This window comes from Lytechinus variegatus, chromosome 16, assembly GCF_018143015.1.
Source record: "Lytechinus variegatus isolate NC3 chromosome 16, Lvar_3.0, whole genome shotgun sequence".
NCBI classification, from domain to species: Eukaryota; Metazoa; Echinodermata; class Echinoidea; order Temnopleuroida; family Toxopneustidae; genus Lytechinus; species Lytechinus variegatus.
Genome location: NC_054755.1, coordinates 176,349 through 237,296, shown reverse-complemented (window position 1 = coordinate 237,296; position 60,948 = coordinate 176,349). Strand labels below are relative to the sequence as shown.

Here is a 60,948-nt window from a genome sequence, read left to right as displayed (position 1 = left end):
ATGTATTGGTGAGTGGAGCCAACGTAGTTCAGCGGAACAATAAAAATACAGAGACTGAACTAAGCTTTTGCTTTGGTCTAGGCTAGGCCTACCATTATTAACCTAGGGCTAGGGGGCCTAGTCCTAATCACTCCTAACGGTCGTTAGGCCTTGTCTGGCTCTGCCATTGTTAGTGCCACTTTCACTATTATTATTATTCCCATTGCCATTATTACCTCTGACATTTTCATCTCTGTCATTAACTCATTATTTCCTCTTCAATTTTTACCTCTGTCACTTTTACACCGAAGCCAGATCATTGACTTTAAGTTAACTCACTCAGTCTCACTCTCAGGCTCAGCGCCGGCGACCATACGGCTGGCTGAATTACGACTACGCCGGTCTGACTCTAACTCTGGATATTTAAATATCGTATTTCCACACCTACCTCGAAGGTTAAGCTGCTTCGATCCTCAATAAATTGTCAGTCGTCGTAAATCATTTTATTTTCATTTCTCTAGGCCACTCTTAAATGCAAAAACTAAGAAATTTACACATAACATTATGCATAAAACTGCAGTCAATCAAACGTGTATATTGTGCGCATAAACATCAGTGAAATAGGACAAAAATGTAAACAAAAAAAATACGCGCAAACGCACTGACGTCATGGCTTCGCTGACGTAACAATCAAAAGCTAAATTTATTCATATCGGGTTTTTTTTCGCGACATGCCGCGGGGGGTATAGGGGGTGGGATCATACTTTACTCTAATTAATTTCCATGTGGAAAGGTCTGAGTATGAGTGTCAACCATCGATATGGATATCCATGGTGTCAGCAGGCAGCGGTCGGAGTATACCCCCCAACACACAAAATAAAATATTCCCGTGGATAGAGTATCGTTTCAGTTAACTCTTTCAAGAAAATAACGTTTCCAGTAAACAAGAATATGTACCAAATTGCCCTTTTTTTCTCAAGATGTGGAAAAAGCAAAGCTCCATAAGGGGGGGGGGGGGGGTGCATCCCATCTCTCCCGATCGCTTAGTGAGCATTGTATAGCGCACGTATCCACCTTGCTAGGTGATCAAGGCGCTGGAATATTGGGCTAGGTCACGTACGTCCCATACTTTTCAGAACTGGTTTATATTATACGCCTTCACTGTTGGTCTGAGCCGATGATCTGTCGGTTTATGATATTATGCTTTAACGAGACGAGACGATGTGAGGAGACCATGCATCATTATAGGATGAATCCATTATGTTTTTAGAGCGTAATATTTCCCGAACCAGTGGTAAAGCCAAAAAGTTTAAAATTAAATACAAGTATAAGTTTATTACTGTTTGTTTCTCTACGAGGATGGTAACAATTATGGAAGTCCCCCCAAAAAAAATCCAGAGGGGGGAAAAATGTCCAATAGTCGGATACCACAGAGCTGTCCAGTGTCAATCAGAGCAATAAATCACAGAAGCAAGAAAGGTAAAGTAAAAGGCCCATGAAAGTATAAGAATTCTTTGAGATAAAATATATTTGATAAGAATTAAAAGAAAAAAAATTGTCTCCAGAGAGTTTAGTTAAATACTATTTTCTTTCCCAGCATATAACAGGACTTGCTCTGGTTGTTCTGGAAGTTAGAGGGGGGGGGGGGGTACCTGACTATGCACAAAAAAAAACATCATAACTAGATGCCAATTTTATTTGAAAAATGTTTGGGGATGAGGTCCCGAGTGAGGGGGGGGGGGCGGGGGGAAGGAAGTGTCGGTCCCTGCGGGTTCCGCGGACACTGTATATGATACATTGCCTATGATGGCTTCATCATGCTCGCTATATGGCCTTTGTTAACTTAGAGGAACCATCCTAGCTCTTCTCTCAAAATGACCTGTCAAACTTTGTCATAACACCGTTGCAGTCACGAGGACGCGTGTTTAGAACTGCTTTACCGAAAAAACGCAAACGCTTTTCGGTGTCATCATACCTTGTTGCATATTCCTTGTACGATTTTGATAATTTTCAGTGTTTTGTTTGTCTTAATTTATTTATCTGGTCTGAGTTTTGAAACCTGGATTACCCCCCTTGATGGTCGTGCCACACTAAGAGAGACAGGGGCTATATTTCTAAACGAGCGAAAATTTTGTCACTGTTAAAGGGGAATCCAGCCTTGGCCATAACATAACATGTTATGTTGGGAAGGAGGAAAATGAATGAAACAGAATGGTAAAAGTTTGAAAGAAATCGGACAAGCAATAAGAAAGTTATAGCTGCTTTAAAATTGAGATCACTAATACTATGTAAATTTCAAATTGGCAACTGGGTAAGTAAATTATGACAAGTGGCAAGGACAACTTTCCCATAGGCCATGTACTTTATTATCAGGGATTTGTGGTTTTCTCCTAAGTACCCATTCCCCTTGGGCAGTAATTTAAATATAACCCAGGTAGTATATTGTAGTATGTCCTCGTGAAAGAAAAATATAATTTGAAATAAAACTTTTGGGAAAAATGACATTTTAGCCATAATATGTATTGGAGTACATGGAAGAGTAGTCCTTGCCTTACATCATTATGACATCCCATATGCGGCCAATTTGAAGTCTCCATGGGTATAGTGATTACCAATATTTACAACTTTTAAAAATTCATAACTTTCTTGTTGTTTGTCCAATATTGTTCAAACTTTCACCTATCAACTTGTCCGATTTTTCTTTTCCTTATAAAAACAAGTTTTTAGTTGGGTTGGATTCCCCTTTAAGTTTGAAATCTAATTTTGTGATAGATTGAGACATAAGGAAAATTCTGATATTTCATCCTTTCCCGTTTTAAGTTTCCATTTTTGTCTCCTTTATTTCTCTTTTCCCTAGCTCTTGGTCTTGTTATTATTATTATTACTCTACAAAGTTCCCAAAACCCCACCTTATTTTTTAGAGTGGTCTTAATTCCTTGTCTGTGTGTTGCGGCCCTCTACGTTCGTTGGTACATATATATCCTATCATCACACGAAGTTTGGACATCCAACCCGGGAATCCAACTTAGTCTTAGATTTTTAAGCTTGTCTTAATCGATTTAAGGATGTCACAGCCATACAGTTCATCAGGATTTTGTGAGTGTAAATCTTATTCTTGAGATATATATATTTTGAATGTTCACGACTATTTCCCGCAAAATAAGCGCAATTTTGTCACGGTTGCTTTTTAATTTCATGAAAATGAAAAATCACAGAGTCCCATACATTGAATATTATGTAGGCCTTATGATCCTCACAGTCACACCTGACGTGAACTAACCCCACTTGTTCACTGCTACCACCCTGCCTGTGGGGAATCTACAGGTAGGACTATGGTATGCCAATATTGTACAGAGCACACACTTTAAAAAATCATTAAAATATCACTTTTGTGACCAAAATGACTAATTTCCATACAGTTGCAATTTATTTTTCATTAGTAACTTGGGAATAATTTTTGTATTCACCAGAGTGCTCAAAAACTTGAATTTCGGGCATATTTTTTTGTACGCCCTCTATTGATGGAAAGTAACATGGCAAGAAAATTTTCATTTTTGATATCTATTTTTAATTAAGAAAAAAATAATTTAAAGAATCAAATTTAAATAAGAATCAAGTTGTATGAATAATAGGTCATGTAGGTGTAATGGAAACTGTCCGTGTAAAAAAATCAAGCACTTGCCCTAAAGAAAAAGAGAAAATAAGCCTAATATTGCCACCCTTATTTTGTCACACATGGATATATAAGTGAGAACAAGGTTATATCATAACCTTGTTCATTGAATGAGTGGCTACCAGTACACCCTGTCTGTGCTGTGGGGAATTTAGAGGTAGGACTATGGTATGCCAATGTTGTACAGAGCACACACTTTAAAAAATCATTAAAATATCACTTTTGTGACCAAAATTAGTAATTTCCATACAGTTGTAATTTATTTTTCATTAAATTGGGAATAATTTTTTTTCATTCACCAGAGCGCTCAAAAACTTGAATTTTGGGCATATATTTGTGTACGCCCTCTATTGGTGGAAAGTAATATGGCAAGAAAATTTTCATTTTTTTATCTCTATTTTTAATTAAGAAAAAATGATCTAAAGAATCAAATTTAAATAAGAGCCAAGTTGTATGAATAATAAATGTAATGGAAACTGTCAGTGTAAAAAAATCAAGCATTTGCCCCAAAGAAAAAGAGAAAATAAGCCAAACATTGCCACCCTTATTTTGCCAAACATGGAGATATAACTGAGAACAAGGTTATATCATAACCTTGTTCATTGAATGAGTGCCTAACCCAGGGAGCCCAGGACCTTACGTGTAATTTGGCATACTCACCCGACAAGCGTGAAGTATGGTCAAAATAATTCTCCGAATAAATAGTTAAAACAGAAATCAAGCACTTACCACGATTATATGGATGAAGGTCTAACGAGTGGCAGTTTCCTGAAAATTTTGGGCACGAACTGGAACCTCAAAAGAACAAAAAGTTCTCTCCTTCTAGGGCCCCGTCTCGATCGGCCTTTTTTGTTATGAATCGTAACAAAATGGCCGATCGAGACTGGGGTAGAAGGAGAGAATTTTTCGTTTTTTTGAGGTTCCAGTTTGTGCCCAGATGTCAGGAAACTGCCACTCGTTAGACCTTCATCCATATAATCGTGGTAAGTGCTTGATTTCTGTTTTAACTATTTATTCGGAGAATTATTTTGACCATACTTCATGCTTGTCAGGTGAGTATGCCTTACACATAAGGTCCTGGGCTCCCGCCCGCTATGTGGGCGGGAGTTCCCTGCGTTAAGTCACACCTAGATCAACAACAACAGCCCGCGGCTGGCAGCCGTCTTTTTCGATTTTTTTTTTAAAAACAATTTTAATTTGTTAAAAAAATTCTCCTCGTACACAGACGCCTCGCAATCATGCAGCCGCTATTAAAAGTATTAGTAATGGTGGTTAACTAGATCTACATGTAGTTAACGTAGCGGGCGGGAGCCCAGGACCTTACGTGTAATTTGGCATACTCACCCGACAAGCGTGAAGTATGGTCAAAATAATTCTCCGAATAAATAGTTAAAACAGAAATCAAGCACTTACCACGATTATATGGATGAAGGTCTAACGAGTGGCAGTTTCCTGAAAATTTTGGGCACGAACTGGAACCTCAAAAAACGAAAAGTTCTCTCCTTCTAGGGCCCCGTCTCGATCGGCCTTTTTTGTTATGAATCGTAAATGGCCGATCGAGACTGGGGTAGAAGGAGAGAACTTTTCGTTTTTTTGAGGTTCCAGTTTGTGCACAGATGTCTGCTACCAGCGTTCTTGCTAAGATTTTTCTTCCATGAATCGGAAACCCGCTGATTCGATGGTGGTTAAGTTTACACACGATGTTTTGATTTTCACATGTGCTTTGATCCAAAGGCAAGTTACGTTGCATATCCGTGAAGTTCAATGTAATGTGCACACCAATACCTAAAATTGATATCGACAAAAATATTAGAATGTTGTTGTTTATCTCAAAATTTAGGGGTCTTTTTTTGTCTGGACATGTTTTAAAGTGTTATGAGGTGTTAATGAGTTAAATATAGTTCATATACCTTTCGTTATGGACTCTCGTGAGTCCCGTTCTCTGGGAAGAAATATTAATCACGGTTTATATTGACAATGGCGGAAAAGAAAAAACAGAATAGAAGTCACAAACATCTTAGATTAATGAACGATCGTTTGGGAATGTTTTTAAATTGTTTTGAGGTCCTTACGAGTTAAAGTATATTTATTATTCACGTGCGGTATCATTCATTCAGTTCGTGTTAAGCAAGAGTGCATGCTAGTGTTGTTATCTAGAAAAAAAATCCCGGTCCGAAACCGTCCCGGCAACTTCAAAATTTCCTTATCGGGATCCCGGCTCGTCCTGAATCCCGAAACATATTTCCACGCACAAATGCAATCCAAAAGTGTATACATTTCCAGCCTGCGCACTGGCGGTGCACCAGACAGTCAAAGCATAGAACTATTACCGGTAACTGTTAGCTCCATGGTCAAAGTGTGCATGCCACCACCGCAAATTGTAAACATTCACTCAAAACGTGGGGAAAATAATGATGAGACAGTCAAAGCGTGCCACCACCGCAAACTGTAAACATTAATGACCACTGACATGACCCGAATTATGTTTGAGTCGACCCAGCTGCTGATCTGACAGTCCAATAACACACGTGTCGGTACGGTACCACTGATCTGTGGTCGGTGCGCACGTGGTTGACAGTTATAAGCAAATTGCGTAATGTCTTGTCAGTGCGCCTGTGGCCCTAGCTATCCCGGAATTTTAACTTTCAGTTTCACTCTCTCTCCCTCTCTCGTAACTCTGAACAGTATGATATCACCAAGGAGATGTCTCCTTGATATCACTACTACTGAGAAAAGTGAATACTATCTTATCAGAGAAGCTTATTTGGAAATTTACACAAGATTAGTCCCGGCGGCCGGCACTTCGCATCAAAACAACAAAATTAATTTTTTCTTTAATCATGAATTACTTTCGATCGAGAAAACATTATTTGAATAGATACTCAGACTATTCACAGTAAAAAAAAATATTTTGAACAACTATTTAAATATTAAGAAACATTGTTTAAGCCAGTCAATATACAACTGTTTTTAAACTATTAAACCAATAGAATTTTTTTAAAACTTTAAACAGTTTGTTTTTAAATATTTTTTGCAATTTCCAACGATATCATTTAAAACTGTTAATATCATTGATAATTTGTTTGATGCATTTAACAACATATTTTTACAACATATAGGGTATGATATGACTTTCAAAACAATGTTGTTTCAAAGTTTAAACAACGCCACTTTAAACATCGCCAATTCTAACAGCGTTTTGGTACAATTTTATAATTTAAGTCGAAATATATCTAGGAGAAATGATTTGACCATAGAGCTATTAACAGCTCCATGATTTGACCGACTGGTTTGCAATTGTAAACATCAAGTCAACAGATGACAGATGGTCCCCAGTCGTGAACGACCAAGCACTTCCCGTAACCCCCCCCCTTCTCTCTCTCTCCCAGCTCTAACCAGCTGAAACATGATGCGCATTCGTCTAGTTGTTATTTGCAAACCCTTTCGCAAAAAAATACCCCAACAAATACAATCATCACAAAATTAATGGCGACTTTTTTTAAATGACTAAATTTGCAAATACTCATAGATCATCATCGTCAATTGTTAGTAAATTATTTCATGATAAATTCACGAGTCCATACATATCGTAGCAGATTCAACTCGAAAGTATGGGGTAAATGAATGACTCGGTAAAACGAACTGAGGTGAAAGAGGTCTGCACATGAGACTATACAGTAGACGATTGTTGTCTGCTAAGATCTCTCGGAGCCGTGTGCAAAGCTAGATTGCGTGCATGCTCATGCGATCGACGAGTACAGATTGCGTAATATTTCGAGGTGCATGTGCACACAGCCAGTTGAAACTAAATTGTTCTCTCGTATTTCGTAAGTACAATTACTAATTAGGGAAATATTACAACATGAATTTGGCCATTATTGATTTTATTTTCCTGCCGGGATACGGTCTAAGTTGATTGATCCCGGAACCGTCTCGGAACCGTCTCGGAGCCTCAGACCGCCGGGAATTCATCCCGATCCCGGACCGACTGACAACACTAGTGCATGCAGGCAATCACGACAGGCAATACATCTGAGCATATTTAACTTTTACAACTTCGGATTTTAATCGGCCCCGGAAACAAAGTTTCTGCTTGTTATGTCGCAAATTCATAATCTTTTATGATCAGGATTTTCTTTTAATATCATATCATTGATGTTTAACTCTTAACCAAAACGTGCAAAATTTTTCGCTGTTGAAATAGAAATCCTACCAACTGGGTTTTCATATCACTTATGTGGCACATAAACTATGTACAGCATAGATAAATAAAACAGGAGAACACCATCGATCCTCCATAATAAGGGGTTAACGAGTGCTCAATTGGACAAAATTTGAAGAAATCAATTAGCAATTAAGTGTCAAGTAAAGAGTTTTTGTTTTCTCTTTGTATTGAAATGATCATCAAATCCTTATTTTCAGCTTCATAGTTTCCTGGTAGATTTATTTTTTCTCCCCAATTTTTCCTTATATTTACTTTTTTTATATCAGATCCCAAGCGCCACTCCGCAAGGCTCGGTGCGCCACAAGTGGCGCGCGCGCAGCGCGCCACCATTTGAGAATCCCTGCTCTAATATCAAAGTTTAATGGGTTTACATTTTTTTTTTGTACAGATATGACACCAGTCAGCAAAGCTCTCCTGATTCTTGGAAGTGTAGTATCCTGCTGTTTAGTTTTACTTGGTCCAAAATACCAGAACTACTTTGTCTATTCCAATGACTATCTGTTAGCTGGTAGAGAGGTATGTTGATTTGTGATATTATGATAATCTTATTAATATTAATGTGTTATCCATGTTACAGTATGACCTTGCTCACATTAAATACATCCAAACTTAATTCTATAATGAGTTGACTCCACAAAAAATGAAGTAAAAATTATTATTTTTAATTTTAAGAGTTGAAGTAAGTGAAGATTTTTAAAGTATGATTGAATGAATCCAAGGCAATAGCCCTATAATAATAAATATGGATATATATATATATATATAAATATAAAATAGACAAATAGCAGGGGAAAGTGAAAAAGGAATATTTAACAACCTTAATCTGTATATTTACTGTTAAGAACAAATAGATTTAGTGTTATTTAGGGATTTTAGTTCATTCATAGAAAATACATTAAGGAAAAAACCCACACACGTGCAATTAGAGAGAAGAAATGTTGATGTGTTTTGATCCTATCACAGGCCTTTGGTTGAAAGAGTTAACTTGAAGAATATAAGAAGCCTCTCTGATGCCAAATAAGCATAATTTTCACCAAATTTTGTTTGTATCAAGCTTGCTACGCAGTGCAGCTGCATCTGAGCTTTGTTCTGCAAGCCATGCAAATTCAAGAGATATGGACAATGCAATATAGTCGAAAATTATACTTTGTAAGAGTGCATTTGATTGGCCAAATTGGTTCTTTAGGACATTATCCTAAATTGAATTATTAAAATATGCCCATAAAGTATAATCAATAATGACTTGTAATTCAATGAAAGAGCTAATGAATGTGTGCATGTAGATACTTTTGTTAATTGTCAACTTTATATATTTGGTGGACTAGAGATGAGTAAGACCAAATCCCCTGATACAAGGGGTTTACACTTTATGCTGGATACTTGGCATATCAAGATGATTATATATGTACACTAACTTGAGTCTTGATTCTTGTCTCTTATGCTGTAGCCATGGCGGCTGCTGACCTGCAAGTTGGCTTTTCTTGAGATTCATTCGCTGCTCCTTGGAGCCTCGCTAATTTATCATTTCAGAGTATTGGAGAGGAGATATGGATCAGCGAAATTCATAGTAAGTAATTGAGCTTCTCTGTGTGATTCTTTTCTTTCACTCTCAGTGTAATAAATCTTGCATTGCATGCATTGCAAGGGCAATGGTATGAGGTGGGGTGCATCCCAAGGGCAATGGTACATGTATGAGGTAGGGTGCTTCCCAAAGGCAATGGTATGAGGTAGGGTGCTTCCCAAGGGCAATGGTATGAGGTAGGGTGCATTTAAGGGCAATGGTATGAGGTGGGGTGTATCCCAAGGGCAATGGTACAGGTGTATGAGGTAGGGTGCTTCCCAAGGGCAATGGTACAGGTGTATGAGGTAGGGTGCTTCCCAAGGGCAATGGTACAGGTGTATGAGGCGGGGTGCATCCCAAGGGCAATGGTACAGGTGTATTAGGTGGGGTGCATCCCAAGGGCAATGGTATGAGGTATGAGCAGGGGAATGCTTGCCCCTATGATTCCTAGAGAACTGATAAAAGGGGAAAAATTGAGGGGAAAAAAAATGAAAAAGAAAGAATGTAACTACCTATCACCCATTATTCAGTCTCATTTCCTCTACAGGGTATGTACAGCATTTTATATTCATTTCTCATCCATGTGACAGTTCAGAACCCGCTGCATAAAAGTTAACATTATGGTAACTTTGCCATGCAATTGTAACTTGCATAACTTGCATACATGTAGAAGCCTTGATTTTGATTGGCTGTTGATCAGCATTACCATTGGATTATGGCAAAGTTACCATATTAGTAACTTTTATGTGATGGGGCCCATAAGCTATTGTATGTATGTAATATGCATAATGGCTTTTCAATACCCATTATCTGATATGATTGCATTACATCAGTTGCAATCATTCTGGATGTGTGGGTTGAAAGTAAAGGTCATAGGTCAACCATGATCCCTGGGACTTGGTTTGAAAGGTCAATGACCTATTTGATAACCATGCTTCCAAAATGGATTGCCCACATGCAGTATTATTTCATTGAAAGCAAAAACAATGCAAAATATTGGAAATACACTGTAGTCTATGTCATGTCGTGTGTTGATCAAAAATAATGGTATCGATAAAGAGGTTTCAATGACATTTGCTCATGTGACAAGTACTCTTGGAAAAATACACATATTAAGCAAAACATGAAGCATATAGACCTCAATCTAATCCTAGTACTTGCATCTTTCGGAACCAAAATCCCTATTACAACTCTAACCACATGTAAAACATGAACACATGTGTGCGTTTAATACAGCCTTGGGCCTGTGTCAGAGACAATTATTTACATGTTACCAATATGGTAACTTTTATTGTACATGTACATAACTGGTTAGCAGGTAATCAAAATCAAGTTTTCAATAGCTAGTAGTCCCATTATGGAAAATTACCATAATTTTGATATGGGCTCCAAGCCTTTTAAAAATGGTTAAATGATTGATATGTGTTTAACATTTTGAATCGTTTTATTCCTTTCCAGTCGTTTCTTTTAGCCAATAGTCTATTCTCTGTCGGGGTGGAAGCGGCTACTATTTTCGCCCTCGAGGCACTAGAGTATCGGGTGTTGCCTCAGACTTTGTGTGGACCGTAAGTTATGTGATCATGATATGAAGTCTGGAAATATGGGCTAGGTATAATGTATATATACCATATACATGTACATGTACATGTATAGTAAGCGATTTGAGTTGAGAACACAGTTGGTAAGTGTAAGGGTGAAGTAATTTAGGAACCTCTCTCTTTTTTAAGTCAAATTATTGGGGACCACAAAAACATGTATGACTTTTGATGAATTTGACCTTAAAGAGGTTTATAAACACATATTTTGCATATTTTTTTTGTAACATCGAATGATTATACAAATAATTGTTTAATTGATAAGTAATTCTATAGCAAACCAGGGATTAAAAGTTCAAACAGTTTTAATATTAAAGCTAAGTGCTTGTTATGATTACAATCTCAAAATATGTTTTAACAGAATCCAATAAAATGTCTTTTTTGGTGTTAGATATCAGATTATCAGCTTTTAAAGTTTCAGCTACGATTTCATGATTTCACAAAGATAAGTTGATTTCAATGTACCAGATCTAGATCTATATGGTGCTAATTAACCTTGATTTTAAAGGTAAATGGGTTTGTACAGAATCCAATGAAATGACCACCAAAGTGTCTGTTTGTATAAATAAAACATATGTGCCAAAGGATTCTGGAACAAATTGTGTAATTGCTGAGAAATCAGCAAATAAGCACAGGATTCGGGTCAAGGCATCGGGCACGACATTCAAAGCAATGATTATACACTGTCCCATGTGCGCTTATCGGTGTTGGTGATCTTCTGTGTGAACATTTTTCAGCGTAGATTTCAAGATTTCACAAAGTTTAGTTTATGTAACTGTACCAGATCTAGATCCTCGATATACTGACAATAAAGCTTTGTTTTACAGACTTTCTCATGAAATCAGTGTTTACTGCTACCACTGGCATTTCTCTTTAAAGGATTCTCATGAAATAATTGTGTGCTGCATTTACTTTATTTTAGTACATTTAAAGGTCAAGTCCACCACAACAAAAAGTTTGTTTGAATAAAAAGAGAAAAATCCAGCAAACAACACTGAAAATTTCATCAAAATTGGATGTAAAATAAGAAAGTTATGACATTTTAAAGTTTCGCTTCATTTCACAAAAAAGTTATATGCACATCTCTGTCGGTATGCAAATGAGGGAACTGATGACATCACTCACTCACTATTTCTTTTGTATTTTATTATATGAAATATGACATATTTTGATTTTCTTGTCATTGTCATGTGAAATGAAGTTTCATTCTTCCCTAAACATGTGGAATTCCATTATTTTAACATTTTGTGCTTCGGGCAAGGAGGTCCTAATCATCAAAGTTGTAAAAATTGAAAAATTTTATAATTCAAACAATAAAAAACAAAAGAAATAGTGAGTGAGTGACATCATTGACTCTCATTTGGATGTAACTGGCTCGTTCATATAACTATTTTGTTAAAAATAAGTGAAACTTTGAAATGTCATAACTTTCTTATTCTACATCCGATTTTGATGAAATTTTCAGCATTGTGCTTGTCTGATTTTTCTCTATTGATTCAAAATCAACATTTTTCTGAGGTGGACTTGACTTGACCTTTAAACACATCTTTTAAGTTACGCCCCCACCTCCCTTCAATAATTCAATTTACAGTAGTCTAGCTCATGTAAACTGCTGTAACAGGTTTTACAAGAATAATGTCACCTATAAGAAGTCCTGAATAATTTTTGAACTCCAGGAATTGTTATTTGGTAAACATTCTTCCAGCATCCTTTCATTTTGTATGATATGGCTTATTCCCACTTTATCCAACTACAGACTAGAAAGATTGACAATTCATGTGAATCTTATGAAGAATCCTTTTTATAGGCATATTAATGATGTGTTGTTTTTAATTCTTTCTTTGTTATTTTTAATTTCAGACAAAGCATTGTATTGTCAATGTTTGTACCATTCTTCATGGACATTCCTAATGTTTCTACACAAACTCACTTCTTGGCTGATGTCGTGGCAGGGAAGTGGATATCCTACATACTGGGTGTATATGTAAGTCATCTTTGACTTTTACACAGTTATGGGTTTTCTGTGCATAGGAAGGATTATTAAATTAACTATTCAATTTGCAAGTAAATATTCTATTGTAAAGTAATGGTATTGTTTATTGTACATGTAGATAATAGTCATCATGTACTGTAGTACACACACAGACACTGTCACTATGTCAACACATTGCATAGATATTCCAGTTTAACTTTTTAAAGGAAAAACTGCCATCACATTATTTCTACAAAGTGGATGGTACAAAGTGGCATCTTGTACCTGCCATCAAATCAATGACTTAATAAAAAGAAGAATATTTTGCAAATTGTTGCTCCAAAATTCAAAATGCCACTATTGATAAAATTGTAAAATGGAGAACCCATTTATTAGTATTTGTTTCTGGATCTGGAATGGACAGTTTGATTAATGATCAGTGAACATTTGAGATTAGAATAGTGGATAGACAATGTAATTTAAAGACACTATATACTTCTCAATCTTAGATTATGTTTCCTTTCTTCTTGGTACATAAAGAATTTTGAGAAATTTAATATCTTTTTATACATTCAGCTGACGACTCTAACACACACTACACCTGTTGCTATTGCCTATGGAATCATGGCAGGAATTCTTTATCGTCTTAACTTCCTGTACATCAAGAATTGGGTAATGATTCCCAAGGTGATGGCTTCATTCTCTCAAGGTTTATTTGGTTGGCTGCTTTCCTCACGACCACCAAGCGAGGGGGCTTTACCCATGGGTGCAACGCTGGAGATTCAGAGACAGCAGAGGATGGAGTTATTGGAGCAGAGGATGCTACTTGCTCAGGCTCAGAGGTTTAGGAGTATCCATAGACAGAATGCTATTAGGAGACCTATAAGACAGGTAAATCCCTCAGATAGGATGTTAAATAGATACAATGCTATTAGGAGACCTATAAGACAGGTTAACCCCTCCGATAGGATGTTAAATGACAATTGTGCTATTAATGTAGGAGATCAATAAGACAGGTAATTCCCTCGGATAGGATGTTAAATAGACATTTATGCGATAAGGAGACCAATAAGACAGGTAAACCCCTCGGATAGGATGTTAAATAGACAATTATGCTATTAGGAGACATCTAAGGCAGGTAAACCATCTGATAGGATGTTAAATAGACAATTATGCTATAAGGAGACAAATAAAACGGGTAAACCCCTCTTATAGGATGTTAAATGCGCTGTCATTTATTGGCCGTATCCAGCCCAATGAATTACCAATCATTACCGTCAAGTTCCTCAACGAATGAAACTTTTGTGGTGCGCGAGTCAGCCTCATGGCAACAACATTGCTAACAGCTAGAGCAATTAGACCATTATTACTGACTTGAGCTGGGGTTTCCCCATGTATATGTGCAAATGCGGATGAACTTTACATAAAAGCAGTAATTATCGACAATGACGGAAAGGTTATCAATAATCTCTAAGTGGCAAAAACATGTCATTATCAACAGAACTAGCGATAAAGAGGTTATTGATAATAGCACTGCTTGATAGAATACTTAGTGATGATATCAAAGAATCCTTTTCCAATATAGTGATGATTCAAAACAAAGAAGTCCTTACACAAAACAAGCATCTGTTGGTTAGAACTTAGGACTTCTTAGTAATTGATTCACCCTCAAACACTTTGACTATTTTAATGCAATAAGGTTGAATTGCTTTGCTGATTAATGGCTGCGACATCACATTTCTGCATACAGCAACTGTTGCAGCAGATATGGGGAGGGGTGTTGATATACTTTACATGGTGATAAAATTGGAGTTTGCATTATTATCATCATGAAATGGTTTAATCGATCCAAATCAGCTTTACTTTCAGAGTGAAAGGTTCATTCAATTATCTGAAGATTTAATCATCTCTCTAACATTTAATCTACAGACATTTCCATTGAGGAGGAATGAAAGTAGCAGCAGCCCTCATCAACAGAATAGTATGAGAAATGGTGAACATAATGGTGGTAAGATTCATCTTCAATTTTACTGGAGGGAAAGGTAGACGGAGGAAGAAAAAAAAAAGGGAGGGCAGAGGGATATGAAGAAAAAAAGCAAAAAGATTGAAGTCCCCAGTTTTCTGCAATGTGGAAAATTGAATCGTTTCATTGGATTCAAAACCTGTTAACCTTTTTTCGAAATATCTTCTTTTAAACAGATTTTGCTATTTCAAATTGTTTTGTTACTAGTTAGTCCATATAATTTCATATCTCCAAACAAAACAGCTTTTTCAAAAACATGAATTTGGGGGGCTTAAGAAAAGATGTAGGTGATAAGATATATGTATGGAGTGGATATTCGAGGAAACAGGTGATGAAAATTAAGAGAACAGTGAATCTGATAATAATAGTAAATAAAAATAACAAATAGTAATAATTAGACTTATATCACGCCAAATCCACTCTGTAGAGTGCTCAAGGTACTTTTTAGTAAATTCTTAAAGAAATTACGAAGAATTGAACAAAAATGTTTTGAAGGTAATGTTTGAAAGTTTTAGAGGTCAAGCACTGTTTGATAAGAGTATGAATGTTTAATTTATTTATATTTGTTTGACAGGTGTGAACTTCCCACCACCGAATGGGTCAACACCCCCCTCTACCAATCCCCCTTCTCCATCACCAGTACCTATCTCTGATCAACCCTCTACCAGTAGATCTGATGATAGCTCTTTACACGGATCACATGCAGAAGAAGATAAGGTAATGTGACCAATCACAACTGTGATTTATAGAGATATGATTGATATTTAAAATTGACTGATTGTAATTATTTATTGTAATATGGTTTGCCATAAACTTTCATGAGGGATCAAATGCGCATGATGATGATGATAAATAATTGTGTGTTTTTTATACATTACTCATGTCTGTCATTTATGACATTCCTTGCACTTGTGTGATGATGATCATCATCAATAGAACACCAGTATTACCAATATCATCTTTATCATCATGATCATCATCAATAGAACACCAGTATTACCAATATCATCTTTATCATCATGATCATCATCAATAGAACACCAGTATTACCAATATCATCTTTATCATCATGATCATCATCAATAGAACACCAGTATTACCAATATCATCTTTATCATCATGATCATCATCAATAGAACACCAGTATTACCAATATCATCTTTATCATCATGATCATCATCAATAGAACACCAGTATTACCAATATCATCTTTATCATCATGATCATCATCAATAGAACACCAGTATTACCAATATCATCTTTATCATCATGATCATCATCAATAGAACACCAGTATTACCAATATCATCTTTATCATCATGATCATCATCAATAGAACACCAGTATTACCAATATCATCTTTATCATCATGATCATCATCAATAGAACACCAGTATTACCAATATCATCTTTATCATCATGATCATCATCAATAGAACACCAGTATTACCAATATCATCTTTATCATCATGATCATTATCAATAGAACACCAGTATTACCAATATCATCTTTATCATCATGATCATCATCAATAGAACACCAGTATTACCAATATCATCTTTATCATCATGATCATCATGATAAATGCATTGTTATTGCCATTCTCAATAATAATCTCCATCAGCATTTTCATCTACATCATCATAATAATGATGATGTATTTATAGCACCTAATATTTAATGTTATAAGCACTTTACATTAGAGTTATTACCCCTCTCATTGGATCGTGTCATACCCGCACACAATGTATACATGTTTTCCACTCCCTGGGGACTGTTCCAACAAGAGTTCCAATACTCAATTGCTAGATATACTTCATAGGCTTTCCTACCTGCTACCCATTTAACACCTGGGTGGAAAGTGGCAAAATGACCTTGTCTGAGGTCTTTTATTATCAGAAGAGGGTCATGGGCTCCCGGGCGGATTACTGAAGCATGCGTTCTCAACGTGTCCCTCCCCTCTACCAGAGATGCGGACTCTGTTAGTGGAAAATACATTGCCCCTTGGATAGGATGATAAGTTGAGGACCCATGTTTTGGAGAATCCCAACCTTTGCATGTACGAACCTACTACACTCTTATATGAGTAAGGGGAACCCCGGTGTAGTGATCTACCTGCACCCCCAATCAGTGTTTTTGGGAAGAGAGACCTGAAGGTCACTGATTATGTTCGCATTTCACCTCCCAGTCATAAGTGATTCCGATAAACCACCAACATTTTATCATCATCAGCATTAACTTCTTATCATCATTAACATCTCCAATCCTTCAATCTTTTTTCATCTGAATCATCATTGTGGATATCAACAATTGAAATATTATTGTTACCCTTATTATTGCCATTATTCCATCGTCAGATACAGCAACTTGTTGATATGGGATTCAACCGTGGCGCTGTGATGCAAGCTCTGAGTATGTCTAACAATGATGTCACCATGGCAACAACAGTACTTCTTCAGGAATGAGCCAATCAGAAGCTTGGTTGCATTGATGTGCAATATTACAGATAGACTTGGTACTGAATATCAAACTTTATATTGCCTATTGGTTCATTTCTGCTATGTTGGTTCAACTGAATTGTACAGTCGTCAATCCTGAGTCATTGGAAACAAGTGATGTAGGGCCTATAATTTAATAAAGGCCTGGTCACACCGCCCGAGCGTTGTTGAATCGGTCGTGGAGCGGTAGGGAGAGAGGGTCGAATTTCGCTCACAAAATTGGGGGAAAAAAAAAATCGAAGTTGGAAATGGTGAACAGTAGCGAGCAGTGATGATTTTTTTTCTCTCCGCTCCACGACTGCTCCAACGCTCGGGCGGTGTGACCAGGCCTTTAGTTGCCAATCTCATTTGAAAATATCGCAATCATTGATGAAATTTTATTACTGCTGCTAATGTTGCAATTACTGATCTAATAGATCAAAAGTAGAATAAATCTAATAGCATTGTTCAGTTTTGTGAAATATGAAGTGGTCTTTTTAGAATGAACCTTGAAAATTCTTTGAAGATCTCTGAAGCCCTGGTAACAACCAATTGTGCATCCCTGCAGGTGTGAGTCACAGTGACGTGACCTATGGTGAATCAATCCTTGCAGTGCTTACTTGAATCTGTACTTGATCATTAAGTACACAGGAGCATGTAGAATACATAAGATGGCAGTGGGATAATACTGTATGTGGATATGTGTTCTTTAAATGCAAGACACCCGAACTTATTTGACATGTACCCAGTTAATTTCAGCCCTCTACTTTCTCTTGAAGATTTCTAAAATGGTCAATTCAAATAGTCCATGGTAACGAGCATCCCAAGACCAGATAAAGATATGTGTAACTGTACCCAGTTAATTTCAGCTCTCTTCTTTCTCTTGAAGATTTCTAAAATGGTCAATTCAAATAGTCCATGGTAACAAGCATCCCAGGATCAGACAAAGATATGTGTAACTGGATGAAACACATATTAAAATTTGTACAGAGTTGATTGCAGCTGCCATACACATGTATACAAAGCCATGTAGAACAGGCTGCAACCAGTGCTATAGACATTAAACCAATCTAAACAGATGTATTTTATTCAACATTATCAACCATTCAAAAGACCTGACTTGCTCTCCATAATGTGTTTTTTTGGTATGAATAATTTTCTATGCATTGCTTATTTTTTCAAATAGTTCACGTCTGTAGAGCAATTGGTTTTATAAAATATATTTTGTATAATGTATTTTATATGTTTTCTAATACTACATGTAATGCACTTTCACAATGTTTAAGGATATCTATTGAATTTAGAATGCCAAGTAATCTGTTTCATGTTTCCATTTAGCTACCTGTTGTCTTGCAAGTGCTGAAGCAACTAAAATCACACAAAAAGGACTTTTTAGCTTTTCAGCGTTTTATATACATCTCGGCAGAGCATGGTAACTAATATTTGGTGGCAATATCTCCCAAGGTTCCCATGATGTAGCCATATGAATGCATAATTAACTCTTTAGGAATGGGAAACAAAGTTGTGACATTTTAAAGATTTGCATTATTTCGGTTTTCATCAGTTTTATGTATGTCTTCATGAATATTTAATTAGCAAACTGATGACATCATACCCCTACTTGTTCTTTGGTATTTTATTACATGAAATTATTTTTATTCAAACTTTGTCGTCTTAGAATGAAAATAAATGGATTGACAACAAAAAACTAAAAAACAACACAGTATAACATTTTCATTATTTTTAATATGTAATTGTTATTTCTCATTTGCCCTATAATCATAAAGTCTGCAATAATTTTAAGTAAATATTAATACTTACATGTATATATATTACTGATTAATCATTCCACTTTGTACCAAACGTAACACCCTACACAAAATAATATAATATACATCATCACATCTTAGTTTTGATAAAGTGTAACTATACCTTTTTACAGTGAAATTCAATATAAATGTAATTAGAATAACACTAAGAAATATCATAATCAAATTGATAACCGATCATCTTGCTCATATGTATCTAAACACAAAACATATTGAGCGTAAGTGAAAAAATACAAAAATCTTTAGTGTCATATTTCCCATGGTAATTCAATTCATTCTTTATTTCACAGATAAGATAACAATATACAAAGTTGTAATCAGTTAATACACAGTCGCATGGCTTTCCATGAAGGTTATAATAAACAGTAAGACTGGATGGCCTCACTCAATAGTCCATAGTGAAACAACATTAATACTAAAACACAAAATCTTTTGCATGGGCGGAAATCTGTCCCCAAAGGTGGGGGGGGGGGGGGTACCAGGGGCTGGGAAATTTGACAAGCCAAAAAAAAAAAGTTTTCACCCTAAATGTAAGGTCATTTATTCCAAAATACATGTGTTATTTTGATTGCGATGAAGTATTTTTCTCCATCATAACAGACCAAAAATAGTAGGGGGGACATTTGATATTGTGTACCCCATGATCTTTTCAATGAGTATGAAAAAATTATTTTTTTGAATACACGATTGGGTGTGATAGGGAATATGTCTGTGAGCGGCAGATAAACTTTCATTAAAATACAATGGTAAGGGAGTAAAATAAATTTGACACCTCACAAATCCCCAAGTTGGGAAAAATATGCTGTTAACACATAATCATTATATATGGCTGGAAAAATGATATTCTTCCAAATAATTTGATAGCATATTTATGTGGTTTGTGTTAACGCTTGGAAAATAAGTAGGTATTCCTTGTAGTTATGAAAATTTTGATTGCACCAAAGTAAGGCATGACTGCAATGAATGAAACCCTAGCCAATGATGTCATAATCCTACATGAGTTAGTAAACATATTTGCAAATCCCTTTTTAATGACGTTAACTTGACAATTGATACTAAAAAGTGTTCATTAAACAAGTATAATGTTAACGACATATATTTTCCGTAAATCAGGGATTTGTGAGGTGTCATTTTTTTTACTCGTTATATCAGTAGCAAAATTAAGATTTTGAGAAAAAAAAATGATGTATGGAAAATTTTTAAGCAACTAGTCTGACGCATTGATGGGGATCGGATTGACAACGATCATGGATTTATTTTTCTACCATCCCACGAACATCACCAGACCTAAGCATCTGTATGGTAAAAAGAAAAAGGAACCGTTTATATTAATTGGATTTTCCAACATACACTTATCAATTCATAGTCATACCAAGTAGATTGATAAAGGGGCAGAACGGTTTGTAAAGTATGGGGGGGGGGGGGTTAATTATAGAAAATCAAAGTGAGATTTATCTTTTTATTGTCTTTGTTTATGAAAAATGAGTGAGTGTGTGTGTGTGTGGGGGGGGGGGGGAGTGGGAGGGTCTGTGATGAGCTCTGGTATTGAAATAGTTCACTAACCCTACAATTAGACCCAACTGCATTTCAGTCAAATATTGAATGGTATATGTATCACACTCATCTGCTATGCCTTGTAGAATAAAATCAATTTTAATATCTTATTTTCAGCCATGCAGGTCGGTGATGAATGATCAAAAGTAGAAGACACAGATGATAAAAGGAATACCCAATACCTTTGACACCACAATTAAAGACAAACAAACCTTTTGCAGCTCTTCTTTTGTTTTGTCTTCAAGTTCTCTGATCTGCTCGATAGTCATGTCATACCACTCATCCAGATTGCAAAACATTTTACGATAGAAGTTACGATGAATGCGATGATTAGCCTGCATGATAATTAATACAATATGCTAGGAACATGTAAGTGCATACAGTCATGATGAGAGAGAACATGAGTATGTAAAATTGATCGAGCTCTCTATAAATTTTGTGACTCACATCTTTAAAAAGCAAGTTCACCCTAACAAAAACTTCAGGTGAATAAAAATAGATAAATATCACTAGCATCACACTGAAAATTTCATCAAAATCGGATGTGAAATGAGAATGTTATAACATTTAACACATCACTAAATTTCACAAAACAGTTATGCACATCCTGGTCGATATGTAAATGAGGGAACTGATGACATCATCCACTCACTATTTTTTGTATTTCATTATATGAAATATTTTCATTTTCATGTGAAACATATTTTTATTCTTCCCTGAACATGTGGAATTACCATCGTTCTAACATTTTGTGGTTCAGTCAAGTTGGTCATGGTCAAATCTATAAAATAGTAAATATCGTAAAATAAAAAAAACACACAAAAGAAATCATAATAAAGGGGCATCATTAACTCTCCTATTTGCATAATGAAATGATCCACATCATTTGTATTGCGCCATATTTCTGTTCAAACACATTAATAGGCGCAGGCTCATCCAAATAAGCTAATTACTACATTTCTGCCGAAATAAGTGAGTTTTGAAAGACGATTTTAAGAGTTCAATGCTGTCAATTTTATGGAGTGAAGAAGGGAGGGAGTTCCTGAGGCGTGGAGCAATTGATGAAAAGGCACGGTCTCCATATCCCTTTATCATTAAGTTGTGAAACAAGAAAAAGGCCCTTCTAAAAATAAAAACCTCAATTGTATTGTTCAATAAGTTCGATGACATATCGCAGAACGAACACAAGAACAAGGTGATTGAGTAACCTCTTTTGATCGCGGTATTAAAGGTCAAGTCCCCCTCATAAAAATGTTGATTTGAATCAATAGAGAAAAATCAGAAAAGCATAATGCTGAAAATTTCATCAAAGTCGGATGTAAAATAATAAAGTTATGACATTTTAAAATTTCGCTTGTTTTAACAAAATAGTTATATGCACAATTTAGTTACATGGGAACGAGAGAAGCGATGACGTCCATCACCCACAATTTTTTTTTGTTCGAATTAAAGACCATTTCACTTTTTTGCAGATTTGAAAATAAGGACCCACTTGACTGAACCACAAAATGTTAAGCAATGGTAATTCAAAATGTTTAGGGAGAAATAAGTCTTTGTTTTCACAGGACAATGAGAAAATTAGAATAATTCATATTTCATATAATAAAATACAAAAGAAATAGTGAGTGAGTGATGTCATCAGTTTCCTCATTGGCATACCGACCAGGATGTGCATATGACTATTCTGTGAAATTAAGCGAAACTTAATAATGTCATTACTTTCTTATTTTACTTCCATTTAGATGAAATTTTTAGTGTTATGCTTGTTGAATTTTTCTCTTTTTATTCAAAATCAAATTTTTGTTGAGGTGGACTTGTCCTCTATCTATTTTCCAATCATGTTTGTTGGAAGAGTTAGCCACGGTATGTTGTAACTGACCTGAGTTGACCAAAGTTTGTATTCCATAATGGAGGCCTCTATGAAGATCTATAGCGCAAATTAGGCACTTGCATAGTAAAATTTAAACAAAATGTATGAAATTTGTCACGTTTATACAGTCACGTTTTTTCTTCAACAATTTAAAGAATTGTTAAAATGATATGAGAAACTGAACATCGCATTTTGAAATTCAACTTTTGTATAAAATCTGAATTGTACCGGGTCATTTCATGGTTGTACAAGGTGTTTACCTCTGAAGAACCTTCCGATGAAAGTACGAATCATTAACTTTAAGAGGTAGACTCTTCTGAAACATTTACTTCAAATTTACCTTTTAAAATCTAACTTCATGCAGATATATCGGACATTTACTTTAAAAAATTAACTAAATATGATTCCATCATGCACCTGTTCCTAAATATGTGCGAAATATGATTTGAATACTTACTCTCTTGATAACACTCTGAACCTTAGTTTGCAATCCCCACCATTTGAACTCAACTTACCTTAATCATAACACTCTGAACCTTAGTTTGCAATCCCCACCATTTGAACTCAACTTACCTTAATCATAACACTCTGAACCTTAGTTTGCAATCCCCACCATTTGAACCCAACTTACCCTAATCATAACACTCTGAACCTTAGTTTGCAATCCCCACCATTTGAACTCAACTTACCTTAATCATAACACTCTGAACCTTAGTTTGCAATCCCCACCATTTGAACTCAACTTACCTTAATCATAACACTCTGAACCTTAGTTTGTAACCCCACCATTTGAACTCAACTTACCTTAATCACAACACTCTGAACCTTAGTTTGCAATCCCCACCATTTGAACTCAACTTACCCTAATCACAACACTCTGAACCTTAGTTTGCAACCCAAACCATTTGAACTCAACTTACCCTAATCATAACACTCTGAACCTTAGTTTGCAATCCCCACCATTTGAACTCAACTTACCCTAATCATAACACTCTGAACCTTAGTTTGCAACCCAAACCATTTGAACTCAACTTACCTTAATCATAATACTCTGAACCTTAGTTTGTAACCCCACCATTTGAACTCAACTTACCTTAATCACAACACTCTGAACCTTAGTTTGCAATTCCCACCATTTGAATTCAACTTACCCTAATCATAACACTCTGAACCTTAGTTTGCAACCCAAACCATTTGAACTCAACTTACCTTAATCATAACACTCTGAACCATAGTTTGTAACCGCACCATTTGAACTCAACTTACCTTAATCACAACACTCTGAACCTTAGTTTGCAATCCCCACCATTTGAACTCAACTTACCCTAATCATAACACTCTGAACCTTAGTTTGCAACCCAAACCATTTGAACTCAACTTACCTTAATCATAACACTCTGAACCATAGTTTGTAACCCCACCATTTGAACTCAACTTACCTTAATCATAATAATCTGAACCTTAGTTTGCAATCCCCACCATATGAACTCAAGTTACCCTAATCACAACACACTGAACCTTAGTTTGCAACCCAAACCATTTGAACTCAACTTACCTTAATCATAATACTCTGAACCATAGTTTGTAACCCCACCATTTGAACTCAACTTACCTTAATCACAACACTCTGAACCTTAGTTTGCAATCCCCACCATTTGAACTCAACTTACCTTAATCATAACACTCTGAACCTTAGTTTGCAATCCCCACCATTTGAACTCAACTTACCCTAATCATGACACTCTGAACCTTAGTTTGCAATCCCCACCATTTGAACTCAACTTACCTTAATCATAACACTCTGAACCTTAGTTTGCAATCCCCACCATTTGAACTCAACTTACCTTAATCATAACACTCTGAACCTTAGTTTGCAATCCCCACCATATGAACTCAACTTACCTTAATCATAACACTCTGAACCTTAGTTTGCAACCCCCACCATTTGAACTCAACTTACCCTAATCATAACACTCTGAACCTTAGTTTGCAATCCCCACCATTTGAACTCAACTTACCTTAATCATAACACTCTGAATTTTAGTTTGCAATCCCCACCATTTGAACTCAACTTACCTTAATCATAACACTCTGAACCTTAGTTTGCAATCCCCACCATTTGAACTCAACTTACCTTAATCATAACACTCTGAACCTTAGTTTGCAATCCCCACCATTTGAACTCAACTTACCCTAATCATAACACTCTGAACCTTAGTTTGCAATCCCCAGCATTTGAACCCAACTTACCCTAATCATAACACTCTGAACCTTAGTTTGCAATCCCACCATATGAACTCAACTTACCCTAATCATAACACTCTGAACCTTAGTTTGCAATCCCCACCATTTGAACTCAACTTACCTTAATCATAACACTCTGAACCTTAGTTTGCAATCCCCACCATTTGAACTCAACTTACCCTAATCATAACACTCTGAACCTTAGTTTGCAATCCCCACCATTTGAACCCAACTTACCCTAATCATAACACTCTGAACCTTAGTTTGCAATCCCACCATTTGAACTCAACTTACCTTAACCATAACACTCTGAACCTTAGTTTGCAATCCCCACCATTTGAACTCAACTTACCTTAATCATAACACTCTGAACCTTAGTTTGCAACCCAAACCATTTGAACTCAACTTACCTTAATCATAACACTCTGAACCTTAGTTTGCAATCCCCACCATTTGAACTCAACTTACCCTAATCATAACACTCTGAACCTTAGTTTGCAATCCCCACCATTTGAACTCAACTTACCTTAATCACAACACTCTGAACCTTAGTTTGCAATCCCCACCATTTGAACTCAACTTACCTTAATCATAACACTCTGAACCTTAGTTTGCAATCCCCACCATTTGAACCCAACTTACCCTAATCATAACACTCTGAACCTTAGTTTGCAATCCCCACCATTTGAACTCAACTTACCTTAATCATAACACTCTGAACCTTAGTTTGCAATCCCCACCATTTGAACTCAACTTACCTTAATCATAACACTCTGAACCTTAGTTTGCAACCCCACCATTTGAACTCAACTTACCTTAATCATAATACTCTGAACCATAGTTTGTAACCCCACCATTTGAACTCAACTTACCTTAATCACAACACTCTGAACCTTAGTTTGCAATCCCCACCATTTGAACTCAACTTACCCTAATCACAACACTCTGAACCTTAGTTTGCAACCCAAACCATTTGAACTCAACTTACCTTAATCATAACACTCTGAACCATAGTTTGTAACCCCACCATTTGAACTCAACTTACCTTAATCACAACACTCTGAACCTTAGTTTGCAATCCCCACCATTTGAACTCAACTTACCCTAATCACAACACTCTGAACCTTAGTTTGCAACCCAAACCATTTGAACTCAACTTACCTTAATCATAACACTCTGAACCATAGTTTGTAACCCCACCATTTGAACTCAACTTACCTTAATCATAATAATCTGAACCTTAGTTTGCAATCCCCACCATATGAAATCAAGTTACCCTAATCACAACACACTGAACCTTAGTTTGCAACCCAAACCATTTGAACTCAACTTACCTTAATCATAACACTCTGAACCTTAGTTTGCAATCCCACCATTTGAACTCAACTTACCTTAATCATAACACTCTGAACCTTAGTTTGCAATCCCCACCATTTGAACCCAACTTACCCTAATCATAACACTCTGAACCTTAGTTTGCAATCCCCACCATTTGAACCCAACTTACCCTAATCATAACACTCTGAACCTTAGTTTGCAATCCCCACCATATGAACTCAACTTACCCTAATCATAACACTCTGAACCTTAGTTTGCAATCCCCACCATTTGAACTCAACTTACCTTAATCATAACACTCTGAACCTTAGTTTGCAATCCCCACCATTTGAACTCAACTTACCCTAATCATAACACTCTGAACCTTAGTTTGCAATCCCCACCATTTGAACCCAACTTACCCTAATCATAACACTCTGAACCTTAGTTTGCAATCCCACCATTTGAACTCAACTTACCTTAACCATAGCACTCTGAACCTTAGTTTGCAATCCCCACCATTTGAACTCAACTTACCTTAACCATAACACTCTGAACCTTAGTTTGCAACCCCACCATTTGAACTCAACTTACCTTAATCATAACACTCTGAACCATAGTTTGTAACCCCACCATTTGAACTCAACTTACCTTAATCACAACACTCTGAACCTTAGTTTGCAATTCCCACCATTTGAATTCAACTTACCTAATCATAACACTCTGAACCTTAGTTTGCAACCCAAACCATTTGAACTCAACTTACCTTAATCATAACACTCTGAACCATAGTTTGTAACCCCACCATTTGAACTCAACTTACCTTAATCACAACACTCTGAACCTTAGTTTGCAATCCCCACCATTTGAATTCAACTTACCCTAATCATAACACTCTGAACCTTAGTTTGCAACCCAAACCATTTGAACTCAACTTACCTTAATCATAACACTCTGAACCATAGTTTGTAACCCCACCATTTGAACTCAACTTACCTTAATCATAATAATCTGAACCTTAGTTTGCAATCCCCACTATATGAACTCAAGTTACCCTAATCACAACACACTGAACCTTAGTTTGCAACCCAAACCATTTGAACTCAACTTACCTTAATCATAATACTCTGAACCTTAGTTTGTAACCCCACCATTTGAACTCAACTTACCTTAATCACAACACTCTGAACCTTAGTTTGCAATTCCCACCATTTGAATTCAACTTACCCTAATCATAACACTCTGAACCTTAGTTTGCAACCCAAACCATTTGAACTCAACTTACCTTAATCATAACACTCTGAACCTTAGTTTGCAATCCCCACCATTTGAACTCAACTTACCTTAATCATAACACTCTGAACCTTAGTTTGCAATCCCCACCATTTGAATTCAACTTACCTTAATCATAACACTCTGAACCTTAGTTTGTACCCCACCATTTGAACTCAACTTACCTTAATCATAACACTCTGAACCTTAGTTTGCAATCCCCACCATATGAACTCAAGTTACCCTAATCACAACACACTGAACCTTAGTTTGCAACCCAAACCATTTGAACTCAACTTACCTTAATCACAACACTCTGAACCTTAGTTTGCAACCCAAACCATTTGAACTCAACTTACCTTAATCATAACACTCTGAACCATAGTTTGTAACCCCACCATTTGAACTCAACTTACCTTAATCATAATAATCTGAACCTTAGTTTGCAATCCCCACCATATGAACTCAAGTTACCCTAATCACAACACTCTGAACCTTAGTTTGCAACCCAAACCATTTGAACTCAACTTACCTTAATCATAACACTCTGAACCATAGTTTGTAACCCCACCATTTGAACTCAACTTACCTTAATCACAACACTCTGAACCTTAGTTTGCAATCCCCACCATTTGAACTCAACTTACCCTAATCATAACACTCTGAACCTTAGTTTGCAACCCAAACCATTTGAACTCAACTTACCTTAATCATAATACTCTGAACCTTAGTTTGTAACCCCACCATTTGAACTCAACTTACCTTAATCATAACACTCTGAACCTTAGTTTGCAACCCCCACCATATGAACTCAACTTACCTTAATCATAACACTCTGAACCTTAGTTTGCAATCCCCACCATTTGAACTCAACTTACCCTAATCACAACACTCTGAACCTTAGTTTGCAACCCAAACCATTTGAACTCAACTTACCTTAATCATAACACTCTGAACCATAGTTTGTACCCCACCATTTGAACTCAACTTACCTTAATCACAACACTCTGAACCTTAGTTTGCAATCCCCACCATTTGAATTCAACTTACCCTAATCATAACACTCTGAACCTTAGTTTGCAACCCAAACCATTTGAACTCAACTTACCTTAATCATAACACTCTGAACCATAGTTTGTAACCCCAATATTTGAACTCAACTTACCTTAATCATAATAATCTGAACCTTAGTTTGCAATCCCACCATATGAACTCAAGTTACCCTAATCACAACACTCTGAACCTTAGTTTGCAACCCAAACCATTTGAACTCAACTTACCTTAATCATAATACTCTGAACCATAGTTTGTAACCCCACCATTTGAACTCAACTTACCTTAATCACAACACTCTGAACCTTAGTTTGTAACCCCACCATATGAACTCAACTTACCTTAATCATAACACTCTGAACCTTAGTTTGCAATCCCCACCATCTGAACTCAACTTACCTTAATCATAACACTCTGAACCTTAGTTTGTAACCCCACCATTTGAACTCAACTTACCTTAATCACAACACTCTGAACCATAGTTTGCAATCCCCACCATATGAACTCAACTTACCCTAATCACAACACTCTGAACCTTAGTTTGCAACCCAAACCATTTGAACTCAACTTAACTTAATCATAATACTCTGAACCATAGTTTGTAACCCACCATTTGAACCCAACTTACCCTAATCATAACACTCTGAACCTTCGTTTGCAATCCTTACCATTTGAACTCAACTTACCCTAACCATGACACTCTGAACCTTAGTTTGCAATCCCCACCATTTGAACTCAACTTACCTTAATCATAACACTCTGAACCATAGTTTGTAACCCCACCATTTGAACTCAACTTACCTTAATCATAATAATCTGAACCTTAGTTTGCAATCCCCACCATATGAACTCAAGTTACCCTAATCACAACACACTGAACCTTAGTTTGCAACCCAAACCATTTGAACTCAACTTACCTTAATCATAACACTCTGAACCTTAGTTTGCAATCCCCACCATTTGAACTCAACTTACCTTAATCATAACACTCTGAACCTTAGTTTGCAATCCCCACCATTTGAACTCAACTTACCCTAATCATAACACTCTGAACCTTAGTTTGCAATCCCCAGCATTTGAACCCAACTTACCTTAATCATAACACTCTGAACCTTAGTTTGCAATCCCCACCATATGAACTCAACTTACCCTAATCATAACACTCTGAACCTTAGTTTGCAATCCCCACCATTTGAACTCAACTTACCTTAATCATAACACTCTGAACCTTAGTTTGCAATCCCCACCATTTGAACTCAACTTACCCTAATCATAACACTCTGAACCTTAGTTTGCAATCCCCACCATTTGAACCCAACTTACCCTAATCATAACACTCTGAACCTTAGTTTGCAATCCCACCATTTGAACTCAACTTACCTTAACCATAGCACTCTGAACCTTAGTTTGCAATCCCCACCATTTGAACTCAACTTACCTTAATCATAATACTCTGAACCTTAGTTTGCAATCCCACCATTTGAACTCAACTTACCTTAACCATAACACTCTGAACCTTAGTTTGCAATCCCCACCATTTGAACTCAACTTACCTTAACCATAACACTCTGAACCTTAGTTTGCAATCCCACCATTTGAACTCAACTTACCCTAATCATGACACTCTGAACCTTAGTTTGCAATCCCCACCATTTGAACTCAACTTACCTTAACCATAACACTCTGAACCTTAGTTTGCAACCCCACCATTTGAATTCAACTTACCCTAATCATAACACTCTGAACCTTAGTTTGCAACCCAAACCATTTGAACTCAACTTACCTTAATCATAATACTCTGAACCTTAGTTTGTAACCCCACCATTTGAACTCAACTTACCTTAATCATAACACTCTGAACCTTAGTTTGCAACCCCACCATATGAACTCAACTTACCTTAATCATAACACTCTGAACCTTAGTTTGCAATCCCCACCATTTGAACTCAACTTACCCTAATCACAACACTCTGAACCTTAGTTTGCAACCCAAACCATTTGAACTCAACTTACCTTAATCATAACACTCTGAACCATAGTTTGTAACCCCACCATTTGAACTCAACTTACCTTAATCACAACACTCTGAACCTTAGTTTGCAATCCCCACCATTTGAACTCAACTTACCCTAATCATAACACTCTGAACCTTAGTTTGCAACCCAAACCATTTGAACTCAACTTACCTTAATCATAACACTCTGAACCATAGTTTGTAACCCCACCATTTGAACTCAACTTACCTTAATCATAATAATCTGAACCTTAGTTTGCAATCCCCACCATATGAACTCAAGTTACCCTAATCACAACACTCTGAACCTTAGTTTGCAACCCAAACCATTTGAACTCAACTTACCTTAATCATAATACTCTGAACCATAGTTTGTAACCCCACCATTTGAACTCAACTTACCTTAATCATAACACTCTGAACCTTAGTTTGCAACCCCCACCATATGAACTCAACTTACCTTAATCATAACACTCTGAACCTTAGTTTGCAATCCCACCATCTGAACTCAACTTACCTTAATCATAACACTCTGAACCTTAGTTTGTAACCCCACCATTTGAACTCAACTTACCTTAATCACAACACTCTGAACCATAGTTTGCAATCCCCACCATATGAACTCAACTTACCCTAATCACAACACTCTGAACCTTAGTTTGCAACCCAAACCATTTGAACTCAACTTAACTTAATCATAATACTCTGAACCATAGTTTGTAACCCCACCATTTGAACCCAACTTACCCTAATTATAACACTCTGAACCTTCGTTTGCAATCCTTACCATTTGAACTCAACTTACCCTAACCATGACACTCTGAACCTTAGTTTGCAATCCCCACCATTTGAACTCAACTTACCTTAATCATAACACTCTGAACCATAGTTTGTAACCCACCATTTGAACTCAACTTACCTTAATCATAATAATCTGAACCTTAGTTTGCAATCCCCACCATATGAACTCAAGTTACCCTAATCACAACACACTGAACCTTAGTTTGCAACCCAAACCATTTGAACTCAACTTACCTTAATCATAACACTCTGAACCTTAGTTTGCAATCCCCACCATTTGAACTCAACTTACCTTAATCATAACACTCTGAACCTTAGTTTGCAATCCCCACCATTTGAACTCAACTTACCCTAATCATAACACTCTGAACCTTAGTTTGCAATCCCCACCATTTGAACCCAACTTACCCTAATCATAACACTCTGAACCTTAGTTTGCAATCCCCACCATATGAACTCAACTTACCCTAATCATAACACTCTGAACCTTAGTTTGCAATCCCCACCATTTGAACTCAACTTACCTTAATCATAACACTCTGAACCTTAGTTTGCAATCCCCACCATTTGAACCCAACTTACCCTAATCATAACACTCTGAACCTTAGTTTGCAATCCCCACCATTTGAACCCAACTTACCCTAATCATAACACTCTGAACCTTAGTTTGCAATCCCACCATTTGAACTCAACTTACCTTAACCATAGCACTCTGAACCTTAGTTTGCAATCCCCACCATTTGAACTCAACTTACCTTAATCATAATACTCTGAACCTTAGTTTGCAATCCCACCATTTGAACTCAACTTACCTTAACCATAACACTCTGAACCTTAGTTTGCAATCCCCACCATTTGAACTCAACTTACCTTAACCATAACACTCTGAACCTTAGTTTGCAATCCCACCATTTGAACTCAACTTACCCTAATCATGACACTCTGAACCTTAGTTTGCAATCCCCACCATTTGAACTCAACTTACCTTAACCATAACACTCTGAACCTTAGTTTGCAACCCCACCATTTGAACTCAACTTACCTTAATCATAACACTCTGAACCATAGTTTGTAACCCCACCATTTGAACTCAACTTACCTTAATCACAACACTCTGAACCTTAGTTTGCAATTCCCACCATTTGAATTCAACTTACCCTAATCATAACACTCTGAACCTTAGTTTGCAACCCAAACCATTTGAACTCAACTTACCTTAATCATAACACTCTGAACCATAGTTTGTAACCCCACCATTTGAACTCAACTTACCTTAATCACAACACTCTGAACCTTAGTTTGCAATCCCCACCATTTGAATTCAACTTACCCTAATCATAACACTCTGAACCTTAGTTTGCAACCCAAACCATTTGAACTCAACTTACCTTAATCATAACACTCTGAACCATAGTTTGTAACCCCACCATTTGAACTCAACTTACCTTAATCATAATAATCTGAACCTTAGTTTGCAATCCCCACCATATGAACTCAAGTTACCCTAATCACAACACACTGAACCTTAGTTTGCAACCCAAACCATTTGAACTCAACTTACCTTAATCATAATACTCTGAACCATAGTTTGTAACCCCACCATTTGAACTCAACTTACCTTAATCACAACACTCTGAACCTTAGTTTGCAATTCCCACCATTTGAATTCAACTTACCCTAATCATAACACTCTGAACCTTAGTTTGCAACCCAAACCATTTGAACTCAACTTACCTTAATCATAACACTCTGAACCTTAGTTTGCAATCCCCACCATTTGAACTCAACTTACCTTAATCATAACACTCTGAACCTTAGTTTGCAATCCCCACCATTTGAACTCAACTTACCTTAATCATAACACTCTGAACCTTAGTTTGCAATCCCCACCATTTGAACTCAACTTACCTTAATCATAACACTCTGAACCTTAGTTTGCAATCCCCACCATATGAACTCAAGTTACCCTAATCACAACACTCTGAACCTTAGTTTGCAACCCAAACCATTTGAACTCAACTTACCTTAATCATAATACTCTGAACCTTAGTTTGTAACCCCACCATTTGAACTCAACTTACCTTAATCATAACACTCTGAACCTTAGTTTGCAACCCCCACCATATGAACTCAACTTACCTTAATCATAACACTCTGAACCTTAGTTTGCAATCCCCACCATCTGAACTCAACTTACCTTAATCATAACACTCTGAACCTTAGTTTGTAACCCCACCATTTGAACTCAACTTACCTTAATCACAACACTCTGAACCATAGTTTGCAATCCCCACCATATGAACTCAACTTACCCTAATCACAACACTCTGAACCTTAGTTTGCAACCCAAACCATTTGAACTCAACTTAACTTAATCATAATACTCTGAACCATAGTTTGTAACCCCACCATTTGAACCCAACTTACCCTAATCATAACACTCTGAACCTTAGTTTGCAATCCTTACCATTTGAACTCAACTTACCCTAACCATGACACTCTGAACCTTAGTTTGCAATCCCCACCATTTGAACTCAACTTACCTTAATCATAACACTCTGAACCATAGTTTGTAACCCCACCATTTGAACTCAACTTACCTTAATCATAATAATCTGAACCTTAGTTTGCAATCCCCACCATATGAACTCAAGTTACCCTAATCACAACACACTGAACCTTAGTTTGCAACCCAAACCATTTGAACTCAACTTACCTTAATCATAACACTCTGAACCTTAGTTTGCAATCCCCACCATTTGAACTCAACTTACCTTAATCATAACACTCTGAACCTTAGTTTGCAATCCCCACCATTTGAACCCAACTTACCCTAATCATAACACTCTGAACCTTAGTTTGCAATCCCCAGCATTTGAACCCAACTTACCCTAATCATAACACTCTGAACCTTAGTTTGCAATCCCCACCATATGAACTCAACTTACCCTAATCATAACACTCTGAACCTTAGTTTGCAATCCCCACCATTTGAACTCAACTTACCTTAATCATAACACTCTGAACCTTAGTTTGCAATCCCCACCATTTGAACTCAACTTACCCTAATCATAACACTCTGAACCTTAGTTTGCAATCCCCACCATTTGAACCCAACTTACCCTAATCATAACACTCTGAACCTTAGTTTGCAATCCCACCATTTGAACTCAACTTACCTTAACCATAGCACTCTGAACCTTAGTTTGCAATCCCCACCATTTGAACTCAACTTACCTTAATCATAATACTCTGAACCTTAGTTTGCAATCCCACCATTTGAACTCAACTTACCTTAACCATAACACTCTGAACCTTAGTTTGCAATCCCCACCATTTGAACTCAACTTACCTTAACCATAACACTCTGAACCTTAGTTTGCAATCCCACCATTTGAACTCAACTTACCCTAATCATGACACTCTGAACCTTAGTTTGCAATCCCCACCATTTGAACTCAACTTACCCTAATCATAACACTCTGAACCTTAGTTTGCAACTCAACTTACCTTAATCATAACACTCTGAACCTTAGTTTGCAACCCAAACCATTTGAACTCAACTTACCTTAATCATAATACTCTGAACCTTAGTTTGTAACCCCACCATTTGAACTCAACTTACCTTAATCATAACACTCTGAACCTTAGTTTGCAATCCCCACCATATGAACTCAACTTACCTTAATCATAACACTCTGAACCTTAGTTTGCAATCCCCACCATTTGAACTCAACTTACCCTAATCACAACACTCTGAACCTTAGTTTGCAACCCAAACCATTTGAACTCAACTTACCTTAATCATAACACTCTGAACCATAGTTTGTAACCCCACCATTTGAACTCAACTTACCTTAATCACAACACTCTGAACCTTAGTTTGCAATCCCCACCATTTGAACTCAACTTACCCTAATCATAACACTCTGAACCATAGTTTGCAACCCAAACCATTTGAACTCAACTTACCTTAATCATAACACTCTGAACCATAGTTTGTAACCCCACCATTTGAACTCAACTTACCTTAATCATAATAATCTGAACCTTAGTTTGCAATCCCCACCATATGAACTCAAGTTACCCTAATCACAACACTCTGAACCTTAGTTTGCAACCCAAACCATTTGAACTCAACTTACCTTAATCATAATACTCTGAACCTTAGTTTGTAACCCCACCATTTGAACTCAACTTACCTTAATCATAACACTCTGAACCTTAGTTTGCAACCCCCACCATATGAACTCAACTTACCTTAATCATAACACTCTGAACCTTAGTTTGCAATCCCCACCATCTGAACTCAACTTACCTTAATCATAACACTCTGAACCTTAGTTTGTAACCCCACCATTTGAACTCAACTTACCTTAATCACAACACTCTGAACCATAGTTTGCAATCCCCACCATTTGAACTCAACTTACCCTAATCACAACACTCTGAACCTTAGTTTGCAACCCAAACCATTTGAACTCAACTTACCTTAATCATAATACTCTGAACCATAGTTTGTAACCCCACCATTTGAACCCAACTTACCCTAATTATAACACTCTGAACCTTCGTTTGCAATCCTTACCATTTGAACTCAACTTACCCTAACCATGACACTCTGAACCTTAGTTTGCAATCCCCACCATTTGAACTCAACTTACCTTAATCATAACACTCTGAACCATAGTTTGTAACCCCACCATTTGAACTCAACTTACCTTAATCATAATAATCTGAACCTTAGTTTGCAATCCCCACCATATGAACTCAAGTTACCCTAATCACAACACACTGAACCTTAGTTTGCAACCCAAACCATTTGAACTCAACTTACCTTAATCATAACACTCTGAACCTTAGTTTGCAATCCCCACCATTTGAACTCAACTTACCTTAATCATAACACTCTGAACCTTAGTTTGCAATCCCCACCATTTGAACTCAACTTACCCTAATCATAACACTCTGAACCTTAGTTTGCAATCCCCAGCATTTGAACCCAACTTACCCTAATCATAACACTCTGAACCTTAGTTTGCAATCCCCACCATATGAACTCAACTTACCCTAATCATAACACTCTGAACCTTAGTTTGCAATCCCCACCATTTGAACTCAACTTACCTTAATCATAACACTCTGAACCTTAGTTTGCAATCCCCACCATTTGAACTCAACTTACCCTAATCATAACACTCTGAACCTTAGTTTGCAATCCCCACCATTTGAACCCAACTTACCCTAATCATAACACTCTGAACCTTAGTTTGCAATCCCACCATTTGAACTCAACTTACCTTAACCATAGCACTCTGAACCTTAGTTTGCAATCCCCACCATTTGAACTCAACTTACCTTAATCATAATACTCTGAACCTTAGTTTGCAATCCCACCATTTGAACTCAACTTACCTTAACCATAACACTCTGAACCTTAGTTTGCAATCCCCACCATTTGAACTCAACTTACCTTAACCATAACACTCTGAACCTTAGTTTGCAATCCCACCATTTGAACTCAACTTACCCTAATCATGACACTCTGAACCTTAGTTTGCAATCCCCACCATTTGAACTCAACTTACCTTAACCATAACACTCTGAACCTTAGTTTGCAACCCCACCATTTGAACTCAACTTACCTTAATCATAACACTCTGAACCATAGTTTGTAACCCCACCATTTGAACTCAACTTACCTTAATCACAACACTCTGAACCTTAGTTTGCAATTCCCACCATTTGAATTCAACTTACCCTAATCATAACACTCTGAACCTTAGTTTGCAACCCAAACCATTTGAACTCAACTTACCTTAATCATAACACTCTGAACCATAGTTTGTAACCCCACCATTTGAACTCAACTTACCTTAATCACAACACTCTGAACCTTAGTTTGCAATCCCCACCATTTGAATTCAACTTACCCTAATCATAACACTCTGAACCTTAGTTTGCAACCCAAACCATTTGAACTCAACTTACCTTAATCATAACACTCTGAACCATAGTTTGTAACCCCACCATTTGAACTCAACTTACCTTAATCATAATAATCTGAACCTTAGTTTGCAATCCCCACTATATGAACTCAAGTTACCCTAATCACAACACACTGAACCTTAGTTTGCAACCCAAACCATTTGAACTCAACTTACCTTAATCATAATACTCTGAACCTTAGTTTGTAACCCCACCATTTGAACTCAACTTACCTTAATCACAACACTCTGAACCTTAGTTTGCAATTCCCACCATTTGAATTCAACTTACCCTAATCATAACACTCTGAACCTTAGTTTGCAACCCAAACCATTTGAACTCAACTTACCTTAATCATAACACTCTGAACCTTAGTTTGCAATCCCCACCATTTGAACTCAACTTACCTTAATCATAACACTCTGAACCTTAGTTTGCAATCCCCACCATTTGAATTCAACTTACCTTAATCATAACACTCTGAACCTTAGTTTGTAACCCCACCATTTGAACTCAACTTACCTTAATCATAATAATCTGAACCTTAGTTTGCAATCCCCACCATATGAACTCAAGTTACCCTAATCACAACACACTGAACCTTAGTTTGCAACCCAAACCATTTGAACTCAACTTACCTTAATCATAACACTCTGAACCTTAGTTTGCAACCCAAACCATTTGAACTCAACTTACCTTAATCATAACACTCTGAACCATAGTTTGTAACCCCACCATTTGAACTCAACTTACCTTAATCATAATAATCTGAACCTTAGTTTGCAATCCCCACCATATGAACTCAAGTTACCCTAATCACAACACTCTGAACCTTAGTTTGCAACCCAAACCATTTGAACTCAACTTACCTTAATCATAATACTCTGAACCATAGTTTGTAACCCCACCATTTGAACTCAACTTACCTTAATCACAACACTCTGAACCTTAGTTTGCAATCCCCACCATTTGAACTCAACTTACCCTAATCATAACACTCTGAACCTTAGTTTGCAACCCAAACCATTTGAACTCAACTTACCTTAATCATAATACTCTGAACCATAGTTTGTAACCCCACCATTTGAACTCAACTTACCTTAATCATAACACTCTGAACCTTAGTTTGCAACCCCCACCATTTGAACTCAACTTACCTTAATCATAACACTCTGAACCTTAGTTTGCAATCCCCACCATCTGAACTCAACTTACCTTAATCATAACACTCTGAACCTTAGTTTGTAACCCCACCATTTGAACTCAACTTACCTTAATCACAACACTCTGAACCATAGTTTGCAATCCCCACCATATGAACTCAACTTACCCTAATCACAACACTCTGAACCTTAGTTTGCAACCCAAACCATTTGAACTCAACTTAACTTAATCATAATACTCTGAACCATAGTTTGTAACCCCACCATTTGAACCCAACTTACCCTAATCATAACACTCTGAACCTTAGTTTGCAATCCTTACCATTTGAACTCAACTTACCCTAACCATGACACTCTGAACCTTAGTTTGCAATCCCCACCATTTGAACTCAACTTACCTTAATCATAACACCCTGAACCTTAGTTTGCAATCCCCACCATTTGAACTCAACTTACCCTAATCATAACACTCTGAACCTTAGTTTGCAATCCCCACCATTTGAATTCAACTTACCTTAATCATAATACTCTGAACCTTAGTTTGCAATTCCCACCATTTGAACTCAACTTAACTTAATCATAATACTCTGAACCATAGTTTGTAACCCCACCATTTGAACCCAACTTACCCTAATCATAACACTCTGAACCTTAGTTTGCAATCCTTACCATTTGAACTCAACTTACCCTAACCATGACACTCTGAACCTTAGTTTGCAATCCCCACCATTTGAACTCAACTTACCTTAATCATAACACCCTGAACCTTAGTTTGCAATCCCCACCATTTGAACTCAACTTACCTTAATCATAACACTCTGAACCTTAGTTTGCAATCCCCACCATTTGAACTCAACTTACCTTAATCATAACACTCTGAACCTTAGTTTGCAACCCAAACCATTTGAACCCAACTTACCCTAATCATAACACTCTGAACCTTAGTTTGCAACCCAAACCATTTGAATTCAACTTACCTTAATCATAACACTCTGAACCTTAGTTTGCAACCCCCACCATATGAACTCAACTTACCTTAATCATAATACTCTGAACCTTAGTTTGCAATCCCCACCATATGAACTCAACTTACCTTAATCATAACACTCTGAACCTTAGTTTGCAATCCCCAACATATGAACTCAACTTACCTTAATCATAACACTCTGAACCTTAGTTTGCAACCCACACCATTTGAACTCAACTTACCTTAATCATAACACTCTGAACCTTAGTTTGCAACCCCCACCGTATTAACTCAACTTACCTTAATCATAATACTCTGAACCTTAGTTTGCAATCCCCAACATATGAACTCAACTTACCTTAATCATAACACTCTGAACCTTAGTTTGCAATCCCCAACATATGAACTCAACTTACCTTAATCATAACACTCTGAACCTTAGTTTGCAATCCCCACCATTTGAACTCAATCTCCTCAAATAAGTACAAAGTCATAAACTTGGTTTCCTTCTCCTGCAGAGGGGGGGGGGGAGAATGAAAGTGTACAAAATTTATTGATGTAGGGAAAAGTGTAGGCGTACTACTTAGAGACTGAGTGTGTGTGTGTGTGTGTGTGTGAGAGAGAGAGAGGTAGAGAAGGGGGGGGGGGGGTGTAGAAGAAGGAAATGATTCTTACCTTCCAGTCAGATGTCAGAGGTCCACAGTTAATTTTTTCTAGCCGGACCTTTGTTGGGTCAGTTTCTTCACTATAATCCTGCAATGATAATGATGATGTGACGACGATGATAATAATGATAATATTGATATCATTACTAATAATAATAATGCTGATAATTATGATAACAAAAATAATGATAATACCAACATTATTAATGAACATGATAATCTTGCATCTTACCACACAACGTAAATCAGTTTTGTTAACATCATATTTTTCTGAAAAACCGTTTTATTTCACAACCGTTTAGTTGGCGATGTTACATTATTGTCCTACCTTCAATATGTACACTGTTAGAAAATTTATCCTAAAATAAAAGAAGTTCCTGCAGTAGAGTCTCCAGAACACCTGTAATCTATATTGCGTAATCTTACAGGAAATTTGATGTATATGGAATCTTACAAATTTCTTTAAATATAATACCCTTTGTCCTTTTTAAACAGACCTCTTCTGTTAAATTGCAGAAAAATTCCAGCTTTATGAATTTACACAATGATTCTGTTAGTGCTTTCTGCAAAATCTTCTCTCTTTTCTGTAAAATAACGTGTATATGTTATACACGAACATACCTTATAAATCATGTATGGACATAATGGATACATCATTTCTTGATATAAATAGATACAAGATAAGTCTGCCAGCCCCGTCCGTTCGAGAGAAATATATAAAGTTGCATATACATGTACTTTCATACTTGAAATGGATATTATGAATTGAATTAAAAAAAAATGTGTTTCATTCGATACTAATTTGCCGATTGTAGATAAAAAAATCTATTCATTAGGGCGCTCTATTTTAATGGAATATCTGCATAGTTTTGTCCTGTTATAAAACGCCTTCTCAAGCGTTGAATGAGCTGATAATTTTACGTTATCTTTGCCATTATAGCTTTCTAGTATCTAAGATACTAAATATGTAAAGTAGGTGCTCAAATGTCTATTTTAGATGAAAATACAAGCACTATCAAAACAAGTGGGCGGGATTCAAATCCTGACGGCCAGCAAAATAAGATATTCTAATCTGCAAAACATTCCTTGACTGCTACATGTATGTTTGAGTAATATTGTAATGTTCGATGATACTCGAGTGTAGTTCACAATACTGAACGTGTACCAAAGTTTTAGATAGGTTTCAAGGTCATTTCAATAGTAAAAAAAAAAAATTTATAAAATTTTCGTCACCCAAAGATATACTGGGTAAGACGAAAAAAATGATAAAAAAAGTGCCAAAATGCTCACTTAAAATTCGCACACCCTCTTACTTTTGAAAAGTGGTATAAAATTATAAAATATTACAATACAACTGACTAAATATGAATATTATTTTCTTACCGCTGATGAAACAGGATCATTGACAATATCTATATCAACTATTGCTGCTTGCTTAATTTTATCCTCACCGATGACACTGATGTTATCGAACACCTGTAAAAGGATTAATAAAGAGCTTAGTTTGTAAGATGATAATATTAAAATTTTTTTTTCTACTTCTTGACAGTTCTCATCAGTAGCGTCTCGTGGGTCATGGTATATCACCAGCAAAAAATTGAGTCACTCGAAGCGTGCTCAATTGCCAGTTATACTGACCTACTAGACACATTTAAGGACTGTGCCATTTAACGGATATGTATCTCACTGATCAAAATGCGAGCGCGAAGTGCGGCCTGATTTTTTTTTATATTCAATCCTCCAAACGGTAATCATGAACAAATTCAGGTTGTAATCATGATACGTACCTGCCTCACTTTACAAAAAATGCTAGAGCAAAGCGTGAGCTGAAAAGTTTTTTTTATTATATTGACTCAAACAGGGACATTTCCAAGGATTATTTTTTGAAATCCACGAAGAGCTTACATATATCACTATGGTCATGATTTTTTGAGCATTAAACCTAAACACACGGTGCACTATTTGGAGAAATTGTATGAGTATCTCACATAATAAAATATATGCGAGCGCGAAGCGCGAGCTGACAATATATAAAATTAAGATCTGTAGAGGGGCATTCTGAGGCATGTTGTAGGAATTCACTAAGACCGTACGTGTTTGATTCGAGCGCAAAGCGCGAGCTGATTTTTTTTAGTCCCAGCTCATTTTGTATTATTTAGAAACAGATATTTGATTTGATTGGGATCTTTCACATTATGTCCTTTTATCATATCCCATCAATGTACGAATTATTGAAGTTGACGAAAGAAATCGAGCAGTGAATCTTATATATGCCTAATTTTTAAATTTGCCTCAATTAAGTAGTGTAGAGAAAAGATCAGAGGGGGCCATGGGAAGAAAAAGGAAAAAAAACATGAAAAAAGGGGGTCTTCACTCCCGAATTATGGTTATTCAGAGATTTATGTCACCGAAATAAGGGAGGGGCACTGGCCGGATATGCACCCAGATGGATATACTTGTGGGTAACGAGAGTACTTTACCACTCGGCTACATTGATTAAAACCAACATCCCCATTTTCATTATGAAAGAAATTGATCAAACAAACACTCTAAAAAATGAAATTTTAAATCTACATAAATTTCAAAAGGTTCGAGTTACAACCTTTACTAAATGTTAAATCTAACCTTAAATATTTGGTCGAATTGTTTGAAGTGGTAAATGCAACATTCAGCCAAGTTTGTCACTCGTCCAATCTTCCAAATGTTGATTTTACATTTCTCATTTTAGAGTGAACAATCAAATTAAAACGAAGAATAAGCAAAAACAGACTTACGCTGTCCGCCATACTGGCTTTGTCATTGTCCTGGAATATTGTGTGACGAATAAATATAAAGCCATCCTTCATATAGTCAGGATTCTGTAGAATAATACAATCGATAAAATCAAAAGAACTATACCATTTCATACCATATACGAGTATTTTTTTTCTTAATGGAGAGAGGGTGGAGGTGTGGGATGTGGGATGGTGGAGGGTGGGGGTGGGGGATGGTGGTTTAAAGGCGACTGCACACCTTACGATTGGTCTGCGACTCAATTATGGAGAAAAAAACGTAGTAGAATTTGATGCTAATACTGAGACTTGGAATATCTTACTGTGCAGTGTTCGAAATCATCGTAAGAATACCTATGTTCAAATCTGTGACTATGCTATCATCCATCTTAGAATAAAAGCAAATTTAATATCCAGTCGTAATGACGTCTTAACAGTCGTACGATTTGGTACGATTTGGAACAATTTTGGCCTTTACTCCAAAATAAAGGCCTGCAATCTTCAAAAATGGTTATATTAGTATTCACTAAATTAACTTATGCCCCAAATAAAATGAAATGTTCCATTCACATTTTCAGATAATGAGCAAAATGCGATTTGTTCCAAAATCGAATCGCCAACAGTCGTAAGATGTGCGGCGGCCTTGAGATGAATGCCGGAACCCCATGGGGGATCTAGCCAGAAATAACCAAAACAAATTTCTAACATTTTTTGACATGATGGCTATATTCTATCTCAATTTTTTTTTTGGCGATTAGAAAAATATCAAAGTATCACCTCGTCCTTCATGTCAAGTACGATAATGACGAAAGATTTTGTATTCAACAGAAAGGGGAAGGGGGGGGGGGGGGGCAGCACTTGTGGATTACATCTCTTCTGCTATTTTAAAGTCACGAAATATGTGAGATGTGGTTGTTTTCCACGAATTAATATGTCACCATGAGGTCAGGATAAAAAGAATGATAAAGTATTTACACTATATTCTGATCTTATTACAGGAAATGTGTCCCAAGTCTTCTGGTGTACCTCCAATGATCCTTTCGGTGCGAGAAGTCTTATAAATGCCGGCACTTTTCTGAAATTAAATAAAAGATTAAAAAGATACATGATAAACATCACATTCAAGTGGAGTATCAATTAACCTTGAAAAAATTCAACTCAAATATGAACAAAATTGAAAGTGCATAAGATTAGACTTGCAAATACAGAATTATCACAGATCTCGTATTGAATGATGGATACCGTAAAAAGTTGACATAATATTAAAATCAATGTATAAATATTCATATTTGATTAATAAAAATCGAGAACTTTGTTTTAATTCTCTCTCTCTTAAAAAAAGATTAATATGTTGCTTGAATGATGAGGTTGGGTTATGATTGTGTTTTTCCATGGAGCTAGCCATGGCAAAACACAAACCGTGAAACGGAAGTTCACTCGAATGTAAAAATCGTGAAATAAAAAATGAGTAAAAGTTAATGATTATGAAGGTTTTGGTCCTCCATTAAAGTTTTGATTTAATGATAATAATAATAATGATAATATTAATAATATACAGTATTTCTAAAGCGCCAAATCCACATTGATTATGTGCTCAAGGCGCTGAAATAAAGTTGGTATATTATTATTACCCCGGCTGTAGCCGAGCGGCCATATAGGCACTAAAGCATTCAAGGAATAAATCCTACCGGGTACCCATTCACCTCACCTGGGTCGAGTTCAACACAATGTGGATAAAATTCTTGCCGAAGAAAATTACGCCATGGTTTGGATTCGAACCCACGACCCTGTGTTTCAAAGTCCGAAGACTAATCCACTGGGCCACATCGCTCCACGGATTTGGAAGGTCACATATGCGAGCAGCTCCCCATTCAACAAGTTTAGGGTGTCATGCAATGACATTCTTTTCTAAAGATCTACAAATAATGCATTAATGGACATTATTAATGTTTCTATGAGAGAGAGAGAAAAGAATCTGACAATCGCTCAGATATAAAAAACTTCACGAATATACATATATATTATGTATGTATATAAATATATAACTGATAACTTTCTTATTTTTGATACTTTTTTCATCGTTTTGATTGTCTTTTTCATGTTTCTCATTTTTTTAAACAACTGTCAGTGTGAACTTGCCCTTTAATCAATGAAAAGAACAGTAGCACGAACATCATGGCCAAGCTCCCCTATAAAATCATTCCTAGGCTTTGTTTTGTTATTAGAATTGTAAAGTGTAACCCTCTCAAAAATACACCCATAATGCAACCTGGCTTTTATTTAGGAAAAAGCTTTTCATTTCGAAAACATTTGCTCTTATATTTAACATCGTAGAGGATTGATATTCTTGTTTCTAAGAATCACATGCATATCTGACAATAATTAGAAAAATCTGTACAAGAAAATTCAACTTACGATGCTAGATGGAGTATTTTGTGGTAATAATATACTTGTTCTCCTGGCTTCACCCTTTTAGGGAATCTGGTACTATCAGCAATATTATTCGCAATCATCTCCACACCTTCCCCTCCACCAGTCTCCTCACAAGAACTCTTACACAAATTGTATAACAGTCCGATATGAGCCTTAAAAAATGAAAATATAACTGCAATTAACATACTGAATTCATGCTAAACATCACGAAGAAGTGTTGAATGCGAACATTGCATCGATAAAAAACTTTTAAAAACTAGAAAGAGAATTATGAATCATTATTTGCCTACTTATTTAGCAACTTACCTGAACTCATTTGTATATAATCAATTTCTATGATTCAGTTATATTCACATTTAGCACGACACGAAATGGGAAGCGATAGGTCTTTAATCTGTTATTTTATTAACTCTTAGGCTTACTATACATCATAGCAGTGTGACACACTCTCTCTCACTTTTTATTAATGAAGGCCACGAAAGCGGAGTGTGAGTGGGGGGGGGGACGCCCCAATATTTCTTTTAAGGAGACAACTTGTTTTGGCCCTCAAATAACATTTAAAATAAAAATAAACAATAAAAGCACCCTTTTTTGTCTAAATGAGATATCTCGTGTATCCAAAGCTGAAATATTGAACAATCTAAGCATTTTTTTCCTAAAAAATCATGATCAAGATGTGTATATTTAAAGATCAATAGATGAGCTGAAATTGAAAATTGAAAAGAAATCCGTTTAGGACTGCATTCATTGGCTCATAAGGAGGATACATATCCCACCAATCAAAATAATGCAAGCGCGAAGCGAGAGCTTAAAATCTGAGATATTCCGACCTGTACCTTACCATTGTAAGCACCTTTTGTAACCATGAACATGAAAGGTATCTAACTAAACAATCGCTAGCGCAAGCTAGAAATGATATTCTGACGTGTTTTTTTTTAATCATTTTTTTTTATTGATATTTGACCTAAGATTGAACGTTTTAAACACTTTAATTTTTGCAATCATGGACAGAATGGATCTAATTTGAATTATGGATGCAAGTGCAGAGCGAGAGTTATTTTTGGGGTACGATTTAGACAATAAAAAACGGAGCATTCCGAGCATCTTTTAATCATGAACATCAGGCATCAGGTGCGTAACAAGGATCGGTGGCCGGGGGGGGGGGGGGGGGGCTTGGCAAGAGCCAAAAATTTCCCGGTCATATCATGGTATGATCAGGATTTTTTTATGATTGTGCCCCGAGCATTCCCATTGGGGCGAATCTCGATGCATGACAAGTACAAAAAAGAGGGGGAGGGCACAGTCTGGCGTGCGCAGCCAAAAAAGCTTAATGTAAGTCCCGAGCGAGTAAAACGAGCGAGAAAAAATTATCTTTTCATGAGAATCTAACATTGAGATTGATTTTTACATGGTATTGAGAAAAAAAAACATATCTTACATCTGCTTTCATTTTTTCTCATTTTTTTTGTTTTGTTCTCGGTTGTAGAAATGTTAGGGAGTACTATGCGTACCGCAATGGCGGGTCCAGGATTTCTAACCCAGGAGGAGGCAAAAGAACATTGATTGAGGGGGGGGGGGGGGGCAACACACAAATGGTTTGCCTATTTCTCAAATTCGAACGAGAAGCGCGAGCTATTTCTTTTAAATATAGACCCTACTGACTTGAAAAGGGATCTGTTAATGACTAACTGTTTGCATTGGGCTATGAAGATGAAATCTCACCAAATAAATAATGCGAGCGTGAAGCGCGAGCTGAATTATTTTGACATCCTGATATGATAACTGGACGTTCTAAGCACTTTTTGCAATCACGAACTGAATGGCTATCTAATTAAACAATTGATGCGAGCGCGTAGCGCGAGCTGACAAATATTTCATTTATGAAAATTATGAATACGCAGGATATATATCTCGCTAAAACTAATAACGAAAAGTCAATCGCGAGAAGCATATTGACTTGAATATTGGATTTTTAAGCCCCATGTAAACAGATAAGTTATTTATCTCAGTCAACAGTTGAGTTACTGCGAACGCGTAGTGCGAGCGACATTTTGAATTTTATATAATGACCTGAAAGGTTTATGTTAGTGACAATAATTCTTGGGAACTAACAGTGAATAGATGAGGAAATTTTTCAAAATCTAAAGAATGAAAAAGCTGTTTTGGATGCTTATAACAAAACTTACTTTACAATTGATTTAAACAAGAAGGGTGCTTTTAATTAATCTAAACATAAACTTGAATACATTATACTAACCTTCTCAGAAGATAGATAGGGAAGAACGATACGGCTGTGAATGAATGAAAAAAAAGTCGGTGAAAGGAGTCAGTACATAAAAAGTGAATTGCCCATTGTGATTTCTATTAGGGTAGTTTTTAAAGGGATGGTCCGGGCTGAAAATATATATATCTAAATAAATAGAGTAAAATTCAAAGAGCAAAATGCTGCAAAATTCATCAAAAAAGGATAACAAATAACGAAGTTATTAAACTTATATATATATATAAGTTTATCAATATTTTGTGAAAACAGTTATAACATGTACATCATCATGAATATTCATTAGGTGGACTGATGATGTCACATCCCCACTTTCCTTACTCTTATATTATTACATGAAATCATAATGTTTCATTATTTCATACATATGTGAATGACGTGTCTCGATTATGATGAAATAAGTTGCGGCAATAAATAACTAATGCACTTGTTTTCCATCCAATTATTTTAGTTCTTGGTAGAAAGATTTTGAATAAACCTAATGTCATATAATAGAATAAAAAAGAACAAGTGGGGATATGACATTATCAATCCACCTAATGAATATTCATAAAGACATGCCTAGAACTGATTCACCGGAATAAATAAATTAAAATTCAATAACTTCGTTATTTGTTATCCGATTTTGATCAAATTGTCAGCATTTTGCTTTGTGAATTTTACTATATTTATTGAGATATGAATCCTTCCAGCTTAGACCATCCCTATAAGCAGCTTTAAAGAAAAATCGTAATTCTACACAACATTTGCATCGACAATAATTTAGTTCATCATTCAAATGCAATAAAATATTTTCCCGTAGCGTCATTTTATTTTTGAATTGGGATACAACAGAATTATGAACTGTAGTACATGACATCTTCACATAAAATATGAATGCAGCTAGAAATAATACTTATTACATGTATAAATCGTGAGGTGTTTCGGCTCAGTAGATAAGTCTCCGGACTTTGAACCACAAGGTCTAGGGTTAAAATCTAACCGCAGCACTTGCTTCATTTGGCATGGCACTCATCTACATTTGGCATTATCCATCCAGATGTTGTTACTATACTCGATAGGAAGAAATTCCTTGAATAAAAAAGCCGTATTAACACCTGGTAATACATGCTCAAAGAGACTGGGTTTATATATCATGTTTAAAAACATCATATTAACCGCTGTTGCATATCATTTTCTTCATTCAAAAGCCAAAATTAATACTTTTTCATTGCTCATCTTGATTAATAACTCCGATATGTATACAGCTGTAAATCATCAGGTATGGAGGGGGGAAGGGATAAAGAAAGTGGATATTAGCCAGTTCCCCGGTGGGTCTAGAATGCGCCAATTACAAGATTCTCCTTTCTTTGAAATATAAGTACGGTAACTATATAATTAACTTAACTTTATATGTTTTTTATCCTTTTAAAATCAGGAAATTGATGTAAAACAGCAATTCAGCCAATCTTTTTATCCTGTATAAATATTTTCTCATAAATAAATAAAAATAATTCAAAATCTTGTACCGTTATTGCCAGCGTAAGGAATGTGAGAAAATCGATTGGAATATTTCGTTGCATTCGGTTGTGTTTCATTTTCTCTGCTGAAGAATCGTTCCACTCTGATAAATAACACAGGTCGGAATTACACACGTCAGCGCTTCTTAAAAAAACATGTTACGTTTACTGTGCTCAATACAAGCTCGGCTCTGATTAAAGCTCCCTTTTCAAAGTAAATCATGGCCCTGGCCTGGGAAGCAGGGGGTGCTGATCGAATCACTTCAATATTTTCCTGGTGGTGCTGCGTGTATTATTCTCTACATGCAGCATCTCCTGGTATCATGGTAGGTGTGAAAAAATGGAAAATATAACCGAAATGACCTACATTCTACAGTGCGTATCAAAAAAAGTTTACACTTTGAAAAAAAATCCTGTAACATTATACATTTGTAATGTCATGAAGATATTTCCACATTTTAACATTGATACAGATTCATTTAAACAAATGACGATATAACTGTCGAAAAATATTTCTGCTTGAGTGAGCACCACTTACTTTTGAAAATTTAGTGAAAAATGATTTGCGCAGATCTTTGAAACAGTTATGCAAATAAACGTAGACCTTAATCATTAAGAAAACGTGGAATTTAGCAAGTAAAATTGACTTGAAGACATCTTTTACCTTTGTAAACTTGTTTCCTAGCCCAAAACACTTAGAAGAGTGCATTGCGCCCCACCCCACTCCCCCACACACCCAGGCCATCGAGACGATATTCGCTTTACACTGAGCTGTGATTAACATGAAAAGGCTTAGGCTTGATTTTAATTTTGTTAATCATTGTCAAGCTTGGGAAAAGTGTGGAGAAACAAGTGAAAAAATGAAAAATGAAATGTAAACCCATTTTAGGTGATAAAAACTCAGTGAAAAATGCTTGAGATGTCTGATATAAACTTTTGTTCATATTCAGGTATGTCTTCAGATCCAGCTGGCACAAGAAGGGTAAAGGTTGTGCTTTCTAAGTGTTGAAATTTCAATTTGGGTGACAAAATTGTTACAAAGTGCTTGAAAGCATCCGTTTTATTTCAATTGACTAAAAATGCAAGGGAAATGTATGAGAAATGTTTTGCAAGGTAAGTTTGATTTCGCCCTTTCCCCTTGAGACAGCGTGAAAACGAGCATTTCTGCGCAACCAGATTTCTGCGAGTTTTACAAAAATGGACAGTGCTCACTCATGTGTAACATTCTGTCAAAACTTTTACTTTCATTGGATAGATTAGACCCAAACCCAAGATTATATGTGGAAAAATTACTCACATGTTATATATTTTTTAATTTCCATGGCTTTTTCAAAGTGTAAACTTTTTTTTGATACGCACTGTAGTTTAAAAACCCCCTTTTTGCTTGTCAAATTTCTCGGGACCAAAATTACCTTCAATTTATGGTGCCCCTTGTTAATTTTCAAATTTCTCGGGAATAAAATGACCTTAATTTTGTAGTAAAACCTTGACATCAGCACCCCTGTAAAAAATCGTTCCCAAGGCTCTGCAGTTGATACTGATATTATCAATATCAATGGTATAATCCATTATGATGGATACTAAAATCAAGTCTCAGAACGCGATAATTCCTTCAATTAAAAAAATAACATTTAATCAAGCCCTATTCAACCCAATGTTACCCATTATTTGATTAACAAAATCATACTTTAATGAAATATGCAACCCAACTATATCGTTGTTAAAAAAAATTAAATCGAACAGGCGAATCGTTTTAACTGAAGGCAGGGGGTGGTGTTACATATGATGTGACAGGTGCGACCAAATAGTGACAAATAGAAAAAAATAAATATAGGTAAAATGGAGATAGCCTAAGAGGAAAATAAAATTGAGAGTCAAAGGTCCTGTATATTACCTCCACAATCCAATTGAAAAAGAAAAACAAAATGGAGTCTTGCCCCGCCCCCATCATACTTAATCGAAACTTCCCCTGTCAATATACAACTTACATTATGAGACACAATGGGAGCAACCTTGACACATGAACGCATTCAGATACTTTGAACTAGAAGCATTGAATCGTATAATGCAATTATGAAAGGCTTGTTATACCATGGACCTATTACATGGTTCTACAGAGTATTATTTTCACGTTGTTTGGAAAATAATTTACATTGGAAGGTCCCCATAACTGGAAATACTAACGAAAACATTTGCAATAAACTGGGCTAAACCATTGATTTTGTGGTCTCGTGATAAGATGTCATGTTGTTACATTCGCCATCATGACTCTTATCACCAACCATAATTCAATCCTGATAAAATAAATCTAGTTAGAATACATATTATGTTCTAAGGCTTAATTAGATTATTGAATATTAAAAGAAAAATAGAATTTACACCTGGAAAATGAAATTCAACAACTCGCCATCTTGTTTTTTTAATCTGTGCTAATCTTTATTGAATCACCACTAATTACCATTAATCACCTATTGAAGAAAGGAGTGCAAATATACTTTTTAATGACAGGTCCGTTGAAATAAATACGAACTGGTCAGCCAGTAAGGAATTCTAACATTTTCAGCCAAGCCTTCATTATAGCTGTAACATTCGAAAGGTAGATAATTATGTTTGAATACGTTGTATAAAATTTGATCGCCGTTTCTTCCACTTTATAATTAGACACTTCAGACAGTGATAAGGAATTCGGCTATCGTGCATTTCTTTAGGGGTGATAATGCTTCACTAATTATTTGATAGCGACCATTGAACGTCATCCTTTTTCATTCAAAGGCACGCCACACCCACTTTCATTCTCTAAATATGCGTTCTAATGGCGCTGCATGGCGCGGTCCACTGGCGGTTCGCGTGTATTGATTTCAGTGACAAAGAAATTGCTCAGGCGAGCCATATCAGTTAAAGCTTGGATCTCCTGGAGCTCTTTACACCCTGTAAGCATTGGTGGCGGAAAGCCCCCACCCAAAAAAGGTTATAAAATATGCATCATGTTTTATAAACGTTTCTTCAATTGGAACCGAGTAACTCAATGTTCATTTACTTCATAAAGTTATGATAAACTAAAATTACTTCTGTTAAGCCTGCTACGAACATGGGCTGGCAAAAAACAATACTTGAAACAAAATTGGACTCTGATTTTAAAGAATAATCATACTGGAATTGATTTTGATTTGTCCAATAAATCTAAAATTGAAAGAAAAAAACACAACAAACATTTGGTCTCCCATTAAAAAACGAGCTCATATATCCCGTACCTAACATTAAAACAAAGTAGAAGAAAAAAAACATCCAAACAAAATGCATGAAATCGATCAACTTGTAGTGAATATATATCTATTGATACGTACTATATTCTATAAACTGGACCAGGTGCTCCTTCCATCGTATTTAGATCAGTCCACTCTACTTTGTCGCGAATTTCTCGAAATGTTCGATGAATAAAATGACTCCCTAAGCAAGTAAGACCTATTTTTTCAGTTCGCTGATATGAGTTCTTGGTGTAAAGCACTCTGGTTTTGATGAACTACCGTTCATCAAAAACCAGTGGTGCGTCTTATGATACAATGAGTCGTACGGGGTCAAGGGTGCGGGTTATGCTTCTCTGTCGTATTACAAAAGGGATAGGAGATTTTGTATTGATATAAAAAAAATCTTGAAGATACAGAATGGGCTTAAATCTACAAGGGCGGACGAAGGTAATACTTACTGTCGTATGTAACAACAGTTATCAAAAAGGATATTTTATCAATCTTAAAAAAGAGTAAATTAACAGGTTAAAAAGATTCGAATCAGTAAGAGGTCAATACGCCATCACGTGGTCATAGCTGCAAGGATCAGGGGCCTGTTGCATGAAATGGTCTTTCGTAGAACCATTCTACGTAAGAACGAGATATCGCTCAACTGTTTCACAAAGCCGATTTGGGCGATACGAAGAATGGTCCTTGGAAAGACACCTCCAGACATGTCCTACGTAGGCATAATCTTCTTTGCACACCGCCCGCCACCGTCGTCATTGAGAGAAAATGCGGTTACGGCAAGCCACTCTGACATATCACCTTTATATTTTTAGGGGTTGATGATGCATTTATTTGGGATGGCGCCAAGTTATTTTTTATATGGGGGCTAGTGGTCATCAGTTTCAGGTCAACAAGACGACCAAAAACGGATGCCATTTTAACCTCTCCGGGGGTAATGTGCGGCCCCGTATATTTTTTTTTTAAAATATGTTTTCTTTCATTCTCTTTCCGTCCTATACCGACCCATTTTCCATTAAAAAAATAAACTTGAACTATCGAAATGGACGGCACTATCTCTCTGACCCCTCATGCTTTCACATTATAAATTAAACATGAAAATAAATTTCTTTAAAAGAAATTATGTAAGGAAAAAACGTGTTTATAACGTTCAGCAAAAAAAAAAAAAAAAAAAAACAAACCATACAAAACTAGGATGTTAAACATGCTAAATCATTTATTTATATTTTTATTTAATTTTCATTATTATTATTTGTTTATGAGATTAATTTTATCAATGAAAATTAATTCTTGGATTTGGGATCACTTAATTGAGATGTGAAACAGTGAAACAAACAAAAATCTGCAGTAACAAAATAGCTAATTAAATTTAAGATACAGATTAGGCCTATAGGTTACAAATCCATCACAATCATCATGAAGATAAGTTCATCAATGAAAAGATTATGGAAAGTCCATACGAAGAGGCGCATTTTAAATCGTCGGGTAGGCCCTTTTTGCTCCTATGTGATGTCATGTTAAAAGAATCACGGTAGTCTCTACTCCTTCACTTTGAAATGTTGACCATTATATATTTTGCATATTCTTAAACCTTATTTTGTATAAACTTCCATAAATTAAGTGATCAACTTTAAATATGACCAATGTTTATGATCGTTGGAATTTTTAGCATTATTTCTGTTAATAGTATTTTTCCATCGAGGATTGCACAACCTTTTCTATAATTTAATTATCATTGCAAGGCATTCACTTGGACATGTTGTCAGCAATGTTCATATTTTTCTGTCTTCGGTTGCTCATCATGCAACTGTATGTTTATACTCTAAACAATCACATTTTTATGTCTTGCGTAATATTTGACAAATAAAATAAATGATTAGATTTTTCACACACAGCCTCTCATATTTTCCTTTTTAGTCTCATACAATCAGACACTGTTGATTTTGTTTACTCCATTGAAACCCTATTTTACCTCACAAATAACATATTAACGCATAATTTGCAAAATTATCATTATATATAAGTATTTTATAAAAAATAGAGAATACTGAACATATGAAATGTAGAAATTACTTAATTTAATTGATTTTTAGATAGGACAAGGGTCTCTTTTGTTGAAATATCAATGGAAGGTGTCTCTAAAAGGACACCGCGTTCTAAATAAAGGAAATGATGAAAATTTCGATTTTATTCAGTTATGTTTGCGAATCTTTAAATTTTTTTCTCTTTTTACCTCATAAAGTAAGCTCCATACATCAATTCTACAATCAGTAATAAATAAAACATCATTTGATCTTAGTTTATTGAAATAAATGATTTCATAAAAAGTCGTCATTCCGAAATAAATGTTTCAGGTGACAATGAAGACTAAATATTTTTCCGATACTATCGATATTACATGATGTCGCGGACTTGGAAGACAAAATTGCCGTCGTGAAACGGTTTACGCTGATTTGTCGCCAATCTTCCTATCTCGAAAGAATGGTCCTAGAACGTTCCTACGTATCGCTCATCTCGTCATGCAACAGGCCCGGGATTCCCCCAAGGTTTGTTGTTATACACCAGTGAATATAACTGAGTATAGTATAGACCAGTTTTGAGCTACCTCATGGGCCTTTGGTCGAACGATCTTTCATTTCTTTCATTATGATAGGATAATTTCACATAAGATATTATGTAAGCATGCCTTTCATAGCAGGATACAGTCCAGGGGCTCATTTAAGAAAGAGTTGCAATCAAATGCAACTCATCACACGCAACTTGGATTTTCAATCAACAGCGCGCATTTTTGACTTGCGTTTAAACCTATATGCCTTAGAATGTTGTCCTGACTGGGAAATACCAGTCGCTAGTAGACGCATTTGGTGTTTTATTCTAGGTTCCCAAAGATGTTGGTTATCTCATTGAACGTCAATCCACCATTGACCTATAAGAGATGGACATTCGGAGGTTAATGAATTCATGAATGATGTGACTGTCACTGAATAACATTCTCATAAAATTTAGCTATTGTGATCCTACCATGGTCGCCGTCAATTAGTCAATGATGTAACAAAAGCTTTCCATGACAAAATATTGATATTGCAAAAACTGTATGCACAGAAGAAAACAAATCAATGAAACCATGGAAAATTGATGTACAGTTCTGGTTTGCATCTGCTAATCTTAATTCAATGAGTTTCATTTGAAAAAAAATATATGCAAATTTAAAGATAAAGGCCGATTGGTGAATTTTGGAGGTTAATTTCCTGACTTTTGGAGGTTAATTTCCTCATAATATTCCACATAGCTTGTAGTGAACGCGTCTCTCTCGCTCTCTTGGCCATTATGTGTGCGCAGAAATGTGCAAATCGATAATAATACATTTTATATCACTTATTTTTAATCTTGCTGCTCTAAATCTGAAGCATATTGTTTAAAAGGTATATTCAGATACACAGCATGAGCCTACATGGCCAACAAACGCAAAATACGAGAAAAAAAAAGTTTCTTTGCCTATCAGATATACACATTGGTAATCGGTAGTCGAAGGCTCGCGTTAATCGTCCATTTCTTATAGGTCCATAATATTAAATTACCTTCTGCGCAGAATGTAAATGACGGAGGCATATTCACTGAGCTGGCGTCACTAAATCTTTAAAAGCTTAAACACTTAAAAGCCTTGTCTATTTTTATAACAAATAAAATTTCAACTCCCTACATTTTCGCCTCGGGAGAATATTTTCTCCTAGTGCTTTGGGAAAACGCCTTTAGGGAAATGAAATGTTATATTCCACAAGTATGGTACATAATAATTTGTAAAAGATACCATAATATAAGAAAACGAATGTCTTTTATCTAAATATTTTGTGAAATAATTGGATCAAGAGAACAATGATTAAAGCTACGCCTACCATTGTTCTCCTTATCCATCCATTTCACAATATATACATGTATATATATATATATATATATATATATATATATATATATATATATATATATACACAAAGACACACACACACACACACACATGGTAGACGGTATCATTATGAATATGAATGGTACATTAGCAGGATGTCACTTTATTAAGATTTATTATTTTTATTTTATTATCTTTAATGCGTTAATTATTGGTTTCTTCACATGTATTACACTAGGAACAAGGATGAGATCCGTCGTTACGTTATTTTTATTATTGAGAAAAATATGAGCTATTAAAAAGTGGTGAAAAATTAAAAAAATATTTAATATTTTTACTTTTAAACTGTAAAACAATTTTCAGCACTATTGCATGTAGTTGATCCCGTTTCATGATTTGAAGAGAAAACGCCCTCAGCGATAAAAGAGATATCGGGCATTACGGCGCCAAAATGTAATATTAACTCTCTCGCTCTCATTTGACTTTACAAGGCAATCATTTATGCAATTTTATAACAGGTCTTTAAAAACAAAACTTAATATCGTAACCATAATGTTTCGACGTTACATATGATGAACGTTCAATCGTTTTTATTCGATTGCAAATTTTGAATGTCATTCTAGTTTCTGGATTATAATTTATTCTGGATTCTTCTACTTGATTATTATTATTATTACTATTATTATTATTATCATTATCATTATTGTTATCATCAGCATTCCTTTTTAGCGACCGCAATAACTTTGCACGAGTATGCCACATCTGTCACCGTGGTTCTGTATGTTGTATGATATTGGCCAGTGACCTACGAGCAGTGTAAAAGCCTGGTAATCAATACAACTATAAATCGAGATAAAACAGGGCTGTCATGTTTATGAAATTGCGTAAAGAGTCAAATGCATAGGCATTTGAAGGCAAATTCATTTGCAGAACATTATTTATACAAGAAGTCAAGAAATCTATTTATATAATTTCTCTTACATGCAGGGGCGTCGATCCATTTTTCAGATTGGGGGGGGGGGGCAAAATCATGAATCAATTTTCCAAAGGCGCTCGATCACACAAACACACACATATGCCTATATATATGTGTACATATATATATATATATATGTATATATACACACACATACACACACACACACATATATATATATCTCACCAGCAGATTAATGCGAGCGCGAAGCGCGAGCTGAAAATTTTGATATTTCGATCTGAAAAAAAATTGAGTTTAATGGATGTTTTTAATAGAGAACAAGATATATATATCAAACAAAAGATTATTGCAAATCGAAGTGGGAGTTCTTTTGAGGTTTAGAACTGAAAGCGGGACCATACTCACCTATTTAATCATGGAAAGTATGGGTTTTTGTTACAAAAATGATGCGAGCGCGAAGCGCGAGCTGAAATTTTTTGATATTCCAATCTGAAAGGTGGACATTTTGAGCACGATTTTAGACGAAGAACGAGTTGTGTATCTCAATCTCGCTTGCTGATTTCTGTGTAACATTACAATCTTATTTTATTTTAGCACATGCGGAATTATGGGGGGGCAAAATGATATGTTTGCCCCCCAATATTTTCATTGGTGGGGCGATCGCCCCCCCTGCCCCCCCATAATCGACGCCTCTGCTTACATGTACATGAGGGGTTTTTGACACTGCCGACGACCCGTTAATCACCGACTCAAATCAGCAAATGACGGGATGCACAAACATTCCTCATAATTCTCACCTTAAGCGAAAAGTTCTCATGTAAACGACGATCGTTTTATTCTTTTCTAAAGTGAAATTACCCTTAAAGCTACAAATCGCCATCTTTTAAACCAATATTGTATATTTTTCCACAACAAAGTGATAGATTTGAGAAATGATCGTGAAATATAGATTAACGAGAACTCCATTGTCATTAGTTTCGTCTACATTGTTTGTCATATTTATCTCTAGTTTTGAGTGGGAGTATTGAGATTCAATTTTAAAGAGCCCATCGCTAATTAGTAATATGCATTTTTAGTCACCCGCACCTACATAATGTATGGTCTAATCAATAGTACTCTTCGATTGCCTACTTACACCAAGTCTGTTATCACACTGATGAACCAAAAACACAACAATGTGGCATAATTAGGCAACCATCAGAAGACCTGTCTGTGTGGATGTGTGTGGTGGATCTTACATTCATGTGTTTGTTTATTTGGTTGTCTTTTTTATGACAGCGGGATACATATATATATATATATGTAACTTGCACCACACACACCATAAGTTAAGTTTACCTTAACCATAATCCATTATTAGTACATTGAATTAAGCAAGCAGAACCTTCGTTCTTTTCTCCATAATCTACTCATTCTTATTTAACTTCTGCAGTTCTGTTACGCGCAGGGCAGCAGCTAAGGGGGGGGGGCGTTGTGCGACACCCTGACTATTCTTCATACCGTCGCGACGCTTCGGCAAGAAAGCAGAAGGGGAGAAAGGGAAGAGAAAAAAAAAGAAAGGGGAGAGAAAAGGAAATGCATGGAAAAAGAGAGAGGGAGAGGGGAGAAAAATGGAAGGGGGAGACAGAAAAGGCAGGAAAAGATGGGAAGGAAGAGAGAGAGAGAGAAAGAACAAAGGAATTGAAGGGAGAGAAGGGAAGATAAAATAAGGAGGAGAAGAAATGAGAGGGGAAAGAAAAGGAAATGGCAAAGAGAGAAAGAAAAAAAGGAAATGGCAAAGAGAGAAAGAAAAAAAGGAAATGGCAAAGAGAGAAAGAAAAAAAGGAAATGGCAAAGAGAGAAAGAAAAAAAGGAAATGGCAAAGAGAGAAAGAAAAAAAGGAAATGGAGAGGAAGAGAAAAATGAAGGAAAGAACAAAACGGAGAAGGAAGAGAGGTAGAATGAGAGAGAAAGCGAAAGAGAGAGGAAGAGGAAAGAAAGGGGAAAAGGAGAAGGGAGAGAAAAGAGAAGGAAAAATGCAAAACGAAAACGGAAAAATAGAGGGAAAGGAAACGTCGAAAAGATAGACAAGAGTGAAAATAAACATACGACATCAAAACACTTCTCTCGCTACCACGTACAAAACTGCAATTTCTTTCAAATATGTTATTGGGGACAACATTCATAATCTTAGGGATCGTGCGCCCTTTACCCCGCCCCCATCTACTTTAAGGAGGAGGAGGATGCGAAGAAGTAGAATAAAAAAATAATGAGAAAATAAGATGAATGACTTCTAACAAAATATTCAAAACAAAATTACATGATAAAATGGCTTTGTAACTTTTGGAATCACCCAAACTCCATAACTATTTGCTTATTTTCCGTCAAGTTCAAATATCGTCCGTAATGGTACATAGCAATGATTACAAACGATGCATTAACATGTTTATCAGATACGTATCCACACAATAAATTAAATTATATTTTCGTTCCTTTCTTCTTAATAGTACTATTCGACCATTATAAGCTACAAGGTCCCAACCTGTTGGTCACCCGATACTTCGATTTTGTACTAAGATGTGCATGTGGTGATTGAATGATTTTGAGTATGATATAATTTTCAGCATCACATAAATCATAGGCCGGATTATAAGAATTATATTTGATTAGAATAATTTATTCGATGAGCAACTATCTCGTCATTTTTCACGAAGACGTTTTGCACCCGCCAACAGCCTTACCCCGGCTCTACCCCTCGGGATCCTGGCGACATGTTTTAACTGATGCAATGTGTGCATGGCCATATTTTTATTTTAGTTCAAATAAATCGTAATGAATGATTTACTAGACTAGATGGACATTAGACCAAATGATTAATTAGACCATATTTTTTTGACAAATAGACGGAATGAAAATTGATGATTAGCCCAACTGGTCAATAGACCATTTGGCTATTAGGACAAGTGGTCATTAGACCAATTGGATATTAGACCAAGTGGAAATTAGCCGAAGTGGAAATTAGACCAAGTGGTGTTAGACCAACTGGAAACTAGACTAAATGGATTTAGCCCAACTGCTCAGTAGACGAATTGAATATAGACCAAGTGGGAATTAGACAAATAGAATATTAGACCAAGTGAGAATTAACCCAACTGATCATTAGACCAATAGACCAAGTGGGAATTAGAAGAATTGGATATCAGAAGAAACTGGTTGTAGACGAAATGGGATTAGACAATGTGAAGTTGCATGGACGAACAGATAAGTAGACCAAGTGGTATATGACCATCCGATAATTCACCTGTCAGATGATCCGATATGAAAAGAAAAGGATAAATTGAATTGAGAGGGAATGAAAGAGAGGGAGAAAGAGAGAGAGAGAGAGAGAGGAAGATAGAGTTAGGGGGGGGGGGAGAAGAAGAGGAGGGGGAGGGATGGAGATATATGTACTATCATACTGTGCATTGTGACATGAAAGGGAAGGGGGGGGGGGGGAGAGGAGGGGGAGCTGTAGGGATGGAGATGTACTATCATACTGTACATTGTGTCATGAAAGGATATAAGAGTAAAAGGGCTTGCAAATGTACGCGTAATACCATCCGGTCGATATTACACGGCGGGAGAGGGATAGAGAGAGACACACAGAGAGATTG

General features: G+C 36.1%; 2 protein-coding genes across 2 annotated transcripts; one reads left to right on the top strand and one right to left on the bottom strand.

Annotated features, from left to right (window-relative positions):
* Positions 1-2,978: 2,978 nt before the first annotated feature.
* On the top strand, positions 2,979-17,727 carry LOC121429896 (ubiquitin-associated domain-containing protein 2-like). The gene is made up of 9 exons (XM_041627156.1): positions 2,979-3,075; positions 8,266-8,393; positions 9,325-9,444; positions 10,897-11,003; positions 12,894-13,017; positions 13,582-13,896; positions 14,935-15,013; positions 15,603-15,745; positions 17,387-17,727. The coding sequence occupies exons 1-9, from the start codon at positions 3,045-3,047 to the stop codon at positions 17,492-17,494; spliced, it is 1,155 nt and encodes a 384-aa protein (XP_041483090.1). The 5' UTR covers positions 2,979-3,044; the 3' UTR covers positions 17,495-17,727.
* Positions 17,728-19,232: 1,505 nt separating this feature from the next.
* On the bottom strand, positions 19,233-52,755 carry LOC121429773 (phosphatidylinositol transfer protein alpha isoform-like). Its single transcript, XM_041626992.1, has 10 exons — positions 52,572-52,755; positions 47,705-47,738; positions 45,430-45,599; positions 43,990-44,089; positions 43,018-43,101; positions 41,627-41,719; positions 40,254-40,331; positions 39,995-40,090; positions 21,102-21,224; positions 19,233-20,630 (listed from the first exon to the last, which is right to left on the bottom strand). The coding sequence occupies exons 1-10, from the start codon at positions 52,604-52,606 to the stop codon at positions 20,589-20,591; spliced, it is 855 nt and encodes a 284-aa protein (XP_041482926.1). The 5' UTR covers positions 52,607-52,755; the 3' UTR covers positions 19,233-20,588.
* Positions 52,756-60,948: the final 8,193 nt, after the last annotated feature.

What these genes read in the sequence shown, in the direction of transcription:
- LOC121429773 (XM_041626992.1), bottom strand. Translation starts at nt 52,606, where the DNA reads ATGGAAGGAGCACCTGGTCCAGTTTATAGAATATA. An exon ending in AAAATACTCCATCTAGCATC is followed by an intron (nt 44,090 to 45,429) that starts GTAAGTTGAATT and finishes ATTTAATTTCAG; the next exon opens with AAAAGTGCCGGCATTTATAA. An exon ending in AAGCCAGTATGGCGGACAGC is followed by an intron (nt 41,720 to 43,017) that starts GTAAGTCTGTTT and finishes ATCCTTTTACAG; the next exon opens with GTGTTCGATAACATCAGTGT.
- LOC121429896 (XM_041627156.1), top strand. Translation starts at nt 3,045, where the DNA reads ATGTCACAGCCATACAGTTCATCAGGATTTT. An exon ending in TTAGGAGACCTATAAGACAG is followed by an intron (nt 13,897 to 14,934) that starts GTAAATCCCTCA and finishes TTTAATCTACAG; the next exon opens with ACATTTCCATTGAGGAGGAA. An exon ending in CACATGCAGAAGAAGATAAG is followed by an intron (nt 15,746 to 17,386) that starts GTAATGTGACCA and finishes TTCCATCGTCAG; the next exon opens with ATACAGCAACTTGTTGATAT.